The sequence below is a fragment of the Megascapheus bottae genome, chromosome 5 (genome assembly GCF_031878675.1).
Source record: "Megascapheus bottae isolate mThoBot1 chromosome 5, mThoBot2.hap1, whole genome shotgun sequence".
Classification (NCBI taxonomy): Eukaryota; Metazoa; Chordata; class Mammalia; order Rodentia; family Geomyidae; genus Megascapheus; species Megascapheus bottae.
The window spans coordinates 49278956-49342257 of NC_143513.1; the positions used below are offsets into that span (position 1 = coordinate 49278956).

At 40.2% G+C, this 63302-nt stretch overlaps 3 protein-coding genes across 11 annotated transcripts in view; 2 read left to right on the forward strand and 1 right to left on the reverse strand.

Annotated features, from left to right (window-relative positions):
* Ankib1 (ankyrin repeat and IBR domain containing 1) overlaps positions 1 to 21181 on the forward strand; it is a 167792-nt gene extending 146611 nt beyond the window's left edge. For 8 of the 9 annotated variants that reach the window (XM_090333100.1, XM_090333096.1, XM_090333099.1 and 5 more), the window contains 10 exons: positions 1 to 71; positions 3000 to 3134; positions 4656 to 4742; positions 4828 to 4894; positions 8453 to 8598; positions 10391 to 10569; positions 11482 to 11533; positions 15695 to 15809; positions 17107 to 17240; positions 18019 to 21181. The exon at positions 1 to 71 is cut by the window's left edge and continues 60 nt beyond it. In XM_090333100.1, the coding sequence (XP_090189226.1) occupies positions 1 to 71; positions 3000 to 3134; positions 4656 to 4742; positions 4828 to 4894; positions 8453 to 8598; positions 10391 to 10569; positions 11482 to 11533; positions 15695 to 15809; positions 17107 to 17240; positions 18019 to 18756 (1724 nt within the window). In that variant the 3' untranslated portion in view covers positions 18757 to 21181. The remainder of the gene's footprint in view (positions 72 to 2999; positions 3135 to 4655; positions 4743 to 4827; positions 4895 to 8452; positions 8599 to 10390; positions 10570 to 11481; positions 11534 to 15694; positions 15810 to 17106; positions 17241 to 18018) is intronic. The other variant, XM_090333101.1, reaches the window with a different exon arrangement.
* Positions 21182 to 29559: 8378 nt separating this feature from the next.
* On the reverse strand, positions 29560 to 47310 carry LOC150063359 (protein lifeguard 1-like). The gene is made up of 10 exons (XM_090333110.1): positions 47219 to 47310; positions 44444 to 44706; positions 41795 to 41873; positions 40683 to 40736; positions 40140 to 40230; positions 38095 to 38132; positions 37917 to 38004; positions 35810 to 35899; positions 34819 to 34866; positions 29560 to 30057 (listed from the first exon to the last, which is right to left on the reverse strand). Exons 2-10 carry the CDS (start codon positions 44700 to 44702, stop codon positions 29905 to 29907), a joined length of 900 nt encoding a protein of 299 aa, XP_090189236.1. The 5' UTR covers positions 44703 to 44706; positions 47219 to 47310; the 3' UTR covers positions 29560 to 29904.
* Positions 47311 to 52010: 4700 nt separating this feature from the next.
* Gatad1 (GATA zinc finger domain containing 1) lies at positions 52011 to 60052 on the forward strand. Its single transcript, XM_090333111.1, has 5 exons — positions 52011 to 52385; positions 52871 to 52996; positions 55366 to 55425; positions 58486 to 58669; positions 59117 to 60052. The coding sequence occupies exons 1-5, from the start codon at positions 52110 to 52112 to the stop codon at positions 59305 to 59307; spliced, it is 837 nt and encodes a 278-aa protein (XP_090189237.1). The 5' UTR covers positions 52011 to 52109; the 3' UTR covers positions 59308 to 60052.
* The last annotated feature ends 3250 nt before the right edge of the window (positions 60053 to 63302 follow it).

Consider the following 63302-nt stretch of genomic DNA (forward strand, 5'->3'; position numbering starts at 1 on the left):
CCAAGCCTTGTGCTAATTGTAAGTCCCCAATACAGAAGAATGAAGGTTGCAATCACATGCAGTGTGCAAAGGTAAGAGGTTAAAGAATATCTTCTATGTTTTGCACTTGGAGTCCTAATATAGTCTTTCAGTCCAAAGCAGAAATGTTATTCTGTGAATGAAACCATCAATGAAATGAGCAATTTACTACTATATTGAAAATGAAAATGTCAACAAAGATCCATTTGGTTGAAAAATAATATAAATAATGACTTTTACAGGACTGAAGGTTATCAGAACATACATATGTACTACACTCCTGGGCTTCATTGCACAGAAATAGAAATAGGTTGCCATATATTTGAAACAAATATTCCAGAAGAAGGTTAATAATATTTCATTATACCTTTCTTACATATTTCTAAATGCTTTTGTTTTAAAATTGTAATGATTCTGTTTTTCCTTTTTTATTAAAAGTATCTACATTTAAATGATTATTTAAATTTAGCTGACAATGCATTCTTTTCTAATATAGAACAGGAAAGAAACTTAATTAAGGTGCCAATAAAAATGTCAGTATCGGGGGCCAAGAGTTTGACCTAGTGGCAGAATGCTTGCCTAGCATGCACGAAGACCTGGGTTTGATTCCTCGGTACCACATACATAGAAAAAGTCGGAAGTGGCGCTGTGGCTCAAGTGGTAGAGCTCTGGCCTTGAGGAAAGTCCCAGGACAGTGTTCAGGCCCTGTGCTCAAGCGCAGGACTGGCCAAAAAAAAAAAGTCTGTATCAGCTAAGAATCTCTTGGTTTTATACCTTCTTTTAATAACCTTTTTTTTTAATAGAAAGTTAGTTTGACAAAATTATTTTATGAGTCAGACTGGATGCCAAGTTGCTTATACTTGTAATCCTATCTACTCAGGAGGCTGAGGTTTTAGGATGGGGATTCAAAGCCAGCCCAGGCAGGAAAGTCCATGAGACATGACACTGGAAGTAGAGCTGTGACTCAAGTGGTAGAGCACTAGCCTTGAGCGAAAAAGTTAAGGAACAGCACCTAAGCCAGAGTTCAGGCCCTAGTACTGGCACAAAAGAAAGTCTGTATAATTATGATAATTATATGTGCTTGGCTGGCTTAGCGAGGCTGTTAAATTTCCTTAAGAGACTAAAGGGAAAATTCTGTGTAGGATTCTGAGCAAACTACTCAAAAGTATTTATTAGTTTAGCTAAGGAATAACTGAAATAGTTTTCTCTTACCTTCAAAATCCAAATTTTTTTCGTGGAAAAATCTGATAAAGATTAAGACTACCTAGATGTGTACACAAGTATAGATTAAAATTATCAACAACTAGCTCCTGAAATAGATTTCAACATTGCCTTTATATATTTTATACTACCTAGCAGTAGTAAACTCCTGATAAATGTTTATCAAATGAAGGAATTTTTTATTAATTAATGATCTAGATACCAATTTAAGCATGTTTTTCATTTGAAAACATTTATTTACATGCTTTGCTAATATAATCTTATTTTCTCTCCTGCCTAAAATGCTTGCACTAGAAATAGAAACTGAAAAGTAGTTTTGTTGTTGTTTGGTGCCAGTCCTAGGGCTTGAACTCAAGGCCTGGATTGTCCCTGAGCTTCTTCGTACAAAGTTAGTATTGCACCACTTGAGTCACTGCTCCACTTCTGGCTTTTTGGTGAATAATTATAATCAATAAGTGTTTCATGGACTTTCCTCATGGAGATGGCTTTGAAATGCAGTCTTCAGATCTCAGCTTCCAGAATAGCAAGGATTACAGGTGTGAGCCACCACTGCCTGGCTGAAAAGTAGTATTATGATGACATAGAAATCCTATGTGGAACTTTGTTCCGGCAAACTGAATACTTTCCAAATCTTTTTTTAACAGCATGGGTAAAATAGCATCTGATTTGTATCCAAAATCAGACACAAAGTTTGCTACTATCTGTAAAAAAAAAAAAAAAAAAAAAAAAAAAAAAAAAAAACCTATCATCAAAACGGTGAAATAAGCTCACAGTTTATTGTGTAAGGGCATGATCACAGAGACTTTCTGTACATGATATATTAGGTAAACCAAAAACTAGTGGAGAAAGAAAAGACATGAATACCAGTTATTAAAGTTTTGTGATTACTATTATATATATATACACACAAACTATATCTTAGAAATATGGGCACTGCCATCTTTTCAAATAGCAGTGGGGCATTCACAAACAAGGAAAGTCTTAGTAACATTCCAGAAAATAGAAAATAGTCCAAAACAGGCTTCTGTGGTCATAAGAGAATAAAATAGAAATTAATAGTGAAGTTGCTAAGAAATTTAAAGTCTTCAAACAATCTGAAGTTTAAAAAATAGGAAAAAAATTGTTAGAAAAAAAAATTAATGAAAATGCTACTTCATTAGTACGTAAGTCCTATAACTACTGAAATTCTCAGAGATATGTATAGCCTTGCCTGCCTAAGACAATGCAAAAGAAGAAATGAATTGAGGATCTGGAAAAAAGATAAACCACTGAGCTAATATAATATTTAAAATGGCATTGAGTGAGTTATACAATTCAGTATAAGAAATAAAGGGCTGGGGCGGGAGTTTGGCCTAGTGGTTGAGTGCTTGCCTAGCATGCACGAAGACCCGGGTTCGATTCCTCGGTACCACAAACATAGAAAAAAGCCAGAAGTGGTGCTGAGGCTCAAGTGATAGAGCTCTAGCCTTGAGAAAGTCCAAGGACAGTGCTCAGGCCCTGAGCTCAAGGCCAGGACTGGCAAAAAAAAAAAAAAAAGAAAAAGAAAGAAAGAAAGGGCTGTCTGTGTACTGGTAGCACTGTTCCTCACATCTTTCCTGTAATGTAGGGGTATCCAAAGGAAACTTAAGAAATGGAGCACCTACCAGATTTATTTCTGATCACATACTCAGGATTTTGTAATCACATATAATTTGACTAAAAAGCAAGCATCACTTGTGTGTTAACATAAGAGAAATTGGCATTTGTGTTTTCTTTTTAAGTGCAAGTATGACTTCTGCTGGATTTGCCTAGAAGAATGGAAAAAACACAGTTCCTCCACAGGAGGTTATTACCGATGTACTCGCTATGAAGTCATTCAGCATGTGGAGGAGCAATCCAAGGAGATGACTGTGGAGGTACAGAGGACTGGCAAAGCCAATACTTTTGTCTAAGCCAGTTAATAACATTGAAAGTATTTTGCATTTCTTTTCCTATCTTCATCTTAATAGGGAATCAAATTGAATACATTTTGGAAGTAGCCTTTAATTCAAACAAAATCCCTAAAACTTAGGAAGTTTTCTTTTTGTCTTCCAGTTCTTACTTTGACAAAGATATGAAAAGTTCCGTTTCAGCTTGTCTTCTGGAAAACTTTTTTAAAAAAAGTTTTTTTTCTGGTCCTGGAGCTTGAACTGTGAGCCTGGGTACTGGTGTTTTTTTTTTCTTTTTTTCTTTTTGCCAATCATGGGGCTTAAACTCAGGGCCTAAGCACTCTCTGTGGACTTTTCTCAAGGTTAGAGCTCTACCACTTGACCTACAGCACCACTTTCAGGTTTTTTCTGTGCATGCTAGACAAGCACTCTACCACTAGGCCAAACTCCTGGCTCTGGGTGCTGTTCTTGCTTCTTTGTGCTCTAGGCTAGCACTCTACTGCTTGAGCCACAGCATTACTTTGATTTTTTTCAGAGTAGTTTATTAGAGATGAGAATCTTCCCTGCCCTGGGTGGCTTCAAACTATAATCCTCAGCTCTCAGCCTTCTGAGTAGCTAAGATTACAGGCATGAGCCACCAGTGCCCAGCAAGACTTAAAAACAATTTTAACATAATTTCAGCAATACAGCATTAAAGCATCCAGTGAAGTGTCAGTCAACTGTCATAGTTTAGATGGCTTAAACAACAGAAATGTATTTCTTACAGTTCTGGAAGCTGAGAAGTTCAAGACCAAAGTTATAATTGACTGGCTCTTTGCAAGAACTCTCATGTTTATTTACAGCCACTTAGCCTCTCACCCACCTTCCCACCTGTGTCCTCCTCACATTGACCAGTAAAAAGTGCTCTGATGGGGTCAGGAGTTTGGCCTAGTTATAGAGTGCTTGCCTAGCATGCACAAAGACCGGGTTCGATTCCCTGGTACCACATAACGTAGAAAAAAGCCAGAAATGGTGCTGTGGCTCAAGTGGTAGAGCTCTAGTCTTGAGAAAACCCAAGGACAGTGCTCGGGCCCTGAGCTTAAGCCGAGGACTGGCAAAAAAAAAACCAAAAACAAAAACAGAGCTCTGTGTCTTCTCCTCTTGTAAGGGCACCAGCCCTGTCAGAGTGGATCCTACCCTAATGACTATTCTTTGTCACTGTTTCACACTGTCTCCAAATAGTCACATTAGAGGTTAGGGGGTTAAAGTTTCAGTCTGTAACAAACCATATAATATAAAAATTGATAATATAAACATTGAAGATGGGTTTTGTGGTTTATTGCAGGTAAGACTTTGTTCTTAGAGTATTTAAAATATTTTAGCTATTCTCCCAACCAAAAGAAAATAATCAACAAATTTTTATATATTACTATTATTAATAAAACGTTTAAATAATTCCCCCTAAAACAAGTTTAATAGTAGTTTTTCTAAAAGTTGTATAAAAGTAATTCATGGACTTTTGTTTCCTAGGCTGAGAAAAAACACAAACGATTTCAGGAACTTGACAGATTTATGCACTATTATACAAGATTTAAAAACCATGAGCATAGTTATCAGGTATGTCTCAAATCATTTCAAAAGCACTAAACTGCACTGTTTAAGTAAAGAGGATGGTTTAAATTATTTATTTCTGTTCCTTTAGTTAGAACAACGCCTTCTTAAAACAGCCAAAGAAAAGATGGAGCAATTGAGTAGAGCTCTCAAAGAAAGTAAGTTCTACATGGTGTGTGTGATAATTAATATAAAAATCCTTCCATGCTAAATCAGTTCACTAGTAGGAAGTTAGTATCCTAAAGTAATACATTAGCTGCATTAGCTCCTTCCAATATTTCTTTCTGTTTTTTTAAGCCCTGTGTATAATCTAGATGAGGCCTCTGTGAACGAGATTCCCACCAGGCATCTAATCTGTTCTTTTTTTTTTTTTTTTTTTTTTTTTTTTGTAGGTCATAGGGCATGAACTAGGCCTGGGCCTGGGTATTGTCCCTGACCTTTTCAGCTTAAGGCTACCACTCTACCCTTGAGCCAAACCACACTTCCCTGTTTTCTAGAGGTTAATTGGCGATAAGAATCTCAGGTCCTTTTGTGCCCAGCTGGCTTTGAACCTTGATCCTCAGATCTCAGCCTCCTGAGTAGCTAGGATTACAAGTCGCTAGCATCTTTTTTTTTTTTTTTTAAGATAATGTGCTCCTCTTAATGTAGTCTTTGCTGTTACCAATCAAAAACCCATCATAGCCAGGCACATGTCTCTAGGATTACGCCTGTAATCCTAGCCACTCAGGAGATTGAGATCTGAGGATTGCAGTTCAAAGCCAGCCCAGCACTAAACTCTGTGAGACTCTTATCTCCAACTAACCACTAGAAAACAGGAAGTGGGGCTGTGGCCAAGGAATAGGACCGTAGCCTGGAGCTGAAGAGCTTAGAGACAATGCCCAGGCCCAGGGATAGGGCAGTAACTTTGAGCTGAAGAGTTCAGGGACAGCACCCAGGCCCAGAGTTCAAGCCCCATGACTGACCAAGAAAACAAACAAACAAATAAAATCCTTTCAGTAGTGAATAATGAATTGAAGTCAGAATACAAAGCCTTGAGAAGGATAAGTTGGGAATTTTAAATTTAGGGTTTTTTGTTTGTTTGTTTGTTTTGGGTTTTTTTGCAGGCTCATGCCTATAATCCTAGATACTCAGGAGGCTGAGATCCGAGGATCAAGGTTCAAAGCCAGCTGGGCACAAAAGGACCTGAGACTTTTATCTCCAGTTAACATCTAGAAAACAAAAGTGGGGTTTGGCTCAAGGGTAGGGTAGTAGCCTTGAGCTGAAGAGCTCAGGGACAGCGCCTGCCCTGCCCAGGTGGAGTTCAAGCCCCATGACCCACAAAAAGGTGTTTTGTTTTGTTTTTTTTTAAGCCTGGATGTGGTGGCTCACACCTGTAATCCTAGCTACTCTGGAGGCTGAGATCTGAGGCTGGTTCAAAGCCAGTCCAAACGTTAAAAACTATGAGTCTTATCTCCAATTAATCACTAGAAAAGGGGAAGTGGCTCTGTGGCTCAAGGGATAGAGCTGTAGCCTTGAGCTAAAGAGCTCAAGGACAACACCCAGGCCCAGAGTTAAAGCTCCATGACCCACCAAAAATAAATAACTAAATAAATGAAGTTTTTATTTAAACATCTTGTAAGTACAGACTTGAGTATTCGGTGGTTAACTGCATTATTAGAACTTTATGTCCCAAATGACCACACAAAATAATGGTTCTTGTATTTGTTTTTTTTGGTTTTTTTTGGTTTTTTTGCCAGTCCTGGGCTTGAGCTCAGGGCCTGAGCACTGTCCTTGGACTTTTTCAAGGCTAGAGCTCTACCACTTGAGCCTCAGCACCACTTCCGGCTTTTTTCTATGTATGTGGTACCGAGGAATCGAACCCGGGTATTCATGCATGCTAGGCAAGCACTTTAACCACTAGGCCAAACTCCCAGCCCCTTGTATTTGTTTTTAAAAGGCATGTTTTTAAAATAATCCTAGTTTGTATGTGGAAAGTATACTTAGCCTAAAAATGGGATCAGTTATATTTGCTCCAGCTAATAAAATAATTAGAACATCCCTCATTTTGTGAGAATAATTCTTAATGAAATAGTTATAAGTAAGTTAAATAAGAATGAAGGAAAGATTGTCTCAGCTTTGTCTTCTCAATTATTAATTAGTAATTATTGGTTTGTCTATATTATTCATTATATAACTATCACACCAATATGAAACTCTGGAAGTATTGGGTACAATGAAGTTAGAAGAGGAAAGTTCTCACTGAGTATATACTTCTTTAGCAGAAATTTTTGTCTGTTTCCACACTAATGCTACATTAGTTCTTGGAACTTCCTGACATGTAAACATTCAGTATTTCTAAGTGCTAATTATTGCTTTTATTCAATATACTTGAGGTTCTAGACAGCATAATAGAAAGAAAAGTAAAAGAAAAAAGATGTAGCAATTAAAAGCGAGAAACAAACACATTTTTAACACATAATGAACAACTGTGAAGGGCACTTGGTTTGACTTTTTTTCTTTTTTTTTTTTTTGCCAGTCATGGTCTTGAGCTGAGGGCCTCTGAGCACTGTCCTTGGACTTTCTCAAGGTTAGAACTCTACCACTTGAGCCTCAGCACCATTTCTGGCTTTTTTCTATGTATATGGTACCAAGGAATCGAACCCAGGTCCTCGTGCATGCTAGGCAAGCACTCTATCACTAGGCCAAACTTGACTTTTTTTCTTTCTTTTTTTTATCTTGGTTCAGATACTTACCCAGAGATCCGAATTCTGTACACAGAAATTTTAGGGTGGTTTGTAAATCAGTCTGTGTATATATACATACATGAAATGTCTTTGTAGAAGCATGCAGGAACTATGCTTACCAGTTTTGATTCTACAGCTTAATTTTGCTTATTTTCAGTTAAGGGAAAAGCGAGAATGTTATAGTATCTTTGCCTTAAATACAATAATAAAATTTAAAAAGCAAAAAAAAAACTTTGCCTTTATTAAGGTATTTTCTTTTCTCTTGTCTTCACTGTCCTTTTCTTTTTCCTCTTTGAATATTTTTATTTACTAAAATTCATTATCTAGTCATTCCTCAAAATGTTTTATCTTTTTCTTTACATTGTTTTTTGGTTTTTTTCTTTTTTGCCAGTTCTGGGGCTTAAACTTAGAGCCTAGATGCTGTCCTGGAGCTTTATTGTACTCAAGGCTAGCACTCTTCCATTTAAGCCACAGCGCCACTTCCCACATTTTCTGAGTAGTTTATTGTAGATAAGAATCTCATACTTTCCTGCCCAGGTTGGCTTCAAACTGTGATCCTCAGAACTCTGCCACCTGAGTAGCTAAGATTATGGGTGTGAGCCATAGGAACCCTGGTACATTATTGTTTTTATGTATGTAGTTAGACGTTTTCTTAAGCAAGGAAGCAACATAGCAATATAACCTGAAAATTATAATCAAGTATAAAACCTTGTGTTGACCTAAAGCCATATTTCTTTATCAGTAGAATTAGAATAGTTTGCAGGATGAGTTTATATTCCTTCATGGCTCCTAGCCAGTCATCTTTGTCATTACAAACACATATGTATCACCTATGAATGTTTTATAGTTTGGGGGCTTGTTTGAATAAGTATTATCATACTGTTATTTCACTTTCTTCTTAGGAATCTTGTTTAAAAAAATAAAGAAAAGAAAAGTGTAATTTTAACATACAGTATTTCCAAAAAAAATTCACAGTGTTTCAATATGTTGTAGCTGAAGGAGGCTGCCCAGATACTACTTTCATCGAAGATGCAGTTCATGTGCTCTTAAAAACTCGACGTATTCTCAAGTGTTCTTATCCATATGGATTTTTCTTAGAACCTAAAAGCACAAAGAAAGAAATTTTTGAACTAATGCAAGTAAGATACCTTTTTAAATTATATATTAAAAGCAGTAGCAGTTATTATGGAAACATGTTTTCTTCATTTTCAGCCATTTAACTAAGTTTTAACTAATATAGGTGTAACTAATAAAATAATTTTTTGTTTTTATCTTAAAATGGCTTTTAAATTAAGGTAAAGCAATTGAAATTTTCTTTATGTTTAAACATGAAACTGAAATTTGAGTGTTGTGTTGTTACTAATACTTTCTGTAGCATTCCTTTGTTTTCAACTAGTTGAGGTAGAACTATTTATTTCTGATTAGGTAATTATATTCCTGATTAGATAATACATCTATTTCTAAGTAGGTAAAATAAATTCTGCATTCAAAGATGAAATGAATAGCTTTGCATACTGGATTAGAAAGTTACTTTGTATTAGTATATTTTAAAAGTATAACCCCAAAGTTACAGTATTTAAAAAGCAAAAACCTCTAAGCTAGCCTCATATTACTGTAACCAACCAAATTGTACATGCCTCCTTTACTCTTTTTCTTCTTTTCAGTGGAGGTAAAGAGAGGCTCAAAAAGGGAGGAAGGAAGAGTGAACAAATCAGCCTTGGTATTCAATATGCACTATGTGGAAAATGAGCCTCTAGCCTTGAGAAAACCCAAGGACAGTGTTCAGGCCCTGAGCTCAAGCCCAGGACTGGCAAAAAAAAAAAAATCATTTGTTATTGATGTATAGTCTACATCATAGCAGTGTATTTTCTTATACAATGCCTTGAAATATAGAGGCTTCTTTGCCTGGACAAATTCTAAATTTCTTGTAGACAATTGTTAATACTCAATTATTTTTTCTTTAAAATTGTCGGGGTAATGTATAGAGGGGCTACTGTTACATTCATCAGGTAGTGGGTGCATTACTTCTTGCACATTGATACCCCTTCTTACGTTTTTGTCCCTGTTTCCCTCCCCCACCCCCTCCCAATTATCTTGTTTTCCCTCCTTCCCTTCCCTGTTTCAAATAAATAAACGTATATACAGTATACCAGATAACAAAGTCAGATACACAAACCATATAAGAATAACCATTAGGGGAATGAAAGAGAAAAGAAATAAGAACAACAATCACAAAGATAAACCTCTTGTTACTTTTTCTTTTTTTTTAATGTCAGTCATGGGGCTTGAACTCTAGGTCTAGGTGCTGAGTCTGGGTACTGTCCCTGGACTCCTCACTTAAGGCTAGTTCACTCTACCACTGGTAGAGCAATACTTCTGGTTTCCTGGTGGTTTATTGGAGATAAGAGTCTCACAGACTTCCCTGCCAGGGCTGGCTTCAAACTTGATTCTCAGATCAAAGTCTCCTGTTCTGTGTCTTATCAACTGCTTGCTGCTTTTCTTTTCTTCTTTTTCTTTCTTTTTTTTTTTTTTTTTTTTTTTTTTTGGCCAGTCCTGTGGCTTGAACTCAGGACCTGAACACTGCCCTTTGACACATTTTTGCTCAAGGCTAATGCTCTTCCATTTGAGCCATAGCACCACTTCCAGCTTTTTCTGTGTATGTGGTACCAAGGAATCAAACCCAGGGTTTCATGAATGCACTCTACCACTAGGCTACGCTCCTGACCCGTTTGCTGCTTTTCTTGAATTTACTATGTTTCCTTCTTAACCTAGAGAAATGTACAAAATAGAAAACATGTTTGAAAATTTTTTTTCCAAAATTCTGGTTTATTTCTGACTTCAAAAAGGGTTAGATTTAAATAAGAAACTAGTCTGGATTTGTTACAACTATTCATTCATCCTATAAGGATTTTTTTCCTCTTCTTCCCCTAGACAGACCTAGAAATGGTCACTGAAGACCTTGCCCAAAAAGTCAATAGGCCTTATCTTCGCACACCCCGCCACAAGATCATTAAGGCAGCATGCCTTGTACAGCAGAAAAGGCAAGAATTCCTAGCATCTGTGGCTCGAGGAGTTGCTCCTGCAGACTCTCCAGAAGCTCCTAGGCGCAGGTAAAAAAGATGTGCACTGAGCTATGTGCCAGCACTGTTATTTTTGTATTCAAGTCACATATTCCTAAAAGGTATTTATACCTCAAATATGAATAGCTGATAAAATTTATGTTCATTCTTTTTGGTTATTTTTTCCTCAGTACCTGCTATTTTTCTTGGTGATTTTGTCTAGCAGTTTTTCAGACTAAATTAGGCAATATTAATTTCACATTTCAGGTGATATAATGGCAGTCTCAAACATTTTAGGGTCTAGAATTTAGAAACTTTGTCTTGTTATATGCATATTTGTAATTTTGTATTAAATTATAAATAAATGAGAAACTTGACATTAGTAAAACTATATAAGTGATCCCTATTTATCTTTTAAAAATAAAGAGCAGTTCTGGTTATTTTGTATTAGATGCTATTTATACTACTTTTATTATAATCTGGAATCTATTTTGTTATTTGCAAGAATTATAAGAATTATGAGCACAAGCCTGAACTGTAATTGCATGCCTGTAATCCTAGCTTCTGAGGTGACAGAGATCTGAGGATCACAGTTTGAAGCCATTCTAGGCAGGAATATCCATGAGCTGTGGCTCGAAGTGGTAGAGTACTAGCCTTGAGCAAAAGAGCCTGAGTTCAAACTCCATGACCAACAAAAGAATTATAAGCATTTGAAATTCCTCTAGCTCTGTTATTTTTACATAAATATTTGTAAGGTATTATTTAATTATAAAATAAAAAGTAATTATATAATACTTTGTTAAAATACAATGTTTTCCCATCATTTATAATTTTAATAATCTACTATAAATAATTATTAAGCAAATTTTAAGCAAATAAAAGTTATTAAAAGGACAGGAGTCTGGTTGCTTGTACTTTATAGTACTGTTAATAAATCAAATGGTATGTCTAATTTCTTTGTAGCTTTGCTGGTGGCACATGGGATTGGGAATATTTAGGATTTGCATCACCTGAGGTAATTGTTATGGGGGTTGTGGCATTGGTCTGTTTTTGTATTTTTCCTTAGTGTAACCCTATTTGCATTTGCATGCTCCTTTGGTCTAAATCCTACTGAGTCTATCAATAATACTGTCTCTTTTATTGGTAACAAAAAATTCAACTATTGATTTTATTGGATTTTCATATTGTTAAACACATTCCTTTTTATTACTTAATAAACAGGCATATTTGCAAGATAAATTTTTGAAATATATCTTCTAATTAGCACCAGAAATTTTGTAAATGCACACAATGGAAATGTGTTTTTAGTTATGTTATTCCATTCTGAATCTGTTAAAAGAAACTAAATGGCAGTATCTTTTGGAAGTCACTGTAAAATTCTGATAAAATTTATTGTATTCAGGTAGTAAGATAGAAGACTTCACAATAATGTGAAAGAAACAATTTCTTTTTGCTTGCCTCTAAGACTTCACTCTTCATATTATTTTTTGTTGGTCTTGTTATTACTGTTATGTCATTTTAAAATATAGAAGTCCTGAAACACTTTACCGATAGGACACGTGCCAAATAAAAATAAGACTGAGTGAAAGTTTTAGTCATGTAGCTTTCTGAAGTTTAAATTGCCACTGTCAATTTTTTATTTTAACAGTTCTCTCCATTTCTCTCTCCCCTTTGCTCTTTCTAAAAATGAAATTACATTTAATATGTATATATATGTATATATTTATATATATATATCATAATGATCCTTCAACTCAATTCTGAAGAGACAGAATAATGAAACCTTCACATTTACAGACCATTTGATTTCAGAAAACAACAACAACAAAAACAAAAAACAGTGAAAGTGATCATTATCCAGAAATGACAGTAGTTTCTTTAAATCAGATACCTTTCTGCTACTGAGGATACTTGTACTCATCCTATGGCCTTTTGTATTCATAAAGACATGCACCAAAGGAATGATTTGAAAAAATAGTTACTTTCAAAAAACAATGGACGTTTTTAATTTGCTTAAATTGCAAACGAAATAATAATAACATACTTTAAAATTTTCTGTTATAGGTCCAGGAACATAGCCTAGTGGTAGAGTGCTCACCGAGCATATACAAAGACCTAGGTTCATTTCCTCGGTACCACGTTCATAGAAAAACTCTGAAGTGGTACTGTGGTTTCAGTGGCAGAGGGCTAGCTTTGAGCAAAAAATGTCCAAGGACAGTGCGCAGACTCTGAGGTCAAGCCCCAGGACTGGCAAAAAAAAAAAAAAAATTATAAAACAAATTAAGAACCTTCTTCTTTCCTTTCTTGATCCTGAACTTATTTTTCTATGTTGTAATGACAATTTGGGAGATATTATATAAAATTTCCTCCTTAAAGGTAAAATAAATAGTCTTAATTTACTTAAAAGAATGAACAGTTTAGTAAAAGGTGGAACCTTTATCATTGTATTAGTATCATCTCATAGGTCCTGATTCTGATATCATTTTAGGAATCTGGTAATATTTGGGCCTGCTAATATGACTGTCACTTAAATTTGGTTTTGAGTTGATAAAATTGACAAAAATTATTTAATTCACTTTTTTTTAATGTCTTTGGCATACTGAAATCAAAAAAATTTTTTTTGGTGGTTTATGGGGCTTGAACTCTGAGCCTGGGCATTGTACCTAAGCTCTTCAGCTCAAGGCTACCACCCTACCCCCTGAGCCACAGCACCACTTCCTGTTTTTTAGTTATTAATTCAAGATAAAAGTCTCAGTGACTTTAGACTTTAGTGCCAGGGCTGGCTTTGAACCTCGATCCTCAGATCTCAGCCTCCTGAGTAGCTAGGATTACAGCGTGAGCCACCATGCCTGGCAGTCAAACATTTTTGTTAACTTTACTGCATCTAAAGAATCACCATCACATATGCTGATATTTTCAAATTCTCTATATTGTATGACTATCTCAAGTAACTATCAAAATTATATAGATTCTAGAAATAATATTACCAAATTCCAATAGAATTTTAGGTTGAATTTACATTTTTTACTGAAATTAATTCCATATTAACTTTGAATTAAATTGAATGAGGTCTTGACAGGCTTTAAATCTTATCTCACTAACTCTTAGACTATGTTCTTCCTTGATTGCCCTGGAGAAATCCAGAGAGGATTAAAGTATTCATTAAGGCACTAATGAAATTGGTACTTAGTAAATGCTGATTATATTTAAATTTTAAAACTACTGCCAACATTTTTTCTAATAAGTCTTAAGACTTTCTGTGTTTATATGCGCACACAGGCACCAGTACCAGATCTTTTTTTTTTTCTTCTTTCTTTTTTTCTTTTATTTATTTTTTATTGTAATTAGTAAAAGGGTTACATGATATTTGCCAGATAGAAGGTGCATTAATTCACATACATTGATACCCTTTCACATGTCTTGGTACCCATTCCCCTCCCCCCCCCACACCCCCCACCCGTCTTGGTTTTCCCCCCTTCCCTCCAGTACCAGATCTTGAACTCAGCCTTTCACTCTCACTTGGCTTTCCTTCTCACGGCTGACATTATACCAATAGAGCTATTCTTGCAATCCAGCATTGTCCTATTTAACTGGAAATTAAGTCTCACAGACTTTCTTGTTCAATGTAGCTTTCAACCAAAGTCATCCAGGTTTCAGTCACCTGAGTAGCTAGGATTGCAGACATGAGCCACTGACACCCAGCCAATTTAAGAGTTTTTTCATCTCTATGGCCTTAATATTCTCCAATCACTTGGAGAATCCTGACTAAGCATTTTCAAGCACTTACAGAACTTTATGATTCCTTGGAAACCTTCAGATACTTTTGTGAAAACTGTTCTTTTAAATCTCTTACATCATTAGAGAAGGACATTTTCAATCAGAAATAATTAGAAATATAATAGGTTTATATTGCATTTGTTTAAAAAAGATTAAAGTGTTATAATACCATTCACTCTTTGGTTTCTGTCTCAGTAGGATGCCTCCCACTTAATTAGAATCCAGTAAACGCAGGTAGAGGAAGAAATTTAAACAAATTTTAGAGTATACTCAGTGATAGAGTGCTTGCCATGTGTGCAAAAGCCCTATAATTGTAAAGAACATTCTCAAATAACTGATATAGTCATAAACCTGTAATATTTATCACTAGAAGATGCCACAGTGATTCTCTAAATTAGTCTTCTTAGGCTGGCACACACCCTACCTTATCTCTCATTTTCTATTCCTCTGTCACTATAATCTGCAAAGTACATTTATACCCAGATAATAGTGAATACTTACAGACTAGGGCCTTGGGGAACAACAAACCTACCTTAATGTGCTACCACAAATATAAATTAGTCAAAGACATTTGCTTAATCTAGGCCCTCTCTACATGCTAAATCAAAAACTTTTTTTTTTTTTTTTGCCAGTCCTGGGCTTAAGCTCAGGGCTTGAGCACTGTCCTTGGATTTTCTCAAGGCTAGAACTCTACCACTTGAGCCTCAGCACCACTTCTGGCTTTTTTCTATGTATGTGGTACTGAAGAATTGAACCTGGGTCTTTGTACATGGTACAAAGCACTCTACCACTAGGCCAAACTCGCAGCCCCTCAAAAGCACTTTTTTTACGTTGTAGGTAACATTACCTATTGGCTAATAGGAAAAGTCTGGTAATAATCTTATCTTGAAGCTAATCTAGCATTGTTCTTTTAATCTAGTCATTTGTCTTGTGAGACAAATGCCAGAGACCATAAAGTTCAATGTCTAGCAAGTAGCTAACCCTAGTTGTGTGGTCTGGGTTTTCTGTTATGTTCCCCTCCTTCCCACCTGTACATATATCAGTCACTTGTTAAAAACTAGACCTCCAAGGACAACCTAACAAGGTTGTTGTATTAATTATAATATTAGATAACATCAGGCATAAGTAGTAACACTGAGTTATCATCTTGTATTGAGGTTTGCAAGTACTCTGAATTTATTGACATACCAGTAATGGTTATTTGAAGTTTTTGTTTTTTACTTTTTGTCTTTGTTTGCTCTTCCCATTTCCCTGGCATGACACAACTTGAAGTTTCTTTTTGTACAAAGAATGTACACAAAGTCACACCATTTCCCCGTTGGCAAAAGTGTAGTTTATTTTATTTGCATTTTAAGAAATTGCATGCTCTCCTGTATTTTATAACCTTTGGTTTATGCAGGAATATGCTGAATTTCAGTACCGGAGGAGGCACCGGCAGCAGCGTCGTCGAGGAGATGTGCACAGTTTACTCAATAACCCTCCAGAGACTGATGAGCCAAGTGAAAGCACTTTAGGTGAGATATGGCATAATCTTAGTTCTCCTCACTTAATTTTCAAAATAACTGATGTCAATGTTTACAAGTTCATAATTTGAATACACAATAAAAGTGTAGATGCTTCTGTTGTCATAGGATACTAAAAACCAGATGGAGTGCGTACATAGGTTGTAGCTAGGTATCAGTGGCTCATGCCTGTAATCCTAGCTACTCAGGAGACTGAGATCTGAGGACAATGGTTTTATGCCAGCCTAGGCAGGAAAATCAACACCAGCCTTCAGGAAATCCCTGAGTTCAAGCCCTAGTACCAGCACACACAAAAAAAAAGAAAACAAAGAACACAGTTGGACATATCTGAGTTTATGATACTGTCTGTGCTGTAAATTAGCTGTATATCTTTGGTCAAGTCATCCTCTCTAACCTTCAGTTTCCTGAGACTAAAGAAAGCAATAATAATATCTCCTTGTAGAGTCATTGTGGATGCTAAATTAAGTCGCATATTTAAAACGCCTTCTAGGTACTCTGTAAATGATTGCTGTTGATACTGTCACTATGCTCAAAATATTTTATTCCTAGCCATAGTTTTCCTAGAGATAGTTTTTAAAGAAAAAGTCATTTTAATTACTTTTAAAGTGTTAAATTTATAGTGAAAACTATACAAACTAGCAGGGCACAGTGGCTCATGCCTGTAATCCTAGCTTCTCAGGAGACTGAGATCTAAGGATCAAGGTTCAAAGCCAGCCTGGGCACAAAAGGACCTGAGATTTTTATCTCCAATTAACCTCTAGAAAAAACAGGAAGTGGGGCTTGGCTCAAGGGTAGGGTGTGTAGCCTTGAGCTAAAGAGCTCAGGAACAGCGCTCAGGTCCAGGGGTAGGGCTGTAGCCTTGACAGTGCCCAGGCTGAGTACAAGCCTCATGACCCACAAAAAAAAGAAAGAAAATATACAAACTATGATGTCAGGTACTAAAGATTTACTCTTCAGGGTATTGCAGTACCCAAAAATCCTTAAGAGATCCAAAGAAAAATGAAAGAGGAATCAGTATAGCCCTTGTGCCCTTAAAAAGAAAACCATATAAAGAACAAACATGTAAAAGCAAGCATGGATCCAAAGTGATTGTAGAAAGTGTATATTATTGCTGGCATGAAACTAAGTTGTTGAGAAATACTGGAAAGATCAAGAGAATATCTATAGGAACACAGGTTTTTCCCTAGCACTGAAGGAGAAATTGCCAAGTTAAATAACAAAATATATGGAAAAAGATGAAAACTAAGTTGTCACTATACTGTCTGTGGTCTCACTTGCTTTGAAACAGATATCCCAGAGGGTGGCAGCAGCCGTAGGCTAGGTGCATCTGTGATAAGTTCTGCATCTATGAGTATGCTGCACAGCTCCTCTCTGCGTGACTACACCCCTGCCAGTCGCTCTGAAAACCAGGATTCTCTTCAGGTAGCCTTGCTATATAGCCTCATTACCTGTGCCTTTGCTCTTTTTCTGTTTAACTTTTACTTCTCCTCTTTTACTTTTCTTACCTCCCCTTTTTTTCTTGCACTATAATATAATTTGTCTTAGAGATATTATATAAGAAACGATTCCTGGGGCCAAGAATGTGGCCTAGTGGTAGAGTGCTTGTCAAGCATGCACAAAGCCCTAGGTTTGGTTCGTCAGTACCACATACACAGAAAAAGTCAGAAGTGGTGCTGTGGTTCAAGTGATAGAGTACTAGCCTTGAGAAAGCCGAAAGGCAGTGCTCAGGCCCTGAGTTCAATTCCCAGGACTGGTAAAAAGAAAAGAGTCCTGTATTTCACATTTATCTTAGGTTATTTTTCCCCTTTAACATAGACAAAGAAAAATTATAAAATATAAATATATGCGATGATTTGAATAGATAAAAGTAATTATTTGTTCAATAAAGGAAAAATGGCAAATCTGATTAAGTTAAATTGTTTTCCCTTTGGTCAAATTTTGGGGGGGGTTGTTTTGTTATTTTTGTTGCTGTTGTTGTTGTTGTTGTTGTTTTTGCTTTTGCCAGTCCTGAGGCTAGAGCTCAGGGCCTGGGCACTTTCTTAAGGCTGAGCCACAGTACCACTTCTGGCTTTTTCTGTGTATGTGGTATGAAGGAATTGAAACCAGGGCCTCATACATGCTAGACAAGTACTCCACTACTAGGTCATGCTCCTGGCCCTTTGGTCAGATTTTAACATGGTTTTACTTTCTGTTACCTCAGGCTCTGAGTTCCTTAGATGAAGATGATCCCAATATACTTCTCGCAATTCAGCTGTCATTGCAAGAGTCCGGGCTGGCTGTTGAAGAAACCAGAGACTTCCTCAGTAATGAATCATCCCTAGGAGCAATAGGCACTTCTTTACCTTCCAGGCTAGACTCTGTTTCTAGGAATACAGATAGTCCACGGGCTACATTGAGTAGTTCTGAGCTATTGGAATTTGGTGACAGCCTTATGAGACTTGGAACAGAAAGTGACCCATTTTCAACAGACACCTTGAGTTCACACCCTCTCAGTGAAGCAAGAAGCGATTTCTGTCCCTCATCCACTGACCCTGACTCAGCTGGCCAGGACTCCAATATCAATGACAATCTTCTTGGCAATATCATGGCTTGGTTTCATGACATGAACCCTCAGAGCATTGCTCTGATTCCTCCAGCAACTACAGAAATCAGTGCAGAGTCTCAACATCCCAGAGACAAAGATAAGTCAGAAGGTGTGAGGGATATGGAACTGTTGCCACCAGAAGAAGATGCAGTGTTTGAAGATCCTGCTGTCAATGAAAGTGGAGGAATCCAGATAGAAGAGGATCCTTTGGAAGAGAATATTCTCGCTGGGGAAACATTGGCTCAAGCTGCTGAGAGTAATGTTGAGGCAGCCAACAGAGGGAATGGTTCAGATGCCTCAAGTCAAACACCTCACACTTCAAGGGACTGGCTTGACCAAGTACATTTAGTCTGAACTGCACACATGTGGGCGTGTAAAGAATGGCAGGTACAGATAGTATGCTAGGTGGAGTATGCTTTATAGAGATTTTGATCCACTTAATTCCAACCTAATTATACATCACTAATGTTAGAATTGAATACAAAAGAACCCCATTTAAGGTAGTTTCATCATCCATCTAACCTTATAGGGAGTTTCTTTTGTATATAATTGGGTAGCCTTTTCCCCTTTTTGCTGACCAAAAAAAAAAAAAGAAGAAGAGCAGGAGAAACACAAGTAAACAGGCTGTCTTCACATTCTAAGAAAATTCATTGCTCTGTTTAGCCTAGAGCTGGTAATACTTAAATTGAACATTTAAATCGAAGTCATACTCCCAGTCTTTGTGTGGCTTTCTCTTTAAAAAATACTAATAATTCATTTTAGAAACCTGGTTTGGATCAATGTGATAACATGTATGTCCTCAGTCTCTTTGTGCTCTTCCATAACTTTTTTCCCTTTTTGTCTAAGCAGTATGAAGTGAAGTATTCAAGGTTTCTCTCTAGTGTTAAAGTGTAATTAGTTTTTGTTTTCACATGAATCAAAGATCTCTTCTCATGTCTATTTACAGTCCAATTGTGCCAAACCTCTGACTTGTGCGCTGACTAGCAAAGCATTCAGGTATGCAGTATCCTACCGCGTGCTCCAGGGCAGTGTCGGCGTTCTTGGGAGTAAGAGGTGCCACTTGGTAGCAGTGATGTTCCAGAATTTAATGGCTTTTGTTGCCATGGAGACTGCATTTAAATAAATGTAGCCTGTAGCTTAAGTTAACTAAACCTAATGCTGCTGTTAAAAACAGTTTATTTTAATATTAAAATACAGTTGATTAGCAACAGCGGTGCTGTATTTTAAGAGACACTTTATTGGAAGTGCAATCATAGTTCTTTGTTTTCACAATTTTACAGTGCATTCTAATTACTAATGGGTGCAATTACTTTTAATGGTAAGTGTTTTATAAAATAGAAAAAAGTGGAGTTTTCATGAGTTAAAGTAAATCCCACGATTATAAAAAAATTCAATAAAACACCCTGCGCAACATGTTACTGTGCCTTTGCCTAACCTAAATGGATAGTTGCCAGATAAATAAGTTAGTAAGTCAAATTTCAATGTCTCTTCTGAAGTAACTATGCTATAAATTGCAAAGACCTCCATAAAACCACCCATGGCCTTGCCTTTACAGTAAGTACGACTAATTGTTCAGTTTGTTTTCCTAACGAGCAAATGCTGACACGTGTTTGTTCACTTGCACAATACTCATTTGCTGTGTGATTACTGTTTAGTATTGAAAAAAATCAACTTCCTAGTTATCAGTGTCTTATTACTGTGAAGAAACTACTGGTCTTAGTTGTAATTAAGATACAATGGTACAGTGTGTAATTAATACTAGAGTAAACTGTTGGAATGGCTGTTTACTTACATATTATCAAAACTAGCATAACATAAGTAAATGAGATATATACAGCACTCCATTTAATGTTTTGCCAGATCATCACCAGAAATCTACAGAAACCAGAATTTCTGTACTGAGTTTGTACAGGCAAGTAAGTCCTTGGCCAAAAATGTCATTTGAATATTGATATCCATGTGACTTGTGATTATAGTTGTTTACTTTTTTTTCTCTTAAGACCTGCTTTTGAAATACTCTTTTATTTTGAATTCATATGGCCAGGACACGTTATATATTAGAGTATTTAAAAACTCCCTAGGTCCCTTAAGAAAAACTGGGAATGGTTCCTAGGCAGTGGATATCAAAATTTGACATTAGTTTTTATTTCTAATGATTTATATCTAATTATTGGAAGCATTGATATCAATCCCTATTAAAATAGTGGGAAGAAATATTAACTACAGTGTATTACTGTATATGAAGGCAAAATAGTCTTATTAGTGGATTTTTACAAATTTATTTTGGATTAAAAATATTAACACCACTTAAGTTTTTAGACCAAGTTGTAACTCTTCCAGTAGGAAGAGTCTGCACCACATTGCGGCATCTTGCGCAGCCACGGTAAGGAGTAGGGGCCCCGTGTGAATATGGACGTGTTGGGTCCCGTGTCATTGCACTTGTGTGGTATCCTTTGTTCCAGTGCTGGTCTCTCCTAAGCATGAAAAGTTACCATTATCCAGTTTGTATTTCCTTCGTACATATTTTAAAAAACAACATAGTCATTGACTTTACAATTCAGTAATAAAGTTCGGCGAAGCCTATTTTGTAAACAAGTTAATTTTATAATGTAAAAAAATTAACCTTGACTTGTTATTTGCACTTTCATAGTCTATACTTGATACATTCCCACTTTATATACAGTAGGACTCTACAAACATGCAGATGTTTGGCCAAATGAATGCTGTTAATAATATGTAAAATTCTTTGATTAAACATTTATTACTTAAACTACTTCCATTTTGTCTCATTACATTATAGACTTTGTTTTAAGCAAGTCAGGAAGCTTTAACTTTCTTCATATTGAACATCTATAAAGGGATTCATTTAGTTCTTACATGTAGTTGATTAGTGTAATATTTTTACAGTAGCTCATTTACTAAGCACGTTGTATCCCAAAGAGAAACCTGATTAGCATTATGGAACAGTGTGCTTAAACAATATGACGTATGACTTCAGTGCTCAATTTTATTTTTCCCACTGCAGCTTTCAGGAGAATATGTTAAAATTTTGTTCTCAAAAGCCTAACAAACACACAAATATTCTACAACTTTGATATGTTCCTTTAATTGCTTAGGCATTTTTTCATATTAATAAAATAACCTACTTCTCCATAACTAATTTTCTGTTTCTTCTGAGTGACCAAATCACCCTTCAATGTCTGTCCTTAATGCACATATGTAATTTCAGATCACTAAGTCCTACATGCTAGGTATCTGCCATGGGTAATTAACATCATACGGTTTTACATGTGCCTTTCATTGTGTGGATCTGATACTTAACTCTCAATATCCATATGCTGAATTATCCCATAAATGGTGTTTATTGCAGCCATCTTTGTCACCATTATAGTCCTAGATATTCATTGCTTAAACTGTTATGAATTAAACTAAGACTAATTAAAGTTTGGTTGTAATTTTTAAAATTACATTTGTGTCTCTAGAGAGTAAAACCTTGGAATGTAAATATCAAGCACAATATAGACTTTGAGAGGTGGTTAAGCCAAAAATTGCCCATAGGTGCAAATACCTATATACTCAGCTCTTCCAGTGAGAGGTAGGTTTATCTCAGCATTGTGCCAAAGCACAACCTACTGGATCTAAGAGTTCTTATTTTACAAACTCGCAATAGTAATACTTAAAGAAAGGTGGACCAAAGGCTGTGAGTTTGGCCTAGTGATAGAGTGCTTGCCTAGCATGCATAAAGACCCGGATTTGATTCCTCAGTACCACATACATAGAAAAAGCTAGAAGTGGTGCTGTGGCTCAAGTTGCAGAGCTGCAGCCTTCAGAAAGCCCAAGGATGGTGCTCAGGCCCCGAGTCCAAGCTAGGACTGGCAAAAAGAAAAGAAAAGAAAGAAAGGAAAGAGAGAGAGAGACAGAGAGAGAAAGAAAGGAAGGAAGGAAGGCAGGAAGGAAGGACGGAAGGAAGGAAGGAAGGAAGGAAGCAAGGAAGGAAGGAAGGAAGGAAAAGCTGAGGGGGAGAAGGAAGGAAGGAAAGAAAGGACCACAAAGTTTCCTTTAGTTCCCTGTTCTTTATTAACAAGTAGTTGACACAACAGACATGGCAGACTTATGAAGGAATTATTCTTCAATCTTTGAACTATGATTTGGCAATATTATTGATTAGATTATTTGTCATCTCAAACTCTCTAAGTATTTATATATTGCACAAGGGCTTACCTTCAGGATGTGTCAGTTTCTTGGCATGTTAAGAGGTAAATACATGAAAGTGAATAGGACAAAGTAGAAAATACAATAACTGGGGGGGGGACACAGGCCTCTTGGGGTCTTTTGTGCCATATATCCTGCTCAGTTTGATGTGCCCAACTACTTTCACTTCTAGCCGAATCACCAGATTCGTGTAACTAATGACTTTGAGAACAAGAGCTAGGCTTAACTGCTTGCTATAAAAGTAGCTTATTCTTCATGCTACAACACAAAAACACTCCCAGCATCCAGACCTATTGCATTGCTCTTGTGGAACCAGAATAACCAGTGCTAGTGTACATTCTGCGTGTGTAAAAAAGTCCTTTGTCTCTGACATAGGAATTTCATGTCTCATTTACTGATTTGTAAATAGGATAAAATGAAGTCTTCAACCTCAGGTTGGCAAAGATGATAGAACACTAGCAGAAACACAGTTTTCTGGAATAGAAGCCACCAGCCCTAGGGGAGCCAGCACTAAGAGCCTGGAATGGAAGCGTGTCAAGCGATGGAGGTAGTGAGAGCTAGGAGAGCCTACAGGGCCCCACTCTCCTGCCTGTTATTGAACAGGGGCCACACTAATGCTCAAAGGCTTAGCAGCCAGAGGAAGGGTGGAAACTAACTGTCCAAATAGTGCCTTCATGGTTAACTCCAGTTGGCAAACAGACAGGAATGGATTTTTTTTTGTGACCAGCTCATATATCTGTGCTCCTAGCTGAGAGGCACTGAAGCCGAGCCTACTAAGTCAAGGAGTCCCCTTATGTAAGACATAGTATCCATTATAAGAAACTTGTTCTGTAACCAAGAGCTCTGGGAGAATTGAAAACACTAGAAAAGTTTAAGCCACCGAGTGACATTACTATTTCAAATAGAAGAGTGAGCGCAAAGCTGCCTGTAGATGTACAGCAGGCCACGCTCACATCCCTGGCCCCTGCCACAGTTGACTTAAGTGGCAACAAGGTGTTGGGTACAAGGGTGACAGGAAGTACCAAAGACTTGGCAAAGGCAGAGGAGAAGAAAGGTCCAAGGGGCCTGCTTTTCTGGCTGCTGAGGCATCATCACTGCCCTAGAAGAGTTCATTGTCAGTAGCTGCTCCTGAGTTCTGGCCCTGGAGCAAGAGCTACAGAAGAAAGGCTGCTTCTTCCCTGCAGCTGGTTGCTTCTGTCACTGGATTTTTAAGCATTTGCTGTCTTGTTCATGCCACATGTAGCTCGTACATATTCACAATTCATTCTTACATTCCTGTAGTGAATTGTTTGGGGACATTTTCTGTGATGGGGAAGAGAAGCTAAAGGAGGCTTGTAATTGGGAGTCCTTTGAGTAATTCAATGTGGCTTCCAAGTATGAATGAATAATAGAATTGATACGTTGTAGCCCCTAAACCTGCCTCCCGTATCAGTGGTTCCCTCTTTTAAGGGCTCCCATATACAAATAGCACTGAGGAAATTTCCAAACACATTGCCCTCTATCCCAGTGGAGCTTCCAAGTGCACCCATTAAAAAATAGGCATCTATTTACCCACATAAGCTTTTACAGAGGAACCTTGACCCAGGGAAGCTTTATAACTTTCTGATCTGATATCTTGAGTTTGGAGTGGATCAGCTGGAATTGGAGGATTAGAGGGGAAGGTTGCAATAGGCCTTGCCAGTCAAGGAGAAGTTGTATATTTTAGAGTGCATGTAGATTGGCCTTACCAATGTATCTCCATCTGAAAAAAAAATGATTGCTGCCTCTTTGAGAGAAATTTTGTTCACAATTCCACTGTCTAAAGCCACTAGTTTAGTGGGGATTCCAGGCAACAGAACAACTAGGTTGCAGTTACTTTGCAACAGTTTCCACTGAATTTTAGCAAGACTTCTTTTTTGTAGCCACAGATAAAATAACAATAGCTGGACACCGTGTCTCGTGCCTGTAATCGTAGCTACTCAGGAGGTTGAGATCTGAGGATCAAGGTTCAAATCCAGCCCAGGCACAAAAGGACCTGAAACTCTTACCTCCAATTAACCTCTAGAAAATGGGAAGTGGGGCTTGGCTAAAGGGTAAGGTTGTAGCCTTGAGCTGAAGAGCTCAGGGACAGCATCTAGGCGGAGTTCAAGCCCCATGACCCACAAAAATAATAACTATAAGGTAAATCAAAGAAACAGCAGTAGCTAAAACAACTTAAGAAGAGGAAACAAGTAGAGTTTATCCAGTTGCAGAACCACCACAGTAGCCACAACTTGGATAATAGTGAGATGGAATAGAATAGAAAACCTGAAAATAGCCCTGAACAGAGGTTTTCAAGTGGTTTTTACAAATGGTGCTGATCATCTAGTTGGTGTAAAGCAGGGAAAATTTGAACCTATTTAAACCTCACACCTCATACAAAGTTTAAAATGAGCTGAAATGCCAGTGGCTCTTGCCTAAAATCCTTGAAATTTGAGAGGATGAGATTATAGCAATGACTATTTGAGACCAGCCTTGGTTTAAAAAAAAAAAAAAAAGTTCACAACCCATAGCTAGGCACAGAGGCATGTGCCTATCTTCCCAACAAAGGAGGATCTCAAAATTAGATTATATAGTGGTTGCCACATAGTGAGACTCTCAAAAGTGTGGGGGAGTGACACTGATCAAAATGCAGTATATCGATTGCCTCACTTCTGGGATTGAAACCCCTTTGTACAAAAGTAAATACAAAATGCATTGCACTAGGAAAAACATTGAAGTCCACTTGTGTATGGATAGATGTCTTGTTAAAGTGCCTAGTTAGTGCTAGAGAAGGACTGGTAAGACCTATATGTGTGGGTGTTCTAGAGAATATACCTGAAGTCTTCTATAAGTTCCCTTTCTTATACAGAAGTCTCCCACCACTCTCTCATGGATATCTTGAGATATGCTAACAACCTTGGATTTTGGACTACTGCTGACATTATGTTCAAATGATACTTTTTTCTCAAAGGATGAATTTCTACTACTGAGAACAAATTGTTCATGTGATAAGCAGCCAGGCAAATGCATCTTGCTCAGTCTGTTTAAAATGCTTAAGTCGAAAGACTGGCAAAGGGCCAGGAGTTTGGCCTAATGGTAGAGTGCTTGCCTTGCATGCACAAAGACCCGGGTTCGATTCCTTGGTACCGCATACATAGAAAAAAGTTGGAAGTGGTGCTGAGGCTCAAGTGGTAGAGTTCTAGCCTTGAGAAAATCCAAGGACAGTGCTCAGGTCCTGAGCTCAAGCCCAGGACTGGCAAAAAAAAAAAAAAAAAAAAGGCTAGCAAAGAAGCCCTACAAGTTCTTTCTGTCTCAGGCCTTCCATATGGCACATGCAGTAAGATTCCCACACCATGCTGGCCCAGCACTGATGTGGTTGGGATGCTATGCTGGAACAGCAGAAGCTCCAGAGATCCAGCAGCTTCTAATGCACCTGAAAGTTGGCTGGATGTCCAGGAGAAGATGCTAGACCTCCCACTTCTCAGTTGCATTCACCTTCTTGTTTAAAATTAATTCACAGAGCCTTTCATACCAAGGACTTTGCCAATGCCTACACAGTGACATTTGTTTAGGGAACAAAGATCAAGTCCTCACAGATTTTTTTTTAATCTGCTCATGTTTCAGATGTGAATTGTGTAGTCCACAATTTTCCTGGTAATAATGCGACTACAAAATGCAATATGGAACTCTGCTAGAGTACTCTTATGAGAAAGCAACCACAAAATTGTAAGACACCGGGGCCGGGAGTTTGGCCTAGTGGTAGAGTGCTTGCCTAGCATGCACGAAGACCCGGGTTTGATTCCTCGGTACCACATGCATAAAAAAAAGCCAGAAATGGTGCTGTGGCTCAAGTGGTAGAGTTCTAACCTGGAGAAAGTCCAAGAACAGTGCTCAGGCCCTGAGCTCAAGCCCACAACTGGCAAAAAAAAAAAGAAAGAAAAGTTGACTCATTTTGGGCCGGGAGTTTGGCCTAGTCATAGACTACTTGCCTAGCATGCACGAAGACCCAGGTTGGATTCCTCGGTACCACATATGTAGCAAAAAGCCAGAAGTGGTGCTGTGGCTCAAGTGGTAGAGCCCTAGCCCTGAGAAAATCCAGGGATCATGCTCAGGCCCTAAGCCCAAGCCCAGGACTGGCAAAAAAAAAAAAAGTATTGTAAGAGACAGGAATCTGAAGTAAAAAGTCAATCAGAAAGGCAGGAATTAGGCAATGTTCGGAGTTTATACTGCTATCTTCCTCATAATCTGTAAACTCAGCTGAATCACAGTTGTTGTTTATTTTTTCTGAATCAGTATTATTTCTGTTGGAACTTTTTTTTTGCATGTCCTGAGGCTTGAACTCAGGGCCTGGCCTCTGTCTGACCCCCTCTGTGCTCTACCACTTGAGCCACAGCACCACTTCCAGCTTTTTTTTTCGTTTATGTGGTACTGAGGAATGGAACCCAGGGCTTCATGAATGCTAGGCAAGCACTCTACCACCAAGCCATATTCGCAGCCTTCTTTCTTTCTTTCTTTTTTTTTTTTTGGACAGTAAAGATCTACATTTACTTATTTATTTATTTATTTTAATTAAAGAATTTATTAGTGTTGATTTTTACATTATATTTTAAACGACAAGTTTAACAAACAAGTGTTCAAGGAGGGAATCTCTATTTACAATCACTGGGACTTAGTGTTTAGAACTTAAGCAAAATTAGGCTAAGGGTTTGTATGTCATAGAAACCTATTAATTTATGAAATAAAATATTATGTCTATAGAGTCATAGGTTTTTATGTCTATATAGTTATGTTTATATTTCCATTACCATGTCCACAGCTTTGGGTATGCAGTTATTGAGTCCTTGCTCTTGTACTCTTTGGATTTAATAGCCACATTTTAAGGGTACCATGTGCCTTTTGTTCCTTAGGTCTTGTCTCACTCAACATGATTCGCTCCAGATTCATCCACTTCGCTGCGAATGCCATTATTTTATCTTGTCTATTGGCTATGTAGAATTCCATTGTGTATATATACCACATTTTCTGTATCCATTCATCTGCAGTAGGGCATCTGGATTGTTTCCATTGCCTGGCCATTGTGAATAGTGCAGAGATGAACATAGCTGAGCAGGTGTCCTTATAATATCTTGGGTCATAATGTTTAGGATAGATGCCCAGAAGTGGTATGGCAGAATCATAGGGAAGGTCTATTTTCAGTTCTTTAAGAAACCTCCACACTGCTTTCCAGAGTGACTGAACTAGTCTGTGTTCCCACCAGCAGTGTAGTAGGGTTCCTTTTTCTCCACAACCCCTCCAGCAACTGTCATTGTCTGAGTTCAAAATCTTGGCCATTCTTGTTGGGGTAAGGTGGTATCTTAGGGTTGTTTTTATTTGCATTTCCTTTATGACCATAGATGATGAACATTTTCTCATATGCTTTTCTGCCGTTTTAATCTCTTCTTCTGATAAGTTTCTCTTTAGTTCCCTTGCCCATTTAGTGAATGGTTTATTAGGTTTTCGGGGGATTAGTTTCTTGAGTTCCCTGTAGATACTGGATATTAAGCATTTGTCAGATGTATTTTTGGTGAATATCTTTTCCCAGTTGGTTGGCTGTCTCTCTACTTTGGCGACTGTGTTTTTATCTGTACAGAAACTTTTTATTTTTGGGTAGTCCCATTTATCAAGTCTCTCTTCAATCTGTTGTGACCCTGGGATTCTGTTCAGGAATCTTTTGCCTGTGCCTATGAGTTCCAGTGTCTCTCCTACTTTATCATGTAGCAGTTTCACAGTTTCCGGTCTGACGTTGAGGTCTTTGATCCACTTTGAGTTAATGCTTGTGCATGGCAAAAGGGTAGGGTCAATTTTTAGTTTTCTGCATGTGGCTGCCCAGTTTTGCCAGTACCAATAATTGAATAGACTGTGTTTGTTCCACTGTATATCTTTGGCTCCTTTGTCAAATACAAGTTGCCTATAGGTATGTGGTTCTATTTCTGGGTCTTCTGTTCCACTGATCTTCTGGTCTGTTTTTGTGCCAATAACCAAGCAGTTTTTGTTACTATGGTTCTACAGTAGAGTTTGAAATCTGGTATTGTAATACCACCAGCATTGCTCTTTTTGCCTAAAATTATTTTGGCTATTCTATGTCTTTTCTTGTTCCATATGCACCTTTGGATTATATCTTCTATTTCTGTAAAGAATGTCTTTGGGATTTTGATGGCGATTGTACTGAATTTGTATATCAATTTTGGCAGTATAGCCATTTTCACTATGTTGGTTCCCCCTAGCCATGAACATGGGATGTCTTTCCATTTCCTAGTGTCCTCTTTAATTTCTTTCATAAGGCTTTTAAAGTTTTCTTTTTTTTTTTTTTTTGGCCAGTCCTGGGCTTGAGCTCAGGGCCTGAGCACTGTCCTTGGACTTTCTCAAGGCTAGAGCTCTACCACTTGAGCCTCAGCACCACTTCCGGCTTTTTTCTATGTATGTGGTACCGAGGAATTGAACCCGGGTCTTCGTGCATGCTAGGCAAACACTTTTAACCACTAGGCAAAACTCCCAGCCCTTAAAGTTTTCATTGAATAATTCCTTTACATTTTTGGTTAAGTATATTCCTGAACTGTACACTTAAAAGTAGTTGAGTTGGAACCAGACCCCAGTGGCTCACACTGAAACCCTACCTATTCAAGAGGCTGAGATCTTAGGGTCTCAGTATAATAGCTTAGGCAAGAAAGTCCTTGAGATTCTTATCTCCAATTAACCAGCACAAACCCAGAAGTGGAAGTGTGGCTCAAGCGGCATCAGCCTTAAGTAAAAAGTTAAGGGACAGTGTCCAGTCCCTTCGTTCAAACCCTAGTACTAGTGCACACATGCATAAGCATGCACATGCGCGCGCGCACACACACACACACACACACACACACACACACAATGCTAAAATATTCCCACAGAATATGAGAAAAGAAAGTTAAGTTTAGGTTTCTGTAATCAATTTTATTCAAGTAGAAAGATGTTATTTACAGCTTTTAAGTAGTGCCCCCAAAACAACAAAGCATTGAGCATCTTGAAAACATGTATTATGATACTCATCTTTTGCATTAATATCAGAACTATCCTCAAAAAGTTTTTGTTCAGATAATAAAACTAAAAGTACAACAATAACAACTGCTACCATCTACAGAACTCTTAGATACATATGGCCAGACATAAGTATCCTTAATATTTTCTTCCAATAAAAGTGCTTAGGAAGCAGTAATCTTTTCATGCTTGAGCCTGGCACCAACTCATACACATCCTTCCTTCCCTCTTCTCTCAAGACTACCTCCCCAGTCCAATCAGTTGCAAAATAAAAAGGAAAAGGTTGATGATGTCCAAGTAGATGTTCAGGGCAGCAAAAACATACTCTTCAGGGTCCAGCTCAGAGTAATGATGGCGTCCTCCCACCATAATTTGCACATCCATCACCAAGTACTTGAAAAGAGAGAAGAAAAATTAGCTGCTGAAATTGTACACAACTATTGAATAGGTATCTTAAATGGTCTGAAAAAATGAATATAGCATCAATAAAAATACTGTAGAGCCGGGCACCAATGGCTCACACCTGTAATCTTTTTTTTTTTCACTGTGGGCAGTTAACTTTTTTTATTTTTTTTATTTTATTGTAATTAGTAAAAGGGTTACATGATATTTGCCAGATAGAAGGTGCATTAATCACACCTGTAATCTTAGCTACTCAGGAGACTGAGTTCTGAGGATCAAGGTTCAAAGCCAGGCAGGGCACTAAAGTTCATGAGACTCTTATCTCCAATTAACCTCTAGAAAACGGGAAGTGGCTTTGTGGCTCAAGGTTAGGGTTGTAGCTTTGAGCTGAGTTCAGGGACAGTGCTGGGGCCCAGAGTTCAAGACCCTAGACTGACAAAAGAAAGAAACAGAGAAAGACAGAGAGAGAGAGAGAGAGAGAGAGAGAGAGAGAGAGAGAGAGAGAGAGACAGACAGACAGACAGACAGACAGACAGACAGACAGAGAGACAGACAGAGAGACAGAGACAGAGAGAGACAGAGATACAGAGAGAGAGACACAGAGAGACACAGAGAGAGACAGAGAGTAGTAGAAGGTCAGTTTGTGGCTAAGTGCTCATGTGGGTCATGTGGCTTGAACTTGGCCTGGGAGCTGTCCCTGAGCTTTTCAGCTCAAGGCTACCACCCTACCCTTGGGCCATTTTCTAGAGGTTAAGTGGAGATAAGAGTCTCAGGTCCTTTTGTGCCTGGGCCAGCTTTGAACCTTGATCCTCAGATCTTAGCCTCCTGAGAAGCTAAGATTACAGGCGTGAGCCACCACGCCAGGTGGCTAAGTGTTATTCTTTTATTAATATATTTTTATTGTAATTAATAGAATAGTTACATTATATTCTCCAGATAGAAGGTACATTACTTAACAATCATTGCCACCCCTTCTCATGTTTTTTGTTCCCATTTCCCTCTTCCCACCCATCTCCCCTCATCTTGTTTTCCCCCTTCCCTATCCTATTTCAAATAAACAAACATATATGTGATATATCAGAAAATAAGCTAAGTGTTATTCTTATAAACCTCATTCAAACAAGAGGATCCTGAGTTTGTGTTCTATGAAAGTACCTCATCTTCCTGAAGACTAGGATTTAAATCTGTGCACTTCCTTTGAAACTCAAATCCAAAAACTCCATTGCATCTTAGTCAATGACATGGACAAATGGACAAATTTATCTGGGCTTATGGGCTTGATGCCCAGATAAATTATAAATTTCCTTCATATATGATTCCTCACCCCCAAGTTCTCACTAAACTGAGATCACATTAAAGCTGGCTTATAGATGCACATAAAGTAATAACTGAGTTCTGAAGAGGTTTGGGTGACAGTAAACCATTCATCTGAGAATGACTTTATGACCATTCTGAAGTAGAATGGAAGGGAGAAGGAACTCAAATATGGTTCAATAATCTCCCCCAAAAATGTCAACTCAGCCACAGAAAATAAAATTATGAGATCCTAACATCGAACTATATCAGGCAGCCTCTTTTACTTGTGCTTACTGCAGAGTAAGGAAACCTGGGCAGTGTGACTTCAGGGAGCAACTGAGTCACTTGTGTCCAGTGTTGGAAGGCAGAACCCAGCAGACAGACCTGCACTAGCATTAGAAAGAATTCCTGGCGTTTGAAATCATCTTTCCCCCCGCCCCCCTCAGGCCTGATGCTTAAACTCAGGACCTGGGAACGGTCTTCTTGAGCCACAGCGCCACTATCAGCTTTTTCCTGTGTACATGGTACCTAGGGCTTTGTGCATGTTCAACTAGCACTCTACCACTAGGTCATGTTCCAGCCTGAAAGATTAACTGATTTTCGAACAATATCTACTCCAGTGAAATCCTGTTGGTAGGAATTCAAGCATTTTCTCCCTGCTGGGTCCCTGCTGGGTTACCAAGAAAGGAGAAAGAAGGATGGGATGGGCCTGTCCTGGACAGCTTCACATTGAAATCATTACAAATTGTCTCATCTACTGTTGGTATAGGTGGAATTTACTCAAGCACTGGAGGAAGGGAATGACATATATACAGTAGGTAATAGCTACCCCATCTCATGTCATGTCTCTTTCCAATTCCTGTAAGAAGAAAAACCAACCCTTCTGACTTCCCTGGGACTTCCTGGGAAACTCCTCAGTCCTGGGCAAACATTTAGTACCCCATTTGCCTGCTCCCCTTAAAAAACAAGAACCTTAGACTGAGAACCCACCCAGCTTTGCTCTTTGCCTCTTATGGTCACTCTGGAATACTATCTCCTCTTTTCTTTCTTCTTCCCCACAAGAGATCCCTGCATTTATCTTATAAAGGGAATTGACTCTTAGTCATTTCATAAGTACATGCTGAGTGGTGAGCTACATGGCTTTTCAGGCAAGATTGCGTGCTTGAGGGCAGATAGGAAAGAGGGAGAAGGAGGTCAGCAGATCCAGGGAAACCAGAGCTCAGAACACCATCAAAAGCACGTCTAACCCACAGGGAAACTAGCCAGGACTCAGACCCCTGGAGCACTTGAAAGTGCAGTGCTCTGCCTCACCTCCTGGCAGGCACAAACACACCTCTTACAACTGTGGTAGTTAAATAGACACACAAAACACGAGAGAGACAGAGATAAAAGGTTCTTCCACCCCCTAGCTATTAGTTTAGTGTCGGGCAACCTTCCAGAGTTTTTGCTCAGCCTACAAATAGAGGGCAGAACATCAGCCTACTTTAGTGTGAAAACAGATTGCCTGAAACAAGCCACAAGACAGAGCAGCCAATGTCACACATAAAGGCCAAGCGCACAGAATAAAGGAAGTCTGGTGTAGATCAGTTCCTTTATAATAGGAGAACAAATGAGAAAACTTCAATCTCCTGGTCTATTTTTTCCAACATTTAAAAGTTAAGACACAATTGCAACAATAAAAAGATGCAATGAAACAAAAATGTAGACAGTTAAAAATTTAGTGATGACTATAGACCTCATTTTCTATATTTGAGCATGTTTAGAAATTTTCAAAATAAAGAAATTTCTTTACAAAGAACCTTAAGAACTGTAGATTTAGATTAGTAGATAAGTTTCCTAGCATGTACAATGCCCTGAATTTTTGCCCTGATACCATAAAAAAGATTTAAAATCATGAAAAGATGGTATGATAAAAACAAAAAATAGAATACCATGCACTTCTTTTAAAGAATGAGTTAGACTCAGATCTGTTCATAAATGGAGAACCTTACTATCATCATCATCATCATCATCATCATCATCATCATCATCATATCATCATCATCATCATTTGAAACCCTGGGGCTTGAACTAGGGTCTGGGCACTAACTCTGAGCTTTTCTTTCTTGCTTGCTCAAGGCTAGCACCCTTACCACATGGACCACAGCGCCACTTCTGGCTTTTTCTGTTCATGTGGTACTGAGGAATCAAACCCAGGGCTTTATGCATACCAGGCACATTCCCAGCCCCTCTTTTTTTTTTTATAGGAAAAGATCTAGGCAGAATGCTACCTACATTATGATTCCATCAATGTAAGAGGAAATGGTGCATTTGCATAAAGAAACTCAGGCAGGGTTCACAGAAACTGTTAAGTGTATACCTTTGAGCAAGAGTAAGAAGTTTTTTTTTTCATTTTTAATCCCTGTTGCTTGAATTTTAAAATGTACACAGATTACTTTTTAACTAAAATGTTCCATTAAAAAAAAACTGAAAAAAGGCCAGGTACTAATGGCTCACACCTTAAATCCTAGCTTCTCAAGAGACCTGAAGGATTGTGGTCTAAAGCCAGTCTAGGCAGAAAACTTCTTAAGACAATATTCTATTAACCAGCGAAAAGCCAGTCTTGAAGCATGGCTCAAGTGAGAAGCACTAGCCATTAGCAAAGAAACCAAGTGAGATGAGGCTTGAATTCAAGACACTGCTACCAACAACAAACAGAGTAAAGACAAGAGAGAAAGCAATAGGACTAAACGAGGCACAGTACATTCCACTTGTAATCCTGACTATGCAGTCAACTGAGATCGAGGAACAAGATTTGAAGCCATCCTGGGCAGTAAAGTCATGAGACTCTTACTTCATGAGACAGACAGACAGACAGACAGACAGAAAGAAAGAAAGAAAGAAAGAAAGAAAGAAAGAAAGAAAGAGAGAGAGAGAGAAAGAAAAAGAAAGAAAGAAAGAAAGAAAGAAAGAAAGAAAGAAAGAAAGAAAGAAAGAAAGAAAGAAAGTCAAGAGAACTATAGTCGTGTTCTAGTGGTAGCCTAGATCAAGACAGTTCAGAGACAACAGGCCCTAAATTCAAGGCTGAGTGGCACCAAAAGAAAGGTTGTGTGTGTGTGTGTGTGTGTGTGTGAGAGAGAGAGAGAGAGAGAGAGAGAGAGAGAGAGAGAGAGAGAGAGAGAGAGAGAGAGAGATTTTCCAGGTGTATCTATAGTGGTTTATTGGGAAAACTGAAGCCACAATCTGCTGCAGTAAGCTTCCAGTCTTATAAATGATCCCCCTGTCTTAAACATTGACACATTGACTCTCTAAGAAAAGCCGTGTTTTTATGTGTCATGGTGGCCCTCCAGCTCTCCCTAGGGTGCTGCTTGAAAACACAAGCTTTTCAGAGGCAGGGCGTTGTAGGAGTTTCAGCACATCACTGACTCCCCATGAGCAGGACACAGTCTATCCTTGCATGTGCAGAGATGGACTTACGAGGGAGAAGATCAGAGCTCCAAGTGCAGCATACAGTAGATGCAGCCACTGCAGAGAGAGAGAAAGAGAGAGAAGAAACAACAGTAGCTTAAGATTTGGATATCAAAAGGCCTCACTTGGGACCTGATGTTAAGTCAGCACTGGCTCTGTAGAGTCCCCAGGTCTGGTCTCCATGTCACCTCTGCCCCTTACCACCCAGGGGAATTTCCCAAAGGTATCACTTAATTTCTCTGAACTTGTTTCCTTATCTACAAAAGAAACATGTACTTTCACGAATGTTGTACAAGTTCTCTGACGTGAAGAAAACACATAGGCCGGCATCTGACATCCAGCAAGAGCTCATAAACATAGAGTAAAGGACAAAAGGCTGGACTTGGACTCTAGGAGCCTCCTCTAGGCTGCTAGTGGAGAATGCCAGAGGAGCCCACCTCTCCCACAACAATAAGTACCTGGGCACTGCGGGGTCAGCTGGCCCCCTTCAATCAGGTTTACCCCAAGGTTCCTTGGAGGAAGAACTGTCATCTAGAGCATTCGATATTCACCCACTCCATCCCTGTTAGGAGCCCCTCCCCAGGGATGGCCACTAGGATGGACTTTCCAGTCCTTCAGTTGCAGGGAGGGGAGGGGGGGAGCATGGGCTTCGGCTGTGGGGCTGTGTGCTCCTGAAGCCATCTTGAGCAACTTCCACACCACCGGCTGGAAGTAGGACCTTTCCTGGGAGAGGCAAGGGCCTTGCTGAGTTTTCTAAGACCGCACCATGCCTAGAATGCTCCCGCCCAGCTGGCCTTCACTCTCCTTCTCCTGGGGGTCGAGTGTGCCATCGTGCCTGCCAACTCTTCCAGCCTGCAGACATCATCACTTCCAGAGGTTCATGGAGCTCTCTACTCTTTACACTCCTTACTTGCTTAGCCCCAAGACATGTCTGTGTCTCACAAGACCTGGGTGACAAAGCCAGTACTTCACCTACACTTTTAACAAAAAAGCTACTTACATATGAGCGTACGAAGATTATGATAATTCCAAAGATCATAAGAACGAAGACGGAAACAAACAGCACTCCATTTAGCAAGGTGAAGTCCCACTGAGGAAATACAAACAACTCCATTATCATCTAGAAAAAAGGTCAGGATGTTTCCAGATACATTTTATTCCCCAGAGATAGGAATCAGCCATGGCTAACAATTTGCCTTGGTAAATTCAGAGAACTATGAAGCTTCATTAATCCCCACTAAGTATTACACAGACTGGGATTTGCTTCAAGAGGGAGGAAAACATGGGAGTATGGGAAGAAATTATGGGAGCCACAACTGACAATGGGTGCCTGGGGGCTCGTACTAATTACTTTCATTATTCATATGAACTTTCCTCTAATATAAAAAAGGCACATCCACTAAGTAGGATTTAAATGTGCATGTATAGTATGACCAGAATTCATTTGTATTTTTAAGAGCAAATGCATAGAAAATATTAATGGAATGAAATATATCAAATGCTATCTGGGTATTTTCACAATTATGTATTATATATTATATCACATTTATTATATATATGAATATATTACATATTAATATATGTTACTACACTATATTATATATTATACATATATTTATAATAAGCTTTCAAAAATGATCATTCCTTTGTAATTCATTAATGTGAATTTTGGTTTTGCCTTTATAAATTAGTCATCTAAATCACTTGGGCAACCAGGAATTTTTTTTCTTCTCAGCTTTTCGACTAGATAAAAAATAGAAAAAGACGGCTGGGAGTTTGACCTTGTGGTAGAGTGCTTGCCTAGCATGCACAAAGACCCAAGTCCTATTCCTCAGTACCACATACACAGACAAAAGCTGGAAGTGGAGCTGCGGCTCAAGTGGTAGAGCTCTAGCCTTGAGAAAGTTCAAGGACAGTGCTCAGGCGCTGAGTTCAAGGCCCAGGACTGGCAGAAACAAAACAAAACAAAAACAGAAAAAAAAATAGAAAAAGATCTTCAGGACTGAAAAAAATAGAATGATGCAGTAAACAAAGGCAACCAGAACTGAAGAACAGTTCTGGATGAAAAGATGTCACTAAATCTCAAGGAGCATCTTAGGGCTGGAGAGACTCTGACATCACAATTAAAAAGAAATAGTTCTAGCCAGGATACACCACTACTGTAGAGTGTTTACCTGACACTCCAAGGCTGCAATACTCAGAAAAAGGAAATTGCCAGGTACTGGTGTCTTGCACCTGTAATCCCAGCTATCTGGAGGCTGCAATCTGAGGGTCATAGTTTGAAGCCAACAAAGCCTGTGAGACTCTTCTCTCCAATTAACCCACCAAAAAGCAGGAAAAAGCAGGAAGTGGGGCACAAAAGCTCAAGGACAGTATCCAGGTCCTGCACTCAAACCCCAGGGTTGGCACAAAGAAGGGAGAAAGGAAGGAAGGGAGGAAGGAAGGACGGAAGGAGAGAGGGGGTGGGAGAACGAGGGAAGGAGGGAGAGAAGGAAGAAGAAAGGAAGGGAAGAAAAGAGAGAGGGAAGGAGAGATTTAAAAAGGAAGAAATAGTACTGGATTGTATCTGGGGAATCTTGGCACTTTTGAGTGCTGGTGAACTGTTAGAGCCTGTAAAGTTTAAACTCATTTTTGAGGCAAGGCCCCAGCCGGGGACAGATGGAGCACTTAAATAAGATAATTTGAAAAGATTTGCATAAAACACCTGCAGTAGTGTCTTCAGGAAAGCAGCACAAGACGAGCTAGACTAGTAGTCAAAATGCTGTGACCTGTGGGCCCAAAGGGAAGAACACAGGGCGCCTGAGTGTAGGGCTACTTAGAGCTGACCACCTGGGTATAGGCAAGTGAGAGAACCATGAGAACCATGGCAAGCCCCACAGGAACTTGTTGGAAGGTACTGTAGGAGTAAACGCCTTTCTTCTACCTCCAGTCTCCAGATGGGGCTCCTACTGTCTCAAGCTCACAGAAAGCCTGAAGGCAAGAGGGCGGCGCCAAGGTCATGAGGCTCACAAGACAGCAAAGTTCAGGGAGAATACAAGGGTCAGAAGGAATGTGGGAATACATCCAGGCCACTCCCTATGAGAGAAATCCGTGTCAGTAATACGTACTTTTGTTTGTAGAGCAAATAAAGTGAGTCCTATCGTCACCATAGTAGTTGCTCCTGTGGCCCATAATACTTCTTCCACATTATAGAAACTAGAACCAGAGACCAGGGTCATTCTTCACATACATTCAACCAAAGTAAACACAATATAAGGAAACATTAAAAAGAAAAAAAGAACTTACACTGATATAGTGCCTAGCAGCAGACCTTGAAGAACTGTCTGAAGACAAAATTTATAATCAGTCAGAAGCCTCCTACTGGAAGCCTGAGGCTGATCCCCAGAGTCCAGAGGAATTGACTTAAAGTATGCACATTTGGGCAGTCTAAGGGAGTGAGGGGAAACTTACATGGGAGGGTTTGCGGGAGGGCTGCCCTGTAGGTCATGCACCACCCCAGTGGGGCTACACTGGGGGCAGCAAGGGACAGAAGCAGTGGGAAGTCAAGCTAGTTGAGCACCATGCCACCAGCCCCACAGTCTGGCTCAGGACAGGCACAGATGTGGTGAGGGTGCCAAATAGTGACATCTCTTGGGGGGTTGGGGCTCATGAAACAGACCAGGAAAATAAAATCTAATCTAAGAGAAGAAAAAGGAAGGCACACCCTAACTGAAGTGCTAGAACTAGACTAGCTTCCAAATTCTCCAGCTAGCCAATGATGGGCAGGCAGGGACAGAGGCTGGAAAAAAATGGCATCTCCAAAGTCCTGGATCATCTGTCTGGATTTCCAGACCCCATTGGTAATTTCCTGATTCTTTACTCTGCTAAATTTACCTAAGTAAGCTGTCTTTATTGCCATCAGAGGAAAAATAATATATAAATTCTATGTACACATAATATTTTAATATGGCACTCGCTTCCAACCTTCCTCACAAGGTATTTCCTTTCTCTTCTGCTGACTCAATTCCATCATATTTCTCCAAACTCCAGCTCAGAAAAGTGTGTCTTCCAACATGTAAATCATAGTAGAGGTTGCCTGGGGACACAGCTAAGATCCACATCACTGGTCATGAGTCTTTGCTTGTTGGGTCAGGCAGGCCCAATGCATGACTTCCAGGACCCTCAGGTGTAATGGGAGTCATGTATTTTGCCCAGGAGTCTAATCGCTGTGTTTATTTTCCTATCCTATTCTTCCATCAGATTTCCCCATCAGTTCATCTGATCATCTTGTTTATGTGGACTACTTCAAATCTGATATGGACCCAGATAGGGAATAAACAAATTGGCAAAAGTAAAACTTCATGGAAAAGGGTGGTCAGTACTGGCACTAAAAGAAACAGAAACCCAAATGCTAACAATCATTCTGAATCATATTGGAATGGATGTGAATGCACTGTGCCACACCACCCAGCCCCCCAGGAGAAACAAAACATCCTGCCAGTTGCTACCCAGGAGCTTCTGAGAGACCCAGGCCTCCAGGAGAGGAAGGTTTAGACAGCTTCTGTTGTAATGGGAGTCAAGGCTGGGGAATGGCTCAGAATGAGTTCCTGGTAGGAGCCCAGTGACTTTCCAGAAATTCAGGGACTCTAGGAGCTCAAGTATGTGCTGAAAAGTGGTGAAATCTGCCCCCTCTCCAGCCTGCCCATCAGCAGAACGAAAAGATTGTGGGCTAGCAAAGGAGGTGCATAGCTCTGTAGACCTTAGGGTAGCCCTGAATGTCAGGGAAGGGCACAGTGATGGGCCATGGGGAACCAGGAACTGGAGTGCAGGGGAAATGGGATGAGCCCAGGACTACCCCAAGTCTCTGATACTGGGATGGGGCTGAGGGTGAGGTGGGGAGAAACCATGAATTGAGAAGACAGGTGTGAAATTGGGGGACATCCTGAGCTTAGAGACGGCTTCCATTCCCAGAAGGGCTTGGAATAAAAATAAAGTTTACAAAAATGAAGAAAATCGTGTTTCTAGGTGATGAATTTGTGAACTACGTGTGGAACTGACTGGTCATCTGCTGTTTATTGTACCTCGTGGAAGTCTGGCAGTGGCCAGCTTTCCTCTTCTGAAATGTGGCCCTCACTTGGGCAGGATTATGTTTGCCTGAACAAAGCAGTAGCCCAGGATCCCCCAGGCCCTTAACTCACCCAAGGGGTGGGATGTTGTATCTTGCAGCAAAAGGGAAAAGAATGTTTCACAAACACACCTGACCTGTGTTACTCCACAGGAAATGTTTCCAGGAGTGAATTTGAATAACTGACAACAGTATACATCAGATGATGCTAACAGGGGTTACTTACAAAGACTCCCAGGAGAATGTAATTCGTAGGCACCTGACGGCGGAGATGCTCACAGCAAGCAAGTAAAATCAATATAATAAAAAAGATGGGTCTAGAGGATAATGTAAAACCGTCTGTTATTTGCTTCCTGTGTTTATATCCTGTATTATGTACAGATGAATAAATGAACATAGATATTGCTGTGTATCATTGAATGATTTTTATCTATTCTGAAGTGAGAGAGTGGGTAAGTGTAGTTCTTTGACATAGAAGCATACATAAATCTATGTGTAGATTTATGCAATCACCACCACAATGCAAACTTAGAACTATCCTATCATCAATGCATAGATAGAGGCCTTCTTGCTACTACTAGTTTATGGTGATGCCTCAGCCCCTCACCCCCACACATCACTAACCCCAGCCCTGACAAGATGAATTCATTTTCCTTGCCTCTCTAGAAATTATTCAAGAGTGTTAGACTTTATATCAATTAATGGCAATAAACTCTCATTAGCTGCTAGTAGACAAATTTTTTTATTAAAATCAATTAAAGATACTTACAAGAATGCATAGGTGAACCAAGGGTTAGCCAATACCCACACCCTTAAATCGTTCCTGGTTAAAATAAATAAATAAAGTTTACACCACAGATAGCAGATTTTTACTATCTAAGTATAAGCAAGACAACATGGTGAGAAGCATGGGTAAACCCAAAGTGATGAATAAGGCCAGGGATGCAAGTGTGAAAGCTTTTTTTTTTTTTTTTTTGCCAGTCCTGGGGACTGAACTCAGGGCCTGAGCATTGTCCTTGGGCTTTCTCAAGGCTAGAGCTCTACCCCTTGAGCCTCAGCACCACTTCTGGCTTTTTCAATGTATATGTGGTACTGAGAAATTGAACCCAGATCTTTGTGCATGCTAGGCAAGCACTCTACCACTATGCCAAACTCCCAACCCTGAAAGCTTCTTCTTAAGAAAGAAATAATAGGCTGCAGGAGTAACTCAGTGGCAGGGCACATAGTCCCAGCTCAAATTCCTAATCCTCACCCCAAATAGATAAATTTATAAAAAGATAATTTCACAAGTTGGGGTCAAAAATTTTGGGGTTTTGGTTGTGTTTGATTTATTTTTGTTTTGCTGCAGGATCTCACTATGTAGCCCAAGCTGGCTTAGAACCTGTAATCTTCCTGTCTCAGCCTCTTGAAGACTGGGATTTCATACACATACCACCACCAAGCTCAGCTATTAGTGAAATTTAAACTAATGCAAATACTGAGACGGATATGTGTGAACATGATTAAGAATGAATGGTGTCAGGTGCTGGTGGCTTACATCTATATTCCTAGCTATGAAGAAGGCTGAATTCTGAGGCTCAAATTTGGAAACCATCCTAGGCAGGAAAGTCCATTAGACTGTTGTCTCCATTAACTACCAAAAGAGATACAAGTAGAAGTGGGGTTCAAGTGGTATATCACCAGCCTTGAGCTTATGAGCTTATGAGCCAAGAGATAGCACCTAAACCTTGAGTTCAAGCCCCAGTAACCCCCAATGCGCATGCACATGCACACACACATACACACAAATGGTTAAGAAAAAAAAATATATATATACTATCCTGAATGATCAAAATTAAAGCAAGCTGATTCAATGAGAGAATTAATAGGATAAGGACTTACCAGAAAAGAAACACGCCGATGATTATGGCAGTGAATAACAGCTGAGCTGATACAATGAGGAACACTTTTATGATGAAGGCTGAGGAGATAGAAACATTATGTTTATCACAATATTGAAAAATGATGTAACTATCTTTATACAAATGAAAAGAATGTTACCTTTATGGGGGTGGGCAGTCCTAGTTTGTCATCGGCAAAGAGAATAAGAATAAAAGTACGAATCTGCATAAGTTTAAAAGAATATTTCATCAAACCTGGGTGGGGTGGTACTTGTTTGTAGTTCCAATGGCTTGTGCCTATCAGAAGGCAGAGGCAGGAAGATTACTTGAGTGCATGAGTTCTAGACCCAAGCATAAAATGAGCAAACACCAGAAGAATCAATTTAGCTATTCAAGATGTTTATTGGAGAACTTAGTGTTCATTGATGGAAGCTCCAAAATTTTAAAGACAAACTTAAGGACTGGAGTGATTCTGTAGTATAAATAATTCCACAGTCATCCTGCACTATGCACACGCCATCCTCCTTAGGATGATAGGTTCATTGTTATGTGTCCAGCTACTCTGATGCACAGAAGGAGCATCAGGAAAGCTTCAGGGGCTGCAGGGAGAGGATGTTCCCTCCTCAGAAATGGACTGCTGCTGCAGAGACTTTGCAATTCACTAGTTAGCCTCTCCTCTCTCCAGCCTACCTGCCCTACACAGCACTCCTCCCTTCTGAGTCAGAAGGCAGGTGACCTGACAAATAGCTCAGAGCACCTTTTTATGAATGGGACCCCTCCAAGTTGTCAGCTGCCTCTCTTGGCCTATTGTCTTTGAGCTTTTCCCTTTTCCTTTGTCTACTGGAAGGCTAGAGCTTCCAAAGGTGAGGCACAGGAGGGAGAGTGAGGATCAGGGGGAGGCAGCACTGAGATCCCACCCTCACAGCCCTCCTGCAGTGTGTCTAGCCCCTAGGAAAGCTAAGCCAGGATCTGGAGGCTCACACCTGTCATCCTAGCTACTCAGGGGCCTGAGATCTGAGGATCAAGGTTCAAAGCCAGCCCAGGCATGAAAGTCCATGAGACTCATCTCCAATTAACTGCCAGAAAACCAGCAGTGCGGTTATGGTTCAAGTGGTAGAGCACTAGCCTGGAGCTGAATAGCTGGGGGACAGTGCCCAAGCTCAAGGCCCAAGACTGACCAAAAAAAAAAAAAAAAAAAAGATGGAGTGTAACCCAATGGACACTGGCACCATGTAACATTATCCTTAACACGATCTGCCTTTGACTATCATGTTTTATGAGGGAAAAAAACAATCACATTTGTTTGTCATAGATTTCATATTTCTATTCCTCATTTACATAAAACTAATATCTAGGACACTGTATTTTGCGGGGGCGGGGGGGGGCGTCATGGGGCTTGAACTTGGCCTGGCCATTGGCCCTGAGCTCTTCAGTTCAAGGCTACCTCCCTATCCCTGGGCCTGGGCACTGTCCCTGAGCTCTTCAGCTCAAGGCTACTGCCCTACCCTTGAGCCAAGCCCCACTTCCCATTTTCTAGAGGTTAATTGGAGATAAGAGTCTCAGGTCCTTTTGTGCCTGGGCTGGTTTTGAACCTTGATCCTCAGATCTCAACCTCTTGAGTAGCTAGGGTTACAGGCGTGAACCACTGCGCCCGGCTAGGACACTGAATTTTCAAAGTAAGTTCATATTATATTCTATATAGGCAAGAATATTTCACAACCAGCAACTAAATCATATTTCACAAAAAATCCAGAAGTTATTCATCATTTTTTCATTATGAATTTTTTAATTTACTGGATAAGTTACTCTATTATGGGAGCCATATATCATGTTTCATGATAAAGCAAGAGTAGAAGGAACAGACCACAAAATCAAATCTTTCCCACAATCCACATTCTGGGAACTATTTTTTTGGGGGGGGGCATGGAGGAGTCATGAGACTTGAACTTTGGACCTGAGTGCTGTCCCTGAGCTCTTCAGCTCAAGGCCAGTGCTCTATCACTTGAGCCACAGCGCAGAGCCACAGCGCAATTTCTGGTTTTCTAGTGGTTAATTATAGAGAAGAGGTTTCAGGATTTTAGTGCCTGGGCTGGCTTTGAACTTCAATCCTCAGATCTCAGCCTCCTGGGTAGCTAGGATTACAGGCATGAGGCACCAGCACCTGGATCAGGGTCTGAGCACTATCCTTGGACTTTTCTCAAGGCTAGAGCTCTACCACTTGAGCCTCAGCACCATTTCCGGCTTTTTTCTATGTATGTGGTACTGAGGAATCGAACCAGGGTCTTCGTGCATGCTAGGCAAGCACTCTACCACTATGCCAAACTCCTGGCCCCTCTGGGTACTATTTTAAGACAACTTTTGATCTTCTTTTCTAGAAGGTAATTTTTTTTGGGGGGGGGATGTTGGTCGTGGGACTTGAACTCTGGGCCTGGGCGCTGTCCCTGAGCTCTTCAGCTTAAGGCTATCACCCTAACCAGGAGCCATATCACCACCTCTGGTTTTCTAGTGGTTAACTGGCGATAAGAGTCTCAGACTTTGTGCCTGGGCTGGCTTTGAACTGTGATCCTCAGATCTCAACCTCCTGAATAGCTAGGATTACAGGCATGAGCCACTGTACCTGGCTTAGAAGGAATTTTTTTTTTATTCTTACCTCTGCGGATAGATTCATCTGAGAATGGATTGGTTGCATTATCATTGTTCTCATTTGAGTTTCTCTCTTCTGAAATTTGTATTACATACACATTTGCGTGCTTAGTAGTTGGTAAATACGGTCTCCCTTTCATGTCTGATATCCTGTCTTCTTGTGAAGGCATATAAGACTGAGAAGATTGGACCTGGCTCTTCTTTTCTTCAGTGTTCTGTGCCAGATGATCTTCAGAACTAAAGTGTGTTGGCTCACTGACCTCCATTTTCCTGAAGAAGAAAAACTGTTATTCATGTTTTTTGTTGTTGTTGTTTTGTTTTGTTTTTGCCAGTCTTGGGGCTTGAACTCAGGGTCTGGGCACTGCTGTTGAGCTTTTTCAAGCCTAGTGCTCTAACACTTGAGCCACATCACCATTTCTGGATTTTTTTGTTTGTTTGTTTATGTGGTACCGGGGAATGGAATCCAGGGCTTTGTGCACTCTACCACTAGGACACATTCCCAGGCCCTGTTATTCGTGTTCTTATGATCACACTTCTATCTGCTTACTAGCCTCATAACATTTGGTACTAGTTTCTCAAGTTTAACTTCCTTTGCTCAGAGCTTACCAAGGTAGTATTAAATATGTAAGTGAATATATGGTGATTATATACATGTATTTATAATAAGGTAACATATAAATATAATACTGTAAAATAATTTACATCCTGTTATGGAATTAACCTTTTGGTAACCTTTTGGTAAGGATGAACTTCCATCATTGTCTTCTCCCTCACATAGTTTACATTGTGAAGATGAAAATACCCAGACAAGTAGCAGCATGAGATGCAACAGAAGCAGGCCAGGAACATGGTGGCCTGAGTACCTTCCACTAAGTCTAGAGGAACAGATATGGAGTAGAAGAGATTTTTTTTTTAACTTTCAGAAAAAGAGAGGCTTAAGCCAAGGCTGGACATTGACTAGGAGCTAATCAAGAGTTGAAGAAAGGAACAATTCTGGAAGGGGACTGGAAGGAGCAGAGAGAACAGGCACCAGAAACAGAAAGAAATTCATTTATTCTAGTAAGGAGCTTGAGAGTATTATAAGGTTAGAGGAGAGGTGGAGGGAGTGTTTCACTGAAATGGAAGTAGGAAGACACCATACATCATGAAGGACATGAAGACCACGGGTGACGGAGAGAGAATAAAGACCCTCCTCCATGAGGTGCCAGAGAAGGGTTCTGGAGGGAAGCAGTGGTGATTTCCTTTATTAGACATCAAAAGGAAAGACTGGATGATTCAGCTGGATGCTGGTAGCTCATGCCTGTAATCCTAGCTACTCAAGAGATAGGAGACATGACACTCAAGATTCAAATTTACCAAAAGTAGAAAAGCCTATGAAACCAGCAAAAGAGCAAGAGTGGGGGTGGGACTCAAGTGGTACAGCAGCAGCCTTGAGTGAAAGAGAAAGGCAGCGTCAAGTCCTGAGTTCAAGCTGAAGAACAAGAAAAAAAAAAAGAGCAGTGAAATGTCAGATTTTTTTTGTTTTTTTCTTTTGCATAAAAAAACTGGCAACGGTAGCTCTTTAAGATATCAAGCACATAAAATAACAAAAACAAAACAACCCCAAAATACCAGAATTCCAAGTGGTTGGAAGCCTGGCTCCGTCTTCAGAGTGCTAGCCAATGAGTGAAAGTGTCAGGTACCAAGTTCCAGTCCTGGTCTTATACAAAAAAGAAACAAAAACAATCTAGGGTCACATTTTGAACTGAACAGGGACTCCACACATTTGCCTGCATGAGTTCCCACCCGTATACAAAAAAGTATTTTAACATAAATAAGTATAAATATATATATATTAATTTTAAAAGTTATCTTTTATTGTATCATTATAAAAGATGCAAATAACCCAGTCTGGATTCATTATATATCACATACACACAATTATGTTTATCTTATTTATTTTTTCTTCTAATTTTTAACAACTTAGAATATTTTCATGGCTCCAAGACAATCCTGGGCCCAGGGCCCACTGTATCTGGAAGGCAGATAGCACACAGGCAGCCACCAAGTGGGCTCCAGGGCAGGGATAGTATAACAGCCTCCCTCTGAAATCAAACTGTGCACTACTTTAGACCCAGTAGTTATATATTTGAGCAATGTATTCCAGAAACATACTCACGCAGATAAAGAAATATGTAAAAGGAAATTCAGGATGTCATTCATCACTCCTAACTACAGGAAATTTGCAGCCATGTAACAGGAGGCAAGGCAATGGCTAATTTGACACAGAAGGCCACATTGAATAGATATGAAAGTTCACTGTGATACTTTTGAATCTAAATAGATTTGAGAATAATACTTAGTAATATCACATTAATCTTTTATACATAACACTCCCAGAGACTGGAGAGACATACTTCAAATGGTGCACATGGTTGTCTACAACACAGCAAAGTTGTGGAATATACTCTGTGCTGCCTCTCTCCCTCTCCCTCTCCCTCTCTCTCTTTATTTATTCCTTATAATAGCAAGTATATTTACATTTTGAAGAGAAAAGGAAGTATTTTTGTTTGTGGTAAAGTCTAGACCTTCTCTGAGAAAAGCAGCCTCCTTCTAATGCTGAGTGGCAAAAAGATGCTCAAATAACCAGTCTGGTTTCTTCTCCAGTGTCATGCATGTTGGAAAGGGGAAAGTCGGCAAGCTTTTCAAGGCACTCACACAAAGCTACCAAAACCAAAGGCAACAGAATTTTCTTCAGGAAACTACATTTGTTTGGTGTCTGATCACAAAATGAATTCTTCACCTGGTCTTCAAAAGGCCCTCAGGGCTCCCGAGCCAGCAGTCACCCAAAGGATAGGCAAGTACTGGGATGGAAAAGCAGAGTTCTGAGTGACAGTTAAGGGAGTGGCAGTTGGAGCTTGGGATGGGCTCAGTACCCTGCTGCCTGGGAGAGGAACTCTGTGTTAAGTCCAGGTTGCCAAGCTGTGTGTTGGCTGATGCACTTTGTGCTGGGTCTTGAGGGTTGCGGGTAGAAGTGGGGCTATTCCTGCATCTCCAATTCTTGTTGAGGGGCAATGGGCAAGCTTACTCTGTCCTTCAGGAAGAAGCATGGTCCTGCCATCACTGGTCCCTGTGGGAGGAAGATGCTCAGGAAATTCTACTGGGAGCATTCTCCAGAGACCCTGCATGCTTATTTCAATTATGTAAGATTTCTTTATGATAAATTAGGTGGGGGGGGGTCTTTCTGATGGCTGGAAGGAGAATGCTATCTGCAGCCTCTTCACCTGTGAGAAGTGGTGGAAAAATGATTTCAGGCTGTTTAGAGAGGTCAGATGAATACAGGGAGCAGCCAACATGAGACCACCCCTGCCGCTGGGATTTCTCGTCAGGGAGGGGAATGGGAATGAAAACTCGTCCCCTGTGGTTGCTGAGGAAAAGTTATCTCCATTCATTAAACCACTAATTAGCACTGCTCACTACATGCAAAGAATGGAGAAGTGAAAGAAACACACAAAAAGGATGAAGATCCTTTCTTCTCTCTGTAGTGTAGATACACGTATAAAATATGCATATCTAAGGCAGAAGGAGGGGAGGCCACACAACAGTCTTTAGAGTCAGGGAATCAGCAATGTAATTTCTGACACAGGCCTAAGATGGTTTTTCAAAGACAGGGCCATGCATGAAGGATAAGAGGGAGCGTATTTCAGGCAGAAAATACTGAGTCAAGGCACCGGCTGGGCATCACGGAACACCCCATTCTGCAATCAGTTCTGTCAGGTCATAACATAGACAGTAAAGGGACATATGCAGTAGAAGACAGCGATACCGTGCTTTCCCTTCAACCTTCTCAGTCTTTAGCCTTTCTAGTTTGTTGATGATAGCAGGAAAACTGAGGAGAGTACATTTCCCCCCGAAAAAATATAGTTAGCACGATTTACATGAACTAACTCATTTAATAACATGGGCTCTATGAGTTATGCTCTCTTGATACCCTCATTTGACAAGTGAGTAACCAAAAGTAAAAGGTCAAGAAATCCTCTAAACAAAAGTGGTGAGCCAATCCCATGATACATTTGATACATTTGTTTCTCTTTAATTTCAATTAATAAACACTTCAAATCATGCAAATAAGACCAAATGCTGACACTGAGAATTCTTGGGGGAATCTAGTCTTATCCTTTTATGGGAGGTATTTGTTATAGTTTATACACACACACACACACACACACACACACGCACACACACACACACACACACACACACACACACACACACACGATCATAACCCATGCATAGGAAATCATCATGTACTGCAATTGAATCCTTTGTCTGGCTCCAGGCTGAATATGGGTGCCATGGTCTGAACATGGTCCCCAAATATAGGCATGAGACTCAATCACCAATGTTATAGTATTAAGTTGCGAGGGTGAAACTTTACTGGAAAGTTTGTGAGACTCCTATTTACAATTAACCACCAGATAACTGGAAGTGGTGCTTTGGCTCAAAATGGTAGAGAGCAAGCCTTGTGCCAAAAGAATTCAGGAACCGCCCTGAGTTTAAGCTCTATGACTATCTCCCACCACCCCCACAAAAAAACCCTCTATGTCCACTCCTGTTGTCATCAATTGTCAAAGTTGATTAGTTCTAATAAATGTATACAACACAGAGAACTTTTAAATTTACACAAAATATTACTCTGTGCACTATTTGTTTTTTGGTGGGTCATGGGGCTTGTATTCCGCCTGGGTGCTGTCCCTAAGCTCTTCAGCTCAAGGCTACCACTCTACCCTTGAGGCAAGCCCCACTTCCCATTTTCTAGAGGTTAACTGGAAATAAGAGTCTCAAGTCCAACCCAGGTGTCTCTCAGTTGATGAGTGGATCAACAAGATGTGGTATTTATACAGAATGGAATTCTATGCTGCTGTCAGAAAGAACGACATATTAAGTGCAATAAGCCAGACACAAAGGAACATAGGCTCAATGATTTCCCTCATTAGTCATAATCAGTAGAAACCTAGCAGAGATTTACAATAGAACAAATCCTAGATAGATAAGGCCATATAGTATGACGCTAAATGAAAGGACCTCCAGGATAAAGAAATAAAAGCCATATAATGAGTGATTGTTGTCCTTGATGTACTATGTTATCTCTCATCTCTTTTGCTGCCCCTTGGTTATCTCATATTATTATGATATTTCACCCTGTTTTATATATCAGATATATAATTTGAAATTGGATAAGGAAAGGGGGAAATCAAGATGAGCAGGGCGGGGGAGGAAAGGGAAATGAAGACCATGACATGAAAAAGGGTATCAATGTTTGTGAAGTAATGTACCTCCTATCTGGTGAATATAATGTATCCCTTCTATTAATTACAATAAAAAAATAAATGGGAAAGAAAAGTGAAAAAAAAAAGAGTCTCAGGTCCTTTTGTATTGGGGCTGGCTTTGAATCTTGATCCTCAGATCTCAGCCTCCTGAGTAGCTAGGATTACAGGTGTGAGCCACCGTGCCTGGTTTGCACTATTTTTTAAATTGCTTTTTTTCTTAATTTCTGAGGGTTTTTTTTAGTATCAATTCATATAATAGCCCCTAATAGTTTCTTGCTAAGTTCAAGCATGGCTGATATAACTTCATATGAAAATCTGACAAGGATATTACAAGGAAGGAAACATAAGCCTATATCACTCTTGAACATAGATGTAAAACTCTGAATATAAGTAAACAAAACCAGCAATTTATAAAAAGGAAAATCACAACCAAGTTGGACTGATTCCAACAGTTATAATATTCAACATTCAGAAATCTGCATTATCCATATAGTCATAAAGAAAAATTATGATCACCTCAGAGAGGTAATCACATTTGATGAAAGATTCTTCCTTCCTTCCTCCCCTCCTTTTTTTTTGCCAATCCTAGGGCTTGAACTCAGGGCCTGAGCACTGTCCTTGTTTTTTTTCCTCAAGGCTAGTGCTCTGCCACTTGAGCCACAGCACCACTCCTGGCTTTTCTGTGTATGTGGTACCAAGTCTTCATGCATGTTAGGTAAGCACTCTACTGCTAGGCCAAACTCCCATTCCTGATGAAAGATTATAGTTGTTTTTGTTTTTCAGAGCTGAGGACCTTGCCAGGCAAGTGCTCTTCCACTGAGCTAAACCCCCAATCCCCATATTCTTGATGAACATAGGAATAGAAGGAAATTTCCTTTACCTGATGAGGGGAATTTACAAAATCAACACTATTAGAAGTTACTATAGTAACTATGGCTGGATACAGGACATGAAGGTGGGAGAAAGTATAGCTTTCACAATAGTTACATCTGTTTCTCACTTTGGTTACCTGAGTGTGGTTACTTTGCAATAGGTTACAAATGTATGAGTTGGATACTTTATATATAATATATATTAATTTTAATAGATTGTAGAGAAATTAACAAGGTTGAAAAATATATTTCTCTCTGATGATTATAGAGAGTAGAGGGTACAACCAGGGTCTGGGGAGCTGACAGAACAAAACAGAACTTGAAGGTGAGTAGAAGGAATGGAGAAGATTGCATTTGGGCTTGTCCAAGGATGTGGTATGCTGTGGTGGAGAGGAAGCTGGTAAATCAAGAGCCAAAGAAGGAGAAGGAGGAGGAGGAGGAGGAGGAGGGGGAGGAGGAGGGGGAGGAGGAGGGGGAGGAGGAGCAGCAGCAGCTAGTGATGTTAATAGAGGCTATTTGTCTTCTGGGAAGTAATAGCTTGACCTAGGCCAGCCATTTGTTCTGGAGTGTGATCCTAGGACCTTTTTCACCAAGTTCTCGGGATCAGAACTATTTACCAACAATGCCAAACCAGTTGCCTGCCTTTTGCTCTCTGATTTTCTCAGTGATATAGATGCTGCATAAAATATCACCATCACCTTAAGCCCTACCAAACGTGTGCTGTGTATTTCAGACTTCAGAATGCTTCCATTTTAGGTGGTAATGTATAAACTCCTGTTTAGACCTAGCGCACTACTGGGTGAAGAGTTTTAAAAACTATTTTGTAAAAGCATCAAGATGTCCCAGGTAAGATTGCTAGATTTAGGAAATAAAAATCACCGGACAGGATACCTGCGTAGACTTGAATCGCAGTTAGGATTATTGCATGGGATGCAACTATATGTATATGTATATATATATTCGATTTCTAAAAATCTGAACTTCATATTTAGCAGGGCATCCTGCCCTTTACCTGGCACCTAATTCTGAACTCTTCTACCGAGAAGTCTGAGAGCCTCTCCCCTAAGCGACGGTCAGCTGAACTGCAGCCAGCTCCAAGAATAACAGGAGGGAAGGGCACTTCCTGTCAGGGGCCTGGGGTGTGTCCCGCTGCGGCGCGAGCCCCGCCTACTGCCGGAAGCAGCGAGGTTCCTTCTCTGATTGGACAAGCTCCCCCACTCTTCCCGCCCTTTCTTCCTCCAGCCCCACCCGTACCCCCCACTCCTCCCGCCCCGCGCTGGTGCTGGGCCGCGAGCGGCCGCGACCTGCCGCCCGCCTGCAGGGGGCAGTGGTCGCGGCCTGGTTCTCGCACCGGCCGACTCCGCGTCCAGGCCGTCGTCGCCTTCCCCGCTCTTCCAGTCGTCAGGGTGGCGGGCCCGCCTGAGGGCGGCCGGGGCTAGCGAGCGCCATTCCCGTGTCGCTCCGCCCGCGGGGGCCGCCCGAGCCGGCCACCATGCCGCTGGGCCTGAAGCCCACCTGCAGCGTCTGCAAGACCACGTCGTCCTCCATGTGGAAGAAGGGCCCGCAGGGGGAGATCCTCTGCCACCACTGCACGGGCCGGGGCGGCGCGGGCGGCGGCGCGGGGACGGCGGGCGGCCCGGGCGGCGGCGGCGGCGGCGGCGGCGGGCCCGGCCCGGGCGGCGGCCCCGGCGGCGGCTTCGCGGCGGCCACCTTCGCCGGCACCTCGGTCGCCCCTCCGCAGAGCAACGGGGGCGGGGGCGGCAAGCAGGTGAGCGCGGCCCGGGCCACCTCCCCCCTCGCACGCGGGAGGACCCCTTCCCACGTCTCCCCGCAGAGTGGCGTCCGGATGGCCGCTGGACGGCGGGATAGCCACCCGGTGCGGTGGGCCCGGGCCTCCCCTGCCCTCGCGACCTGGTCCTTCGGTCCTGTGACCGATAAGGCTATGAGGTCGTGGAAAAGGACCCCACGACGCCGTCCGACCCACCTCCCGCCTGGAGGAATGAAGGGACCGGTGCCGTCCGTGATGATTCCCGCGGACCTGGACTTCGGCTCCGGTCCCCAGCCTGCGTGCGAGCCGCTCACGCTCCTGAAAGAGCTGTCTGCTCGCCCGGGCCCTAGCCCTTGATTTCCAAACGCCCTCGCCCAAGTAGCTGTCCTCTGGGATCCCCGTACGGTGGTCGTATCGGCACAGTCCTCTTTTCCTTTTTTTTCTACAGCGTTTTGTCGTTGTTCTTTTTATTTTCTGTGTCACAGAGTAAACAAGAAATTCACAGGAGGTCTGCTCGCCTCAGGAACACCAAATACAAATCTGCTCCGGCTGCTGAAAAGAAAGTTTCCACTAAAGGAAAAGGGAGAAGACATATTTTTAAATTAAAAAATGTAAGATGATTGTGGACAGCTCCTTTGACCAGAATGACGTTGTGCGTGTACCCTGTCACTGCCCTTGTTGCTCACCGTCGAACATGGGAATTGCTCTTAGGAACCGCCAGCCATGTTGTGGGAAGCGGGCCAGACTTCCCAAAAGAATGCCTGATGTTTATGTCATTTGTAATTCATTCTGTCTCGGCCTCTGTCACTGGGTCTGGGTCGGCCGGTCTCCCATCTTTTTCCCTTGGAAAATATAAAATGCACACATAAAAGGAGCATTAACTTTATGTGCCCTTGCTAACAGGTTATCCTTGCAAAGGAAGAGGAGAGATTATGATTTGGGTTTGTTGGTGATTGTGGGATTTGAACTCACAGCTTGCTAAGCAAGCACTGAGCCAAGGTCATAGTTCTTGATATGAGAAAGTACACTAGGAAACTTTTTAAAAATTCTTTAAAGATCTAAGAAAATAGGGGGACTCATATTCTTATTTGTTTCTTATGCTGTTTTAACATTTTTTGATTCATAATGAGTTTGATGAATATGAATCAACAAAATTTTAAACAATTATCCCCTCTTCTATTATAAAAAGAAACCGTGGGGGCTGGAGTTTGGCCTAGTGGTTAAAGTGCTTGCCTAGCATGCATGAAGACCCGGGTTCGATTCCTGGGTACCACATATAGAAAAAAGCCGGAAGTGGTGCCGAGGCTCAAGTGGTAGAGCTCTAGCCTCGAGAAAAGTCCAAGGACAGTGCTCAGGCCCTGAGCTCAAGCCCAGGACTGGCAAAAAAAAAAAAAAAAAAAAAAGAAACTGTGGAAACATAGTAGAATGAACAGCACATTTTCTTTTCAGTTTTACTCTTGTGAATTATAAGGTGATGATGCACAAACATTACAGATTTTTGTTGTTGTGACTGGCCTTTGGGCTTAAACTCAGTGTCCCTGAGCTTTTGTGCTCAAGGCCAGCACTCTACCACTTGACACAGTTCCACTTCCACCTTCTTAGTGGTGATAAGAATCTCATCAACTTTCCTGCTCCGTTGGCTTTGAACCACGATCCTCAGATCTCAGCCTTTTAATTAGCTAGGATTACAGGCATGAGCCACTAGTGCTCAGCTTCAGTACAGACTTTCAAACCTCAGTATAATGCTCTTCAGAATAAGGATGCTTTACATACTAGTAAAGATGTTTCTTAAACTGAGCATACTCATTTTGAAAGCACAGAGTGGTCCTGCAATAGATTTTTATGCAGATTTCAAATTCTTAAGATTTTTCTAACTTATTTAAGATTTTATAATTTAAAGATGAGACATTTTACTGACTATACAAAACATGTTTGATATCACAGGCTTTTCTGCCGTTTTTAATATTGCAGATTTTTCTCTTCAATTATTTCATTAATTATACGTATCACTACAATATCCATCCAGGATGATACCAAGATAGATGGAGGAGACCCAGATTCTATGTTGTGGCATTGAGATGTTATTGAGATTTAAGAAGGGATTTCATGATAGTTCCAAAGGAACAAATTAGTAAGAACTCACAAAGTTTCTAGAGTCTTAATTCAGGATTGCTACAAAATTGAGAATGAAGGTTCCATTACTGAGATGAATACTTCAAAAAGGTATTTTTTCCATTTTGTATTCACCTTTGTATTTTTAAAATTCAATTCTCTTCATGTTTGGGCTGTTAGATCTAATATCTTTTTTTTTTTTTTTTTTTTTTTGCCAGTTGTGGGGCTTGAACTCAGGGCCTAAGCATTGTCCTTGGACTTTCTCAAGGCTAGACCTCTACCACTTGTGCCACAACACCACTTCCAGCTTTTTTCTATATATGTGGTACCAAGGAATTGAACCCGGGTCTTCATACATGCTAGGCAAGCACTTTAACCGCTAGGCCAAACTCCTGGCCCCAGAAGTAGTATCTTTTTATAATTCAGATGTTAATGTCCAATGGAGTTACGAGGAGCTTTGTGTTAGACCTCAGCAGTATTATCAGAAGCTGGTACCCTATTTCTCAGCAATTCTAAAGCTAATGGTAGCAGAAATGGTACATTAAAGAGTTTCATTTTGGACACTGGGTTTTATTATATAGGCCAAGCTGGTCTACAATACATGATCATCCTGCCTCTGTTTCCTTAGTGCCAGGAATCCAGGTGTGATCATTATACCTGGCTATAACACTGTTGTTTTACCATACTTCCTGTCACCAAAAAATACATTTCAGAATTTCTCAAATTATATGACCCTAATATATGGCTTAAAGAATACCTATTCATATCCTTTTTTAAAATTTTATTTTTTATTGAAGCTACCTGTTCACATTCTGCACACATACATGCCATGATTGTAGCTAATGTTCTTGTTTTTCTTTTCTCACAGCCCATCAAAGCTCCTGAGTCTGTTTCCACCATCATCACTGCAGAATCCATCTTCTACAAGGTGAGTTTTAGTGGAGCTAGTAGAAGAACAGTTGGGCCTGTGTATAATATGCTACTAAAACATGTCTTAGTCTAAATGTCTCTGCTATTGTATTTGTATAAAATGAAAAAAAATTTAATCTTCCAAGTTGTTTCTCCTCATTTGTGGCTGTTGTAAAACATCTCATCTAGAACTGAGGTGAGAAGAGATGTAGCCTGTAGAAGGCTAGAGCTTACCACTTGAGGGACAGCACCACTTTTGGCCTTTTCTATGTATGTGGTACTGAGGAATCAACCCCAGGTCCTCATACATGCTAGGCAAGCACTATACTACTAGACCAAACTCCCAGTAATATATATATATATATATATATATATATATATATATATATATAATAATTTTTTTTTTTGCCAGTTCTGGGGCTTGGACTCTGGACCTGAGCACTGTCCTTGGGCTTTCTCAAGGCTAGCACTCTACCACTTGAGCCACAGCACCACTTCTGGCTTTTTTTGTGTATGTGCTACTGAGGAATTGAACCTGGGTCTTCATGCATGCTAGGCAAGCACTAGGCTACACTTCCGGCCCCTAGTAGTATATATTTTTAACTATAGATTCCAGGAAGTGACCTTAACATGCTACTGGACAGTGTGGAGACATCCCATCCCATGTGAAGGCATTGAGGGTGAGGACAGAGGTGGAATGTGTTCGAATGCGCAGGCCCATAGAGAGTGTGCATGGTGACTCCTAGAACTAGGAAGAGCGGGATCACTAGCAGAAGCCAGAGAAATAAAGGCATTAATGGGAATTAATACCTAATAGAAGTTGTGGTGAGAGAGTTTAAGACTTTCTGATAACGATCCCTTGGGACAAAGCCAAAGGACGTGGGTTACTTCAGACATCTGTAAGTTCAGTGGAAAAGGTGATGTAAACTTTTAAACTGTAAGTCTTAGGACGGGATTATGACAGATGCAACCTGTAAGACCTTCAGGAAATATTGGGTTTCTTTGTTATTTTCATGTGTGTATTTAATGTACTTTAAACATATTCACTTCTGCATCACTATGTACAGTCCCCTCCTCCCTCCTCCTAGTCTCTTCCCTACACACTCCCCCTTTTATATGCATTTGAGTTCCCTTAGTATCTGATGTAATGTCCCCTTTTCATCTCTAATTTTATTGATTCGAATCTTCTTCACTTTGAGTTAGTTTAGCTAAAGGATTACCAATCTTGTTTATCTTTTCAAAAAACCAACTCTTCATTTCACTGATTTTTCTTTTAGTCTCTATTTCATTAATTCCTCCTTTGATCTTTATTTTTTCTGTCTACTGAGTTTGCAATTGGTTTGCTTTGTGTTTCTAAGACTTTGAAGTACATCTTTTGGTTAATAATTTGTGGTCTCTCTGACTTTTAATGTGAGTACTCATCGCTATAAACTTTCCTCTTAGTAGTGCCTTTACTGTATTCCAAAGGTTCCAGTATGTTATATTTTCATTTCCATTCAATTCTTGTAATTATAATTTTCTTCCTGAGTATTTTTTCAGTGATCCACTGGTTATTGAGAAATGTGCTATTCAATCTCCATGTGTTCCTATAGTTTCTCATACTCTTTTTTTTTTTTCTTTTTTGGGGGGTAAGGTGGGGGTCTTTACTGGGGCTTGAACCTGGTCCTCTCTAGCTCTTGAGATTTTGTGGTCATTTTCCTGATTGACTTAGGTATTCTTTTTGTTTGGTCAGTTGTGGAGTGTGAACTTTGGGCCTGGGCACTATCCCTGAGCTCCTCAGCTCAAGGCTACTACCCTACCCCTTGAGCCACAAAGCCACTTCTGGTTTTCTGGTTGTTAATTGGAGATAAGAGTCTCATGGACTTTTTAGTGCCCAGGCTGGCTTTGAACCAAGATGCTCAGATCTCAGCCTCCTGAGTAGCTAGGATTACAGGCATGAGCACCATGCCCAGTTTTAGATATTATTTCTTCTTTCACAAACAAAACAAAAAACAAAAAAGAACGGGCTTTGGGTCATAACATTTCTTCAGTGTAGGTGTGACCTCGCTGGTGGGGTCATTGATGATGGGGGAGGCTGCACATGTGCTGGGGGAGGGATATAGGGGGAGATAGCACTGTACATTCCACTCCATTTTGCTGTAAACCAAAATGACTCCCAAGAAGTAAAGTCAGGGGTTGCTTTTTTTTTTTTTGGTACAAAATCAAAGAATTTACATGAACAAGTGTTCATGTTCCAGGTGTAAACTATCATATATGCATGTGTGTCTAATTTTTTTCTTTAAAAAATGAAACAATAAGCCAGGCACGGTGGCTCATGCCTGTAATCCTAGCTATTCAGAAGGCTGAGATCTAAGAATCAAGGTTCAAAGCCAGCCCGGGCACAAAAGGACCTGAGACTCCTAGCTCCGGTTAACCTCTAGAAAATGGAAAGTGGGGCTTGGCTCAAGGGTAGGGCGGTAGCCTTGAGCTGAAGAGCTCAGGAACAGCACCCAGGCCCAGGGGTAGGGTGGTAGCCTTGAGCTAAAGAGCTTAGGGACAGCGCTCAGGAGGCCAAGTTCAAGCCCCATAACCCACTCTTCCCCTCTCCCAATTTTTTTTTTTTAATGAAACAAGGTGGGTGGAGGAAGGGAAGGGAGGAAAACATGAGGAAGGGTATCAATGTTCAAGAAATGAAGTACCTACTACATGATAATAAACTACAATAATAATAATAATAAAATGAAACAAGCCTTTGGGCACTGGTGACTTACATCTGTAATCCCAGTTACTCAGGAGGCTGAAATCTGAAGATCAATTTGAAGCCAGCCAGCCATTCCAGGAAGGAAAGTCTATAAGCCTTACCCCCAATTAACCACCAAAAAGCCAGAAATGAAGCTGTGACTCAGGTAGTAGAGTGCTAGCCTTGAGCAAAAAGAAAGAAAAGCTCAGGCCCTGAGTGTAAGCCCCAGAACCCACACAAAAAGAATAAAGAAACAAGTACTGCCTGTTTTGAAAACTGCTGTCTTATTAAAGCAGCTACATTCTTAGCTGTGTTTTGTTGTTTTTTATTTTAAATATGGTATTATCTTGTTTCTCCCAGGGAGTATATTACCAAATTGGTGATGTTGTTTCTGTGATTGATGAGCAAGATGGAAAACTCTACTATGCTCAGATCCGGGGTTTTATCCAGGACCAGTATTGTGAGAAGAGCGCAGCACTGACATGGCTTATCCCCACTCTTTCTAGCCCCACAGATCAGTTTGATCCTGCATCTTATATCATAGGTGAGTTTGACAACTAGTGTAATATCTTGAACTCAGTTAACTCTTAGATATATGTAAAAGGATATATTCATCTGCTTGGGCCCCTTTCTCTTTTTCCTTCTCTTCCCCAAGGCCTAAAATTCCCTCCCTAGAGGCAGTGGAGCACACAGAGCAGAGCACAGGCTCTGGAGACAAACTATGGGCCCACAACTATGCTCCTTACAGCTGTGAGATTTGTCAGGGTCACTGTGCCTCACTGTGCTCATGTGCAAAACGGGAATCATAATTTCCTAGTCTGTGTTTGGGGGAGGATTTATGACACTGATATACAGTACGCAAAACTGTGCCAGCACAAAATGTTTAAGTGTTCAGTGTTTTCAGATCTATTTCTCAATTGAGTCAAAGTGTGTGTGTGTGTGTGTGTGTATTCAAAACTGACTTTAACCTCTACAGCTGATTGTCTTCCAGGGCCAGAGGAAGACCTTCCAAGGAAGATGGAATACTTGGAATTTGTTTGTCATGCACCTTCTGAGTATTTCAAGTCACGGTCATCACCATTTCCCACTGTCCCCACCAGACCAGAGAAAGGCTATATATGGACTCATGTTGGACCTACTCCTGCAATAACCATTAAGGAGACAGTTGCCAACCACTTGTAGTTACAACTAAAACCGAGGCTGGGAAACTCAGTAACATATCTCTTACCCAGCATGTGTAAGACCCTGGTTTCAAAACAGAAAACAAAACTGGAAAAAACCCCCAAACTGGATTTTCCATTTTCTGATATTTATACTACTGTGAGAAATACCAGATGCTTCTTCCATGAATTTGTTGTTGTTGCTGTTGTTGTTGTTTTGCTTGTGGAGCTTGCACTTGGGAGCTAGTGCTGTCCCAGAGTTCTTTTTGCTTAAGGCTAGCACTTTACCACATTGAGCCACAGCTCCACTTCCAGTTTTCTGATGATTAATTGGAGATAAGAGTCTCACGGACTCCTGTTCGTGTTTGGCTTTGAGCCACGATCCTCAGCTACTGAATAGCTAGGATTACAGGTGTGAGCCATCAGTGCCTAGCCCATAAAATTCTTACATGGGAAAACAACTAAAAAATGTGTTCCCAATTACTTAGTAACAGTTAACGTTTTACCTGTGGCTTAAAAATTTATAAGGGGTAGAAAAGAATGGAATGTATTTGAAGGTGAATGTTAACATTCTGTATGTGTACCTTCCCAAGCAAAGGCTGCAATTCTGAGAGACCATTAGAAGTAGGTACCATCTGTTTTTCTTCATAATTTATTTTCAGAAACTCATAAAATGGATTGTATTTTTATAGAACTATAAAATATTAATTAAAGTTTGGATTTCTGATCAGAGGTTTAATCAAATAAAATGTCACCATGACCAACAATATTCATCAAAGTCTTTATTTCCTTACTTAGAAAATGTCTGCACAAGCGTCTGGCTGCTGTAGCCTTAAGGAAAACAATTGGATGATTAGTCCAGGATTCAAAACAATCTTCATCTGACTCTTCTGTAGCAAACAGGCATGTGGAAACATTAGTTGTCCTCAATAGAGCTGCTCCAGGTTGTTCTTCCTTCCCTCCGGGAGAATGGCTTCAACCAAGCCATCCCTCGGCAGTGCACACACATCCCTACAGAACACTGAGGAGCATCTCTAGTGCAGGTTTCCCCACTGCCATTGGAATAGCAACAGGCAGACATGAAAGTAACTGGCAGGTATTGCTTTGACAGCTAAAAATGTCCACCCCAAAGTAAAACCATGTACCATGGACTCCTTGTAACATGCTTTGGCTGGGGAAACTAGGTGCTTCAGGTGCAGGTTGGGTACCTGAGGGAGCATTGGTGCAAGGGGACAGGTTAAGGCCTTTTCTGACTTAGCAGATTTCAACCCCAGGAGAAGTTGAGAATCTGATGGGATCATGATTATGATTTCTACAGTAGCATCATGAACCCTTACTTTTTCTCTGCACAATTACACGCTTCTGTACAGTTGGAAAGAGGCAACAGTAGACAGCTCTTTGTACAATTTCATCTCTATTCACAAATGCTATAGTACGTAGATTTTAAGATGTAATCGATTTTTTTTTGCTCAAGGCTAGCACCCTTACCACTTGAGCCACATCTTTACTCCTGGCTTTTTGGAACAGAGGTGAATAGTCAAATTAGAGTGTTCAAATGATTGTTTTTTTTGTTGTTGTTTGTTTTTTTTGCCAGTCCTGGGCTTGAGCTCAGGGCCTGAGCACTGTCCTTGGACTTTCTCAAGACTAGAGCTCTACCACTTGAGCCTCAGCACCACTTCTGGCTTTTTTCTATGTATGTGGGACTGAGGAATTGAACCCGGGTCTTTGTGCATGCTAGGCAAGCACTCAACCACTAGGTCAAACTCCCAGCCTGTCAAATGATTGTTTTAACAAAATTTTTAAAGATCATTTTAAATAGTTCTAATAGTTTTAATAGATAACAAGAGAGTAACAATATTATCCCAACTCATTCTGGATTTTGGCTGTGAAAGACTTTCCAGAACACAGAAGTTTTCCTTCAAGAACTCTAGGTCACATTAAGCAGGTGAAATACGAACAATAAAGAGTTATTTACGTGATTAACATGCCTTCTCCTGTGTGAACATGCAATATATATGTTTGGGATGAAGTTGTATCATGGACCAGCAAAGGAAGAGGCATGTTTGTGGCTCCTTTAGACATGTTTTAAAAATCTCTCACTTCATACCAGATATGTGAACCATACCTTTGTCTTTTTGGGCTGGTCCTAGGCCTGGGTGTGTGAGCTACCATCATCGTGCTTTTTTAGTTTTTTTGCTCAGGGCTGGTGCTCTACTATTGAGCCATAGCTCCATGCTTAGATTTTTGGTGGCTAACTGGAGCTAAGAGTCTCATAGACTTCTCCGGCCTAGAATATCTTTGAACTGCCTAGAGTAGCTTTTCAGATCTCAGCCTCCTGACTGGCTAGGATTACAGGCATGAGTCTCTGGCCTCTGGCTAAGGCTTCCTTTTTAATGCTTTTGCTCTAAACAGATATCCAACATTCCCAAATGGGCTTTAAGTGCCCTTGTGCCATGGATTATAAACATCTAGGGAAAGGCTGCAGGATCACAGAAAATTGGCAGATCTGTTAGAGCTGACAATACTTCAGGAAGCAGTCATGGAAAGACAATCCCTAGGCATTGAAACTGGCCTCACTCATTACAGGCAAGCACTATACCTCTTGAGACATGGCTCTAGCCATGTCTCCTTATTCTATAACCAAAGCCTGCCTTAGGGACTTACCTATGTCCATTGTTCAGAAATCTGTCACACTGATACACCTGGCTGCAATGGAGATCATGTGAATCAACCCCACTTTCCCAGGCCATGGTAAGGCAAGGCATTGGAACAGTTGTGGAATTAATTAACCTATGGAATTGGCGAAATCAAGATGCAAGAGAGAAATGTTGCAGTAGAAATCTGATTTCAGGTTAACCATGGAGAAGCAGAGTTCATGATGTTGCAATGTGGCAGGCCAGATGTAAATGGCTAGCACAGGTGGTAGCAAGGACAAAACATTAATTATAGCAGTTATCAAACTGCAGGAGCTTTGGTGCTACCTAGTGGTGTCTTTAAGATCACAATATTTGAGCAAAGATCTTAAGTTTTTAAAAATCTTCCACTCAGCAAACCAAGGTCTGATTTGAGTTATTATAATATAGTCATGGTCATGGCCCACAATGAACAAGTCAAGTGACTAGGAAAATGGTCATGTAATAACATTCCAAGTTCTTCCTATGAATCTTCTCCAAAGAATTGGAGCCCACTCATCAAGCCATTTCCCAGGTGCCCGAAAAGTTACCAGGCATTCTGGGGATTATCAGATAACCAGAACTTCACCATGACACACCGACCAAAATGAACATATTACTCCTAAATATTACTCAACTATAGTGGAGACAGGAAATTTTCCAAGTGAGTAGATTTCTTTTTTTGAAATAAGATTTCACTACATAGTCCAAGCTGGCTTCAAACTCTCAATACTCCAGCCTCAGCCTCCCAAATGCTGATTATAAGAGCATATAACACCATATCAGGGAGTTCGCAATTTAAAATTTTCTAATTGATAGTATGTGGAAATGTAAAGAATTGTACATATTGCTAGGTATACATACCTATAATCCAAGCTACATAAGAGACAGAAGCAGAGGGATCTTGAGTTTGAGACTAGCCTAGATAAAGTCATCAAAGCCCCCCTCACAAAAACAAAATATAAACAAAAAATGGATTAGGGTATGGTTCAAGTGGTAGAGCTCCTAAACGATACATGATACAGACTCAATCAATCCCTGGTGCCACAAAAATGTACATCATAATGGGATAATGATGTTTGATACTTGCATTCATCATGTAATGTATACATCAGGATAGGTACATCTATCTTCTCCTCTACCATTTCTTTTTTTTTTTTTTTTTGCCAGTCCTGGGCTTGAGCTCAGGGCCTGAGCACTGTCCTTGGACTTTCTCAAGGCTAGAGCTCTACCACTTGAGCCTCAGCACCACTTCCGGCTTTTTTCTATATATGTGGTACCGAGGAATCGAACCCGGGTCTTCATGCATGCTAGGCAAGCACTTTAACCACTAGGCCAAACTCCC

What these genes read in the sequence shown, in the direction of transcription:
- LOC150063359 (XM_090333110.1), bottom strand. Translation starts at nt 44,702, where the DNA reads ATGGAGGTCAGTGAGCCAACACACTTTAGTTCTGAAGATCATCTGGCA. An exon ending in ACATTCTCCTGGGAGTCTTT is followed by an intron (nt 38,133 to 40,139) that starts GTAAGTAACCCC and finishes TTTTGTCTTCAG; the next exon opens with ACAGTTCTTCAAGGTCTGCT. An exon ending in GAGCTCTGATCTTCTCCCTC is followed by an intron (nt 30,058 to 34,818) that starts GTAAGTCCATCT and finishes TCTCTTTTCAAG; the next exon opens with TACTTGGTGATGGATGTGCA.
- Gatad1 (XM_090333111.1), top strand. Translation starts at nt 52,110, where the DNA reads ATGCCGCTGGGCCTGAAGCCCACCTGCAGCGTCTGCAAGACCACGTCG. An exon ending in GGGGCGGGGGCGGCAAGCAG is followed by an intron (nt 52,386 to 52,870) that starts GTGAGCGCGGCC and finishes TCTGTGTCACAG; the next exon opens with AGTAAACAAGAAATTCACAG. An exon ending in CAGAATCCATCTTCTACAAG is followed by an intron (nt 55,426 to 58,485) that starts GTGAGTTTTAGT and finishes TGTTTCTCCCAG; the next exon opens with GGAGTATATTACCAAATTGG.